The sequence below is a fragment of the Heptranchias perlo genome, unplaced genomic scaffold, assembly GCF_035084215.1.
Source record: "Heptranchias perlo isolate sHepPer1 unplaced genomic scaffold, sHepPer1.hap1 HAP1_SCAFFOLD_82, whole genome shotgun sequence".
NCBI lineage: Eukaryota > Metazoa > Chordata > Chondrichthyes > Hexanchiformes > Hexanchidae > Heptranchias > Heptranchias perlo.
The window spans coordinates 651,290-723,378 of NW_027139855.1; positions in this window are offsets into that span (position 1 = coordinate 651,290).

Consider the following 72,089-nt stretch of genomic DNA (forward strand, 5'->3'; position numbering starts at 1 on the left):
TTTTGTTGGTTATCAGCAAATGAACAGATTTCAGCGAGCTGGAAGTTTTTTCTTTAATAGCGTAAGATTTTATCTTAAAATACATGAACTTTTCGTGGTTCTTGTCAATTTTTGTTGGTTTTCATCTAATGAACTTATTTCAGTCAGCTAGATCTTTCTTCTTCAAAGCAAAAAGATTTTATCTTCAAATACAAGAACTTTTCGTGGTTTTGATGGTTTTCAGCAAATGAACATATTTCAGCGAGCTGGGAGTTTTTTCTTTAATAGTGTAAGATTTTATCTTAAAATACAAGAACTTTTCGTGGTTCTTGTCAATTTTTGTTGGTTTTCATCTAATGAACTTATTTCAGTCAGCTGGATCTTTCTTCTTCAAAGCAAAAAGATTTTATCTTCAAATACAAGAACTTTTCGTGGTTTTGTTGGTTTTCAGCAAATTAACATATTTCAGCGAGCCAGAAGTTTTTTCTTTGATAGCGTAAGATTTTATCTTAAAATACAAAAAGTTTTCGTGGTTCTTGTCAATTTTTGTTGGTTTTAATCTAATCAACTTATTTCAGTCAGCTGGATCTTTCTTCTTCAAAGCAAAAAGATTTTATCTTCAAATACAAGAACTTTTCGTGGTTTTGATGGTTTTCAGCAAATGAACATATTTCAGCGAGCTGGGAGTTTTTTCTTTAATAGTGTAAGATTTTATCTTAAAATACAAGAACTTTTCGTGGTTCTTGTCAATTTTTGTTGGTTTTCATCTAATGAACTTATTTCAGTCAGCTGGATCTTTCTTCTTCAAAGCAAAAAGATTTTATCTTCAAATACAAGAACTTTTCGTGGTTTTGTTGGTTTTCAGCAAATGAACATATTTCAGCGAGCCAGAAGTTTTTTCTTTAATAGCGTAAGATATTATCTTTAAATACAAGAAGTTTTCGTGGTTCTTGTCAATTTTTGTTGGTTTTCATCCAATGAACTTATTTCAGTCAGCCAGATCTTTCTTCTTCAAAGCAAAAAGATTCTATCTTCAAATACAAGAACTTTTCGTGGTTTTGTTGGTTTTCAGCAAATGAACATATTTCAGTGAGCTGGGAGTTTATTCTTTAATAGCGTAAGATTTTATCTTAAAATACAAGAAGTTTTCGTGGTTCTTGTCAATTTTTGTTGGTTTTCATCTAATGAACTTATTTCAGTCAGCAAGATCTTTCTTCTTCAAAGCAAAAAGATTTTATCTTCAAATACAAGAACTTTTCGTGCTTTTGTTGGTTTTCAGCAAATGAACATATTTCAGCGAGCTGTGAGTTTTTTCTTTAATAGTGCAAGATTTTATCTTAAAATACAAGAACTTTTCGTGGTTCTTGTCAATTTTTGTTGGTTTTCATCTAATGAACTTATTTCAGTCAGCGAGATCTTTCTTCTTCAAAGCAAAAAGATTTTATCTTCAAATACAAGAACTTTTCGTGGTTTTGATGGTTTTCAGCAAATGAACATATTTCAGCGAGCTGGAAATTTTTTCTTAATAGCGTAAGATTTTATCTAAAAATACAAGAACTTTTCGTGGTTCTTGTCAATTTTTGTTGGTTTTCATCGAAAGAACTTATTTCAGTCAGCTAGATCTTTCTTCTTCAAAGCAAAAAGATTTTATCTTCAAATACAAGAACTTTTCGTGGTTTTGTTGGTTATCAGCAAATGAACAGATTTCAGCGAGCTGGAAGTTTTTTCTTTAATAGCGTAAGATTTTATCTTAAAATACATGAACTTTTCGTGGTTCTTGTCAATTTTTGTTGGTTTTCATCTAATGAACTTATTTCAGTCAGCTAGATCTTTCTTCTTCAAAGCAAAAAGATTTTATCTTCAAATACAAGAACTTTTCGTGGTTTTGATGGTTTTCAGCAAATGAACATATTTCAGCGAGCTGGGAGTTTTTTCTTTAATAGTGTAAGATTTTATCTTAAAATACAAGAACTTTTCGTGGTTCTTGTCAATTTTTGTTGGTTTTCATCTAATGAACTTATTTCAGTCAGCTGGATCTTTCTTCTTCAAAGCAAAAAGATTTTATCTTCAAATACAAGAACTTTTCGTGGTTTTGTTGGTTTTCAGCAAATTAACATATTTCAGCGAGCCAGAAGTTTTTTCTTTGATAGCGTAAGATTTTATCTTAAAATACAAAAAGTTTTCGTGGTTCTTGTCAATTTTTGTTGGTTTTAATCTAATCAACTTATTTCAGTCAGCTGGATCTTTCTTCTTCAAAGCAAAAAGATTTTATCTTCAAATACAAGAACTTTTCGTGGTTTTGATGGTTTTCAGCAAATGAACATATTTCAGCGAGCTGGGAGTTTTTTCTTTAATAGTGTAAGATTTTATCTTAAAATACAAGAACTTTTCGTGGTTCTTGTCAATTTTTGTTGGTTTTCATCTAATGAACTTATTTCAGTCAGCTGGATCTTTCTTCTTCAAAGCAAAAAGATTTTATCTTCAAATACAAGAACTTTTCGTGGTTTTGTTGGTTTTCAGCAAATGAACATATTTCAGCGAGCCAGAAGTTTTTTCTTTAATAGCGTAAGATATTATCTTTAAATACAAGAAGTTTTCGTGGTTCTTGTCAATTTTTGTTGGTTTTCATCCAATGAACTTATTTCAGTCAGCCAGATCTTTCTTCTTCAAAGCAAAAAGATTCTATCTTCAAATACAAGAACTTTTCGTGGTTTTGTTGGTTTTCAGCAAATGAACATATTTCAGTGAGCTGGGAGTTTATTCTTTAATAGCGTAAGATTTTATCTTAAAATACAAGAAGTTTTCGTGGTTCTTGTCAATTTTTGTTGGTTTTCATCTAATGAACTTATTTCAGTCAGCAAGATCTTTCTTCTTCAAAGCAAAAAGATTTTATCTTCAAATACAAGAACTTTTCGTGCTTTTGTTGGTTTTCAGCAAATGAACATATTTCAGCGAGCTGTGAGTTTTTTCTTTAATAGTGCAAGATTTTATCTTAAAATACAAGAACTTTTCGTGGTTCTTGTCAATTTTTGTTGGTTTTCATCTAATGAACTTATTTCAGTCAGCGAGATCTTTCTTCTTCAAAGCAAAAAGATTTTATCTTCAAATACAAGAACTTTTCGTGGTTTTGATGGTTTTCAGCAAATGAACATATTTCAGCGAGCTGGAAATTTTTTCTTAATAGCGTAAGATTTTATCTAAAAATACAAGAACTTTTCGTGGTTCTTGTCAATTTTTGTTGGTTTTCATCGAAAGAACTTATTTCAGTCAGCTAGATCTTTCTTCTTCAAAGCAAAAAGATTTTATCTTCAAATACAAGAACTTTTCGTGGTTTTGATGGTTTTCAGCAAGTGAACATATTTCAGCGAGCTGGAAGTTTTTTTCCTTCATAGAGTAAGATTTTATCTTAAAATACCAGAACTTTTCGTGGTTCTTGTCAATTTTTGCTGGTTTTCATCTAATGAACTTATTTCAGTCAGCTAGATCTTTCTTCTTCAAAGCAAAAAGATTTTATCTTCAAATACAAGAACTTTTCGTGGTTTTGATGGTTTTCAGCAAATGAACATATTTCAGCGAGCTGGAAGTTTTTTCCTTAATAGTGTAAGATTTTATCTTAAAATACAAGAACTTTTCGTGGTTCTTGTCAATTTTTGTTCGTTTTCATCTCATGAACTTATTTCAGTCAGCAAGATCTTTCTTCTTCAAAGCAAAAAGATTTTATCTTCAAATACAAGAACTTTTCGTGGTTTTGATGGTTTTCAGCAAATGAACATATTTCAGCGAGCTGGAAGTTTTTTCCTTAATAGAGTAAGATTTTATCTTAAAATACAAGAACTTTTCGTGGTTCTTGTCAATTTTTGTTGGTTTTCATCTGATAAACTTATTTCAGTCAGCGAGATCTTTCTTCTTCAAAGCAAAAAGATTTTATCTTCAAATACAAGAACTTTTCGTGGTTTTGTTGGTTTTCAGCAAATGAACATATTACAGCGATCCAGAAGTTTTTTCTTTAATAGCGTAAGATATTATCTTAAAATACAAGAAGTTTTCGTGGTTCTTGTCAATTTTTGTTGGTTTTCATCCAATGAACTTATTTCAGTCAGCCAGATCTTTCTTCTTCAAAGCAAAAAGATTCTATCTTCAAATACTAGAACTTTTCGTGGTTTTGTTGGTTTTCAGCAAATGAACATATTTCAGTGAGCTGGGAGTTTATTCTTCAATAGCGTAAGATTTTATCTTAAAATACAAGAAGTTTTCGTGGTTCTTGTCAATTTTTGTTGGTTTTCATCTAATGAACTTATTTCAGTCAGCAAGATCTTTCTTCTTCAAAGCAAAAAGATTTTATCTTCAAATACAAGAACTTTTCGTGCTTTTGTTGGTTTTCAGCAAATGAACAGATTTCAGCGAGCCAGAAGTTTTTTCTTTAATAGCGTAAGATTTTAACTTAAAATACAAGAAGTTTTCGTGGTTCTTGTCAATTTTTGTTGGTTTTCATCTAATGAACTTATTTCAGTCAGCGAGATCTTTCTTCTTCAAAGCAAAAAGATTTTATCTTCAAATACAAGAACTTTTCGTGGTTTTGATGGTTTTCAGCAAATGAACATATTTCAGCGAGCTGGAAGTTTTTTTCCTTAATAGTGTAAGATTTTATCTTAAAATACAAGAACTTTTCGTGGTTCTTGTCAATTTTTGTTCGTTTTCGTCTAATGAACTTATTTCAGTCAGCGAGATCTTTCTTCTTCAAAGCAAAAAGATTTTATCTTCAAATACAAGAACTTTTCGTGGTTTTGATGGTTTTCAGCAAAGGAACATATTTCAGCGAGCTGGAAGTTTTTTCTTTAATAGCGTAAGATTTTATCTTAAAATACAAGAACTTTTCGTGGTTTTTGTCAATTTTTGTTGGTTTTCATCTAATGAACTTATTTCAGTCAGCTAGATCTTTCTTCGTCAAAGCAAAAAGATTTTATCTTCAAATACAAGAACTTTTCGTGGTTTTGATGGTTTTCAGCAAATGAACATATTTCAGCGAGCTGGAAGTTTTTTCCTTCATAGCGTAAGATTTTATCTTAAAATACAAGAACTTTTCGTGGTTCTTGTCAATTTTTGTTGGTTTTCATCGAATGAACTTATTTCAGTCAGCCAGATCTTTCTTCTTCAAAGCAAAAAGATTCTATCTTCAAATACAAGAACTTTTCGTGGTTTTGTTGGTTTTCAGCAAATAAACATATTTCAGTGAGCTGGGAGTTTATTCTTTAATAGCGTAAGATTTTATCTTAAAATACAAGAAGTTTCGTGGTTCTTGTCAATTTTTGTTGGTTTTCATCTAATGAACTTATTTCAGTCAGCGAGATCTTTCTTCTTCAAAGCAAAAAGATTTTATCTTCAAATACAAGAACTTTTCGTGGTTTTGTTGGTTTTCAGCAAATGAACAGATTTCAGCGAGCCAGAAGTTTTTTCTTTAATAGCGTAAGATTTTAACTTAAAATACAAGAAGTTTTCGTGGTTCTTGTCAATTTTTGTTGGTTTTTATCTCATGAACTTATTTCAGTCAGCTGGATCTTTCTTCTTCAAAGCAAAAAGATTTTATCTTCAAATACGAGAACTTTTCGTGGTTTTGATGGTTTTCAGCAAATGAACATATTTCAGCGAGCTGGGAGTTTTTTCTTTAATAGTGTAAGATTTTATCTTAAAATACAAGAACTTTTCGTGGTTCTTGTCAATTTTTGTTGTTTTTCATCTAATGAACTTATTTCAGTCAGCCAGATGTTTCTTCTTCAAAGGAAAAAAATGTTATCTTCAAATACAAGAACTTTTCGTGGTTTTGATGGTTTTCAGCAAATGAACATATTTCAGCGAGCTGGAAGTTTCTTCTTAATAGCGTAAGATTTTATCTTAAAATACAAGAACTTTTCGTGGTTCTTGTCAATTTTTGTTGGTTTTCATCGAAAGAACTTATTTCAGTCAGCTAGATCTTTCTTCTTCAAAGCAAAAAGATTTTATCTTCAAATACAAGAACTTTTCGTGGTTTTGATGGTTTTCAGCAAATGAACATATTTCAGCGAGCTGGAAGTTTTTTCCTTCATAGAGTAAGATTTTATCTTAAAATACCAGAACTTTTCGTGGTTCTTGTCAATTTTTGTTGGTTTTCATCTAATGAACTTATTTCAGTCAGCTGGATCTTTCTTCTTCAAAGCAAAAAGATTTTATCTTCAAATACAAGAACTTTTCGTGGTTTTGTTGGTTTTCAGCAAATGAACATATTTCAGCGAGCCAGAAGTTTTTTCCTTAATAGCGTAAGATTTTATCTTAAAATACAAGAACTTTTCGTGGTTCTTGTCAATTTTTGTTGGTTTTCATCAAATGAACTTATTTCAGTCAGCTGGATCTTTCTTCTTCAAAGCAAAAAGATTTTATCTTCAAATACAAGAACTTTTCGTGGTTTTGATGGTTTTCAGCAAATGAACATATTTCAGCGATCTGGAAGTTTTTTCCTTAATAGAGTAAGATTTTATCTTCAAATACAAGAACTTTTCGTGGTTCTTGTCAATTTTTGTTGGATTTCATCTAATGAACTTATTTCAGTCAGCGAGATCTTTCTTCTTATAAGCTAAAAGATTTTATCTTCAAATACAAGAACTTTTCGAGGTTTTGTTGGTTTTCAGCAAATGAACATATTTCAGTGAGCTGGGAGTTTATTCTTTAATAGCGCAAGATTTTATCTTAAAATACAAGAAGTTTTCGTGGTTCTTGTCAATTTTTGTTGGTTTTCATCTAATGAACTTATTTCAGTCAGCAAGATCTTTCTTCTTCAAAGCAAAAAGATTTTATCTTCAAATACAAGACCTTTTCATGCTTTTGTTGGTTTTCAGCAAATGAACATATTTCAGCGAGCTGTGAGTTTTTTCTTTAATAGTGTAAGATTTTATCTTAAAATACAAGAACTTTTCGTGGTTTTTGTCAATTTTTGTTGGTTTTCATCTAATGAACTTATTTCAGTCAGCGAGATCTTTCTTCTTCAAAGCAAAAAGATTTTATCTTCAAATACAAGAACTTTTCGTGGTTTTGTTGGTTTTCAGCAAATGAACAGATTTCAGCGAGCTGGAAGTTTTTTCTTTAATAGCGTAAGATTTTATCTTAAAATACATGAACTTTTCGTGGTTCTTGTCAATTTTTGTTGGTTTTCATCTAATGAACTTATTTCAGTCAGCTCGATCTTTCTTCTTCAAAGCAAAAAGATTTTATCTTCAAATACAAGAACTTTTCGTGGTTTTGATGGTTTTCAGCAAATGAACATATTTCAGCGAGCCAGAAGTTTTTTCTTTAATAGCGTAAGATTTTATCTTAAAATACAAGAAGTTTTCGTGGTTCTTGTCAATTTTTGTTGGTTTTAATCTAATGAACTTATTTCAGTGAGCTGGATCTTTCTTCTTCAAAGCAAAAAGATTTTATCTTCAAATACAAGAACTTTTCGTGCTTTTGTTGGTTTTCAGCAAATGAACAGATTTCAGCGAGCCAGAAGTTTTTTCTTTAATAGCGTAAGATTTTAACTTAAAATACAAGAAGTTTTCGTGGTTCTTGTCAATTTTTGTTGGTTTTCATCTAATGAACTTATTTCAGTCAGCGAGATCTTTCTTCTTCAAAGCAAAAAGATTTTATCTTCAAATACAAGAACTTTTCGTGGTTTTGATGGTTTTCAGCAAATGAACATATTTCAGCGAGCTGGAAGTTTTTTTCCTTAATAGTGTAAGATTTTATCTTAAAATACAAGAACTTTTCGTGGTTCTTGTCAATTTTTGTTCGTTTTCGTCTAATGAACTTATTTCAGTCAGCGAGATCTTTCTTCTTCAAAGCAAAAAGATTTTATCTTCAAATACAAGAACTTTTCGTGGTTTTGATGGTTTTCAGCAAAGGAACATATTTCAGCGAGCTGGAAGTTTTTTCTTTAATAGCGTAAGATTTTATCTTAAAATACAAGAACTTTTCGTGGTTTTTGTCAATTTTTGTTGGTTTTCATCTAATGAACTTATTTCAGTCAGCTAGATCTTTCTTCGTCAAAGCAAAAAGATTTTATCTTCAAATACAAGAACTTTTCGTGGTTTTGATGGTTTTCAGCAAATGAACATATTTCAGCGAGCTGGAAGTTTTTTCCTTCATAGCGTAAGATTTTATCTTAAAAAGAAGAACTTTTCGTGGTTCTTGTCAATTTTTGTTGGTTTTCATCGAATGAACTTATTTCAGTCAGCCAGATCTTTCTTCTTCAAAGCAAAAAGATTCTATCTTCAAATACAAGAACTTTTCGTGGTTTTGTTGGTTTTCAGCAAATAAACATATTTCAGTGAGCTGGGAGTTTATTCTTTAATAGCGTAAGATTTTATCTTAAAATACAAGAAGTTTCGTGGTTCTTGTCAATTTTTGTTGGTTTTCATCTAATGAACTTATTTCAGTCAGCGAGATCTTTCTTCTTCAAAGCAAAAAGATTTTATCTTCAAATACAAGAACTTTTCGTGGTTTTGTTGGTTTTCAGCAAATGAACAGATTTCAGCGAGCCAGAAGTTTTTTCTTTAATAGCGTAAGATTTTAACTTAAAATACAAGAAGTTTTCGTGGTTCTTGTCAATTTTTGTTGGTTTTTATCTCATGAACTTATTTCAGTCAGCTGGATCTTTCTTCTTCAAGGCAAAAAGATTTTATCTTCAAATACGAGAACTTTTCGTGGTTTTGATGGTTTTCAGCAAATGAACATATTTCAGCGAGCTGGGAGTTTTTTCTTTAATAGTGTAAGATTTTATCTTAAAATACAAGAACTTTTCGTGGTTCTTGTCAATTTTTGTTGTTTTTCATCTAATGAACTTATTTCAGTCAGCCAGATGTTTCTTCTTCAAAGGAAAAAAATGTTATCTTCAAATACAAGAACTTTTCGTGGTTTTGATGGTTTTCAGCAAATGAACATATTTCAGCGAGCTGGAAGTTTCTTCTTAATAGCGTAAGATTTTATCTTAAAATACAAGAACTTTTCGTGGTTCTTGTCAATTTTTGTTGGTTTTCATCGAAAGAACTTATTTCAGTCAGCTAGATCTTTCTTCTTCAAAGCAAAAAGATTTTATCTTCAAATACAAGAACTTTTCGTGGTTTTGATGGTTTTCAGCAAATGAACATATTTCAGCGAGCTGGAAGTTTTTTCCTTCATAGAGTAAGATTTTATCTTAAAATACCAGAACTTTTCGTGGTTCTTGTCAATTTTTGTTGGTTTTCATCTAATGAACTTATTTCAGTCAGCTGGATCTTTCTTCTTCAAAGCAAAAAGATTTTATCTTCAAATACAAGAACTTTTCGTGGTTTTGTTGGTTTTCAGCAAATGAACATATTTCAGCGAGCCAGAAGTTTTTTCCTTAATAGCGTAAGATTTTATCTTAAAATACAAGAACTTTTCGTGGTTCTTGTCAATTTTTGTTGGTTTTCATCAAATGAACTTATTTCAGTCAGCTGGATCTTTCTTCTTCAAAGCAAAAAGATTTTATCTTCAAATACAAGAACTTTTCGTGGTTTTGATGGTTTTCAGCAAATGAACATATTTCAGCGATCTGGAAGTTTTTTCCTTAATAGAGTAAGATTTTATCTTCAAATACAAGAACTTTTCGTGGTTCTTGTCAATTTTTGTTGGATTTCATCTAATGAACTTATTTCAGTCAGCAAGATCTTTCTTCTTCAAAGCAAAAAGATTTTATCTTCAAATACAAGAACTTTTCGTGGTTTTGTTGGTTTTCAGCAAATGAACATATTACAGCGATCCAGAAGTTTTTTCTTTAATAGCGTAAGATATTATCTTAAAATACAAGAACTTTTCGTGGTTCTTGTCAATTTTTGTTGGTTTTCATCTAATGAACTTATTTCAGTCAGCGAGATCTTTCTTCTTCAAAGCAAAAAGATTTTATCTTCAAATACAAGAACTTTTCGTGGTTTTGTTGGTTTTCAGCAAATGAACAGATTTCAGCGAGCTGGAAGTTTTTTCTTTAATAGCGTAAGATTTTTTCTTAAAATACAAGAACTTTTCGTGGTTCTTGTCAATTTTTGTTGGTTTTCATCTAATGAACTTATTTCAGTCAGCCAGATCTTTCTTCTTCAAAGCAAAAAGATTTTATCTTCAAATACAACAACTTTTCGTGGTTTTGATGGTTTTCAGCAAAGGAACATATTTCAGCGAGCTGGAAGTTTTTTCCTTAATAGAGTAAGATTTTATCTTAAAATACAAGAACTTTTCGTGGTTTTTGTCAATTTTTGTTGGTTTTCATCTAATGAACTTATTTCAGTCAGCCAGATCTTTCTTCTTCAAAGCAAAAAGATTTTATCTTCAAATACAAGAACTTTTCGTGGTTTTGTTGGTTTTCAGCAAATGAACAGATTTCAGCGAGCTGGAAGTTTTTTCTTTAATAGCGTAAGATTTTTCCTTAAAATACAAGAACTTTTCGTGGTTCTTGTCAATTTTTGTTGGTTTTCATCTAATGAACTTATTTCAGTCAGCTAGATCTTTCTTCTTCAAAGCAAAAAGATTTTATCTTCAAATACAACAACTTTTCGTGGTTTTGATGGTTTTCAGCAAAGGAACATATTTCAGCGAGCTGGAAGTTTTTTCCTTAATAGCGTAAGATTTTATCTTAAAATACAAGAACTTTTCGTGGTTCTTGTCAATTTTTGTTGGTTTTCATCTAATGAACTTATTTCAGTCAGCCAGATCTTTCTTCTTCAAAGCAAAAAGATTCTATCTTCAAATACAAGAACTTTTCGTGGTTTTGTTGGTTTTCAGCAAATGAACATATTTCAGTGAGCTGGGAGTTTATTCTTTAATAGCGTAAGATTTTATCTTAAAATACAAGAAGTTTTCGTGGTTCTTGTCAATTTTTGTTGGTTTTCATCTAATGAACTTATTTCAGTCAGCAAGATCTTTCTTCTTCAAAGCAAAAAGATTTTATCTTCAAATACAAGAACTTTTCGTGCTTTTGTTGGTTTTCAGCAAATGAACATATTTCAGCGAGCTGTGAGTTTTTTCTTTAATAGTGCAAGATTTTATCTTAAAATACAAGAACTTTTCGTGGTTCTTGTCAATTTTTGTTGGTTTTCATCTAATGAACTTATTTCAGTCAGCGAGATCTTTCTTCTTCAAAGCAAAAAGATTTTATCTTCAAATACAAGAACTTTTCGTGGTTTTGATGGTTTTCAGCAAATGAACATATTTCAGCGAGCTGGAAGTTTTTTCTTAATAGCGTAAGATTTTATCTAAAAATACAAGAACTTTTCGTGGTTCTTGTCAATTTTTGTTGGTTTTCATCGAAAGAACTTATTTCAGTCAGCTAGATCTTTCTTCTTCAAAGCAAAAAGATTTTATCTTCAAATACAAGAACTTTTCGTGGTTTTGATGGTTTTCAGCAAGTGAACATATTTCAGCGAGCTGGAAGTTTTTTCCTTCATAGAGTAAGATTTTATCTTAAAATACCAGAACTTTTCGTGGTTCTTGTCAATTTTTGCTGGTTTTCATCTCATGAACTTATTTCAGTCAGCTGGATCTTTCTTCTTCAAAGCAAAAAGATTTTATCTTCAAATACAAGAACTTTTCGTGGTTTTGATGGTTTTCAGCAAATGAACATATTTCAGCGAGCTGGAAGTTTTTTCCTTAACAGTGTAAGATTTCATCTTAAAATACAAGAACTTTTCGTGGTTCTTGTCAATTTTTGTTCGTTTTCATCTCATGAACTTATTTCAGTCAGCAAGATCTTTCTTCTTCAAACCAAAAAGATTTTATCTTCAAATAGAAGAACTTTTCGTGGTTTTGATGGTTTTCACCAAATGAACATATTTCAGCGAGCTGGAAGTTTTTTCCTTAATAGAGTAAGATTTTATCTTAAAATACAAGAACTTTTCGTGGTTCTTGTCAATTTTTGTTGGTTTTCATCTGATAAACTTATTTCAGTCAGCGAGATCTTTCTTCTTCAAAGCAAAAAGATTTTATCTTCAAATACAAGAACTTTTCGTGGTTTTGTTGGTTTTCAGCAAATGAACATATTACAGCGATCCAGAAGTTTTTTCTTTAATAGCGTAAGATATTATCTTAAAATACAAGAAGTTTTCGTGGTTCTTGTCAATTTTTGTTGGTTTTCATCCAATGAACTTATTTCAGTCAGCCAGATCTTTCTTCTTCAAAGCAAAAAGATTCTATCTTCAAATACAAGAACTTTTCGTGCTTTTGTTGGTTTTCAGCAAATGAACATATTTCAGCGAGCTGTGAGTTTTTTCTTTAATAGTGCAAGATTTTATCTTAAAATACAAGAACTTTTCGTGGTTCTTGTCAATTTTTGTTGGTTTTCATCTAATGAACTTATTTCAGTCAGCGAGATCTTTCTTCTTCAAAGCAAAAAGATTTTATCTTCAAATACAAGAACTTTTCGTGGTTTTGATGGTTTTCAGCAAATGAACATATTTCAGCGAGCTGGAAGTTTTTTCTTAATAGCGTAAGATTTTATCTAAAAATACAAGAACTTTTCGTGGTTCTTGTCAATTTTTGTTGGTTTTCATCGAAAGAACTTATTTCAGTCAGCTAGATCTTTCTTCTTCAAAGCAAAAAGATTTTATCTTCAAATACAAGAACTTTTCGTGGTTTTGATGGTTTTCAGCGAGTGAACATATTTCAGCGAGCTGGAAGTTTTTTCCTTCATAGAGTAAGATTTTATCTTAAAATACTAGAACTTTTCGTGGTTCTTGTCAATTTTTGCTGGTTTTCATCTAATGAACTTATTTCAGTCAGCTAGATCTTTCTTCTTCAAAGCAAAAAGATTTTATCTTCAAATACAAGAACTTTTCGTGGTTTTGATGGTTTTCAGCAAATGAACATATTTCAGCGAGCTGGAAGTTTTTTCCTTAATAGTGTAAGATTTTATCTTAAAATACAAGAACTTTTCGTGGTTCTTGTCAATTTTTGTTCGTTTTCATCTCATGAATTTATTTCAGTCAGCAAGATCTTTCTTCTTCAAACCAAAAAGATTTTATCTTCAAATACAAGAACTTTTCGTGGTTTTGATGGTTTTCACCAAATGAACATATTTCAGCGAGCTGGAAGTTTTTTCCTTAATAGAGTAAGATTTTATCTTAAAATACAAGAACTTTTCGTGGTTCTTGTCAATTTTTGTTGGTTTTCATCTGATAAACTTATTTCAGTCAGCGAGATCTTTCTTCTTCAAAGCAAAAAGATTTTATCTTCAAATACAAGAACTTTTCGTGGTTTTGTTGGTTTTCAGCAAATGAACATATTACAGCGATCCAGAAGTTTTTTCTTTAATAGCGTAAGATATTATCTTAAAATACAAGAAGTTTTCGTGGTTCTTGTCAATTTTTGTTGGTTTTCATCTAATGAACTTATTTCAGTCAGCCAGATCTTTCTTCTTCAAAGCAAAAAGATTTTATCTTCAAATACAACAACTTTTCGTGGTTTTGATGGTTTTCAGCAAAGGAACATATTTCAGCGAGCTGGAAGTTTTTTCCTTAATAGAGTAAGATTTTATCTTAAAATACAAGAACTTTTCGTGGTTCTTGTCAATTTTTGTTGGTTTTCATCTAATGAACTTATTTCAGTCAGCCAGATCTTTCTTCTTCAAAGCAAAAAGATTTTATCTTCAAATACAAGAACTTTTCGTGGTTTTGTTGGTTTTCAGCAAATGAACAGATTTCAGCGAGCTGGAAGTTTTTTCTTTAATAGCGTAAGATTTTTCCTTAAAATACAAGAACTTTTCGTGGTTCTTGTCAATTTTTGTTGGTTTTCATCTAATGAACTTATTTCAGTCAGCTAGATCTTTCTTCTTCAAAGCAAAAAGATTTTATCTTCAAATACAACAACTTTTCGTGGTTTTGATGGTTTTCAGCAAAGGAACATATTTCAGCGAGCTGGAAGTTTTTTCCTTAATAGCGTAAGATTTTATCTTAAAATACAAGAACTTTTCGTGGTTCTTGTCAATTTTTGTTGGTTTTCAGCTAATGAACTTATTTCAGTCAGCCAGATCTTTCTTCTTCAAAGCAAAAAGATTCTATCTTCAAATACAAGAACTTTTCGTGGTTTTGTTGGTTTTCAGCAAATGAACATATTTCAGTGAGCTGGGAGTTTATTCTTTAATAGCGTAAGATTTTATCTTAAAATACAAGAAGTTTTCGTGGTTCTTGTCAATTTTTGTTGGTTTTCATCTAATGAACTTATTTCAGTCAGCGAGATCTTTCTTCTTCAAAGCAAAAAGATTTTATCTTCAAATACAAGAACTTTTCGTGGTTTTGTTGGTTTTCAGCAAATGAACAGATTTCAGCGAGCCAGAAATTCTTTCTTTAATAGCGTAAGATTTCAACTTAAAATACAAGAAGTTTTCGTGGTTCTTGTCAATTTTTGTTGGTTTTAATCTCATGAACTTATTTCAGTCAGCTGGATCTTTCTTCTTCAAAGCAAAAAGATTTTATCTTCAAATACAAGAACTTTTCGTGGTTTTGATGGTTTTCAGCAAATGAACATATTTCAGCGAGCTGGGAGTTTTTTCTTTAATAGTGTAAGATTTTATCTTAAAATACAAGAACTTTTCGTGGTTCTTGTGAATTTTTGTTGTTTTTCATCGAATGAACTTATTTCAGTCAGCTAGATCTTTCTTCTTCAAAGGAAAAAGATGTTATCTTCAAATACAAGAACTTTTCGTGGTTTTGATGGTTTTCAGCAAATGAACATATTTCAGCGAGCTGGAAGTTTTTTCTTAATAGCTTAAGATTTTATCTTAAAATACAAGAACTTTTCGTGGTTCTTGTCAATTTTTGTTGGTTTTCATCGAAAGAACTTATTTCAGTCAGCTAGATCTTTCTTCTTCAAAGCAAAAAGATTTTATCTTCAAATACAAGAACTTTTCGCGGTTTTGATGGTTTTCAGCAAATGAACATATTTCAGCGAGCTGGAAGTTTTTTCCTTCATAGAGTAAGATTTTATCTTAAAATACCAGAACTTTTCGTGGTTCTTGTCAATTTTTGCTGGTTTTCATCTAATGAACTTATTTCAGTCAGCGAGATCTTTCTTCTTCAAAGCAAAAAGATTTTATCTTCAAATACAAGAACTTTTCGTGGTTTTGATGGTTTTCAGCAAATGAACATATTTCAGCGAGCTGGAAGTTTTTTCCTTAATAGTGTAAGATTTTATCTTAAAATACAAGAACTTTTCGTGGTTCTTGTCAATTTTTGTTGGTTTTCATCTCATGAACTTATTTCAGTCAGCTAGATCTTTCTTCTTCAAAGCAAAAAGATTTTATCTTCAAATACAAGAACTTTTCGTGGTTTTGATGGTTATCACCAAATGAACATATTTCAGCGAGCTGGAAGTTTTTTCCTTAATAGAGTAAGATTTTATCTTAAAATACAAGAACTTTTCGTGGTTCTTGTCAATTTTTGTTGGTTTTCATCTAATGAACTTATTTCAGTCAGCTAGATCTTTCTTCTTCAAAGCAAAAAGATTTTATCTTCAAATACAACAACTTTTCGTGGTTTTGATGGTTTTCAGCAAAGGAACATATTTCAGCGAGCTGGAAGTTTTTTCCTTAATAGCGTAAGATTTTATCTTAAAATACAAGAACTTTTCGTGGTTCTTGTCAATTTTTGTTGGTTTTCATCTAATGAACTTATTTCAGTCAGCCAGATCTTTCTTCTTCAAAGCAAAAAGATTCTATCTTCAAATACAAGAACTTTTCGTGGTTTTGTTGGTTTTCAGCAAATGAACATATTTCAGTGAGCTGGGAGTTTATTCTTTAATAGCGTAAGATTTTATCTTAAAATACAAGAACTTTTCGTGGTTCTTGTCAATTTTTGTTGGTTTTCATCTAATGAACTTATTTCAGTCAGCCAGATCTTTCTTCTTCAAAGCAAAAAGATTTTATCTTCAAGTACAAGAACTTTTCGTGGTTTTGTTGGTTTTCAGCAAATGAACAGATTTCAGCGAGCCAGAAGTTTTTTCTTTAATAGCGTAAGATTTTAACTTAAAATACAAGAAGTTTTCGTGGTTCTTGTCAATTTTTGTTGGTTTTAATCTCATGAACTTATTTCAGTCAGCTGGATCTTTCTTCTTCAAAGCAAAAAGATTTTATCTTCAAATACAAGAACTTTTCGTGGTTTTGATGGTTTTCAGCAAATGAACATATTTCAGCGAGCTGGGAGTTTTTTCTTTAATAGTGTAAGATTTTGTCTTAAAATACAAGAACTTTTCGTGGTTCTTGTCAATTTTTGTTGTTTTTCATCTAATGAACTTATTTCAGTCAGCTAGATCTTTCTTCTTCAAAGGAAAAAGATGTTATCTTCAAATACAAGAACTTTTCGTGGTTTTGATGGTTTTCAGCAAATGAACATATTTCAGCGAGCTGGAAGTTTTTTCTTAATAGCGTAAGATTTTATCTTAAAATACAAGAACTTTTCGTGGTTCTTGTCAATTTTTGTTGGTTTTCATCGAAAGAACTTATTTCAGTCAGCTAGATCTTTCTTCTTCAAAGCAAAAAGATTTTATCTTCAAATGCAAGAACTTTTCGTGGTTTTGATGGTTTTCAGCAAATGAACATATTTCAGCGAGCTGGAAGTTTTTTCCTTAATAGTGTAAGATTTTATCTTAAAATACAAGAACTTTTCGTGGTTCTTGTCAATTTTTGTTCGTTTTCATCTCATGAACTTATTTCAGTCAGCAAGATCTTTCTTCTTCAAAGCAAAAAGATTTTATCTTCAAATACAAGAACTTTTCGTGGTTTTGATGGTTTTCACCAAATGAACATATTTCAGCGAGCTGGAAGATTTTTCCTAAATAGAGTAAGATTTTATCTTAAAATACAAGAACTTTTCGTGGTTCTTGTCAATTTTTGTTGGTTTTCATCTGATGAACTTATTTCAGTCAGCTAGATCTTTCTTCTTCAAAGCAAAAAGATTTTATCTTCAAATACAAGAACTTTTCGTGGTTTTGATGGTTATCACCAAATGAACATATTTCAGCGAGCTGGAAGTTTTTTCCTTAATAGAGTAAGATTTTATCTTAAAATACAAGAACTTTTCGTGGTTCTTGTCAATTTTTGTTGGTTTTCATCTAATGAACTTATTTCAGTCAGCCAGATCTTTCTTCTTCAAAGCGAAAGGATTTTATCTTCAAATACAAGAACGTTTCGTGGTTTTGATGGTTTTCAGCAAATGAACATATTTCAGCGAGCTGGAAGTTTTTTCCTTAATAGAGTCAGATTTTATCTTAAAATACCAGAACTTTTCGTGGTTCTTGTCAATTTTTGTTGGTTTTCATCTGATGAACTTATTTCAGTCAGCTAGATCTTTCTTCTTCAAAGCAAAAAGATTTTATCTTCAAATACAAGAACTTTTCGTGGTTTTGATGGTTATCACCAAATGAACATATTTCAGCGAGCTGGAAGTTTTTTCTTAATAGCGTAAGATTTTATCTAAAAATACAAGAACTTTTCGTGGTTCTTGTCAATTTTTGTTGGTTTTCATCTGATGAACTTATTTCAGTCAGCTAGATCTTTCTTCTTCAAAGCAAAAAGATTTTATCTTCAAATACAAGAACTTTTCGTGGTTTTGATGGTTTTCAGCAAGTGAACATATTTCAGCGAGCTGGAAGTTTTTTCCTTCATAGAGTAAGATTTTATCTTAAAATACCAGAACTTTTCGTGGTTCTTGTCAATTTTTGCTGGTTTTCATCTAATGAACTTATTTCAGTCAGCTAGATCTTTCTTCTTCAAAGCAAAAAGATTTTATCTTCAAATACAAGAACTTTTCGTGGTTTTGATGGTTTTCAGCAAATGAACATATTTCAGCGAGCTGGAAGTTTTTTCCTTAATAGTGTAAGATTTTATCTTAAAATACAAGAAGTTTTCGTGGTTCTTGTCAATTTTTGTTGGTTTTCATCCAATGAACTTATTTCAGTCAGCCAGATCTTTCTTCTTCAAAGCAAAAAGATTCTATCTTCAAATACAAGAACTTTTCGTGGTTTTGTTGGTTTTCAGCAAATGAACATATTTCAGTGAGCTGGGAGTTTATTCTTTAATAGCGTAAGATTTTATCTTAAAATACAAGAAGTTTTCGTGGTTCTTGTCAATTTTTGTTGGTTTTCATCGAATGAACTTATTTCAGTCAGCAAGATCTTTCTTCTTCAAAGCAAAAAGATTTTATCTTCAAATACAAGAACTTTTCGTGCTTTTGTTGGTTTTCAGCAAATGAACATATTTCAGCGAGCTGTGAGTTTTTTCTTTAATAGTGCAAGATTTTATCTTAAAATACAAGAACTTTTCGTGGTTCTTGTCAATTTTTGTTGGTTTTCATCTAATGAACTTATTTCAGTCAGCGAGATCTTTCTTCTTCAAAGCAAAAAGATTTTATCTTCAAATACAAGAACTTTTCGTGGTTTTGATGGTTTTCAGCAAATGAACATATTTCAGCGAGCTGGAAGTTTTTTCTTAATAGCGTAAGATTTTATCTAAAAATACAAGAACTTTTCGTGGTTCTTGTCAATTTTTGTTGGTTTTCATCGAAAGAACTTATTTCAGTCAGCTAGATCTTTCTTCTTCAAAGCAAAAAGATTTTATCTTCAAATGCAAGAACTTTTCGTGGTTTTGATGGTTTTCAGCAAGTGAACATATTTCAGCGAGCTGGAAGTTTTTTCCTTCATAGAGTAAGATTTTATCTTAAAATACCAGAACTTTTCGTGGTTCTTGTCAATTTTTGCTGGTTTTCATCGAATGAACTTATTTCAGTCAGCTGGATCTTTCTTCTTCAAAGCAAAAAGATTTTATCTTCAAATACAAGAACTTTTCGTGGTTTTGATGGTTTTCAGCAAATGAACATATTTCAGCGAGCTGGAAGTTTTTTCCTTAATAGTGTAAGATTTCATCTTAAAATACAAGAACTTTTCGTGGTTCTTGTCAATTTTTGTTCGTTTTCATCTCATGAACTTATTTCAGTCAGCAAGATCTTTCTTCTTCAAACCAAAAAGATTTTATCTTCAAATACAAGAACTTTTCGTGGTTTTGATGGTTTTCACCAAATGAACATATTTCAGCGAGCTGGAAGTTTTTTCCTTAATAGAGTAAGATTTTATCTTAAAATACAAGAACTTTTCGTGGTTCTTGTCAATTTTTGTTGGTTTTCATCTGATAAACTTATTTCAGTCAGCGAGATCTTTCTTCTTCAAAGCAAAAAGATTTTATCTTCAAATACAAGAACTTTTCGTGGTTTTGTTGGTTTTCAGCAAATGAACATATTACAGCGATCCAGAAGTTTTTTCTTTAATAGCGTAAGATATTATCTTAAAATACAAGAAGTTTTCGTGGTTCTTGTCAATTTTTGTTGGTTTTCATCCAATGAACTTATTTCAGTCAGCCAGATCTTTCTTCTTCAAAGCAAAAAGATTTTATCTTCAAATACAAGAACTTTTCGTGGTTTTGATGGTTTTCAGCAAATGAACATATTTCAGCGAGCTGGAAGTTTTTTCCTTAATAGTGTAAGATTTTATCTTAAAATACAAGAACTTTTCGTGGTTCTTGTCAATTTTTGTTCGTTTTCATCTCATGAATTTATTTCAGTCAGCAAGATCTTTCTTCTTCAAAGCAAAAAGATTTTATCTTCAAATACAAGAACTTTTCGTGGTTTTGATGGTTTTCACCAAATGAACATATTTCAGCGAGCTGGAAGTTTTTTCCTTAATAGAGTAAGATTTTATCTTAAAATACAAGAACTTTTCGTGGTTCTTGTCAATTTTTGTTGGTTTTCATCTGATAAACTTATTTCAGTCAGCGAGATCTTTCTTCTTCAAAGCAAAAAGATTTTATCTTCAAATACAAGAACTTTTCGTGGTTTTGTTGGTTTTCAGCAAATGAACATATTACAGCGATCCAGAAGTTTTTTCTTTAATAGCGTAAGATATTATCTTAAAATACAAGAACTTTTCGTGGTTCTTGTCAATTTTTGTTGGTTTTCATCAAATGAACTTATTTCAGTCAGCTGGATCTTTCTTCTTCAAAGCAAAAAGATTTTATCTTCAAATACAAGAACTTTTCGTGGTTTTGTTGGTTTTCAGCAAATGAACATATTTCAGCGAGCTGGGAGTTTTTTCTTCAATAGCGTAAGATTTTATCTTAAAATACAAGAACTTTTCGTGGTTCTTGTCAATTTTTGTTGGTTTTCATCTCATGAACTTATTTCAGTCAGCAAGATCTTTCTTCTTCAAAGCAAAAAGATTTTATCTTCAAATACAAGAACTTTTCTTGGTTTTGTTGGTTTTCAGCAAATGAACATATTTCAGCGAGCCAGAAGTTTTTTCTTTAATAGCGGAAGATTTTATCTTAAAATACAAGAACTTTTCGTGGTTCTTGTCAATTTTCGTGGTTTTGATGGTTTTCACCAAATGAACATATTTCAGCGAGCTGGAAGATTTTTCCAAACTGGAGTAAGATTTTCTCTTAAAAAATAAGAACTTTTCGTGGTTCTTGTCAATTTTTGTTGGTTTTCATCTGATGAACTTATTTCAGTCAGCTAGATCTTTCTTCTTCAAAGCAAAAAGATTTTATCTTCCAATACAAGAACTTTTCGTGGTTTTGATGGTTTTCAGCAAATGAACATATTTCAGCGAGCTGGAAGTTTTTTCCTTAATAGAGTAAGATTTTATCTTAAAATACAAGAACTTTTCGTGGTTCTTGTCAATTTTTGTTGGTTTTCATCTAATGAACTTATTTCAGTCAGCGACATCTTTCTTCTTCAAAGCAAAAAGATTTTATCTTCAAATACAAGAACTTTTCGTGGTTTTGTTGGTTTTCAGCAAATTAACATATTTCAGCGAGCCAGAAGTTTTTTCTTTAATAGCGTAAGATTTTATCTTAAAATACAAGAACTTTTCGTGGTTCTTGTCAATTTTTGTTGGTTTTCATCAAATGAACTTATTTCAGTCAGCTGGATCTTTCTTCTTCAAAGCAAAAAGATTTTATCTTCAAATACAAGAACTTTTCGTGGTTTTGATGGTTTTCAGCAAATGAACATATTTCAGCGATCTGCAAGTTTTTTCCTTAATAGAGTAAGATTTTATCTTAAAATACAAGAACTTTTCGTGGTTCTTGTCAATTTTTGTTGGATTTCACCTAATGAACTTATTTCAGTCAGCTAGATCTTTCTTCTTCAAAGCAAAAAGATTTTATCTTCAAATACAAGAACTTTTCGTGGTTTTGTTGGTTTTCAGCAAATGAACATATTTCAGCGAGCCAGAAGTTTTTTCTTTAATAGCGTAACATATTCTCTTAAAATACAAGAAGTTTTCGTGGTTCTTGTCAATTTTTGTTGGTTTTCATCTAATGAACTTATTTCAGTCAGCCTGATCTTTCTTCTTCAAAGCAAAAAGATTCTATCTTCAAATACAAGAACTTTTCGTGGTTTTGTTGGTTTTCAGCAAATGAACATATTTCAGTGAGCTGGGAGTTTTTTCTTTAATAGCGTAAGATTTTATCTTAAAATACAACAAGTTTTCGTGGTTCTTGTCAATTTTTGTTGGTTTTCATCTAATGAACTTATTTCAGTCAGTAAGATCTTTCTTCTTCAAAGCAAAAAGATTTTATCTTAAAATACAAGAATTTTTCGTGGTTTTGATGGTTTTCAGCAAATGAACAAATTTCAGCGAGCTGGAAGTTTTTTCCTTAATAGCGTAAGATTTTATCTTAAAATACAAGAACCTTTCGTGGTTCTTGTCAATTTTTTTGGTTTTCATCTAATGAACTTATTTCAGTCAGCTCGATCTTTCTTCTTCAAAGCAAAAAGATTTTATCTTCAAATACAACAACTTTTCGTGGTTTTGATGGTTTTCAGCAAATGAACATATTTCAGCGAACTGGAAGTTTTTTCCTTAATAGCGTAAGATTTTATCTTAAAATACAAGAACTTTTCGTGGTTCTTGTCAATTTTTGTTGGTTTTCTTCTAATGAACTTATTTCTGTCAGCGAGATCTTTCTTCTTCAAAGCAAAATGATTTTATCTTCAAATACAAGAACTTTTCGTGGTTTTGATGGTTTTCAGCAAATGAACATATTTCAGCGAGCTGGAAGTTTTTTCCTTAATAGAGTAAGATTTTATCTGAAAATACAAGAACTTTTCGTGGTTCTTGTCAATTTTTGTTGGTTTTCATCTCATGAACTTATTTCAGTCAGCGAGATCTTTCTTCTTCAAAGCAAAAAGATTTTATCTTCAAATACAAGAACTTTTCGTGGTTTTGTTGGTTTTCAGCAAATGAACATATTTCAGCAAGCCAGAAGTTTTTTCTTTAATAGCGTAAGATTTTATCTTAAAATACAAGAACTTTTCGTGGTTCTTGTCAATTTTTGTTGGTTTTCATCTGATGAACTTATTTCAGTCAGCTGGATCTTTCTTCTTCAAAGCAAAAAGATTTTATCTTCAAATACAAGAACTTTTCGTGGTTTTGATGGTTTTCAGCAAATGTACATATTTCAGCGATCTGGAAGTTTTTTCCTTAATAGAGTAAGATTTTATCTTCAAATACAAGAACTTTACGTGGTTCTTGTCAATTTTTGTTGGATTTCATCTAATGAACTTATTTCAGTCAGCTTGATCTTTCTTCTTCAAAGCAAAAAGATTTTATCTTCAAATACAAGAACTTTTCGTGGTTTTGTTGGTTTTCAGCAAATGAACATATTTCAGCGAGCTGGGAGTTTTTTCTTTAATAGTGTAAGATTTTATCTTAAAATACAAGAACTTTTCGTGGTTCTTGTCAATTTTTGTTGGTTTTCATCTAATGAACTTATTTCAGTCAGCGAGATCTTTCTTCTTCAAAGAAAAAGGATTTTATCTTCAAATACAAGAACTTTTCGTGGTTTTGATGGTTTTCAGCAAATCAACATATTTCAGCGCGCTGGAAGTTTTTTCCTTAATAGCGTCAGATTTTATCTTAAAATACAAGAACTTTTCGTGGTTCTTGTCAATTTTTGTTGGTTTTCATCTAATGAACTTATTTCAGTCAGCAAGATCTTTCTTCTTCAAAGCAAAAAGATTTTATCTTCAAATACAAGAACTTTTCGTGGTTTTGATTGTTTTCAGCAAATGAACATATTTCAGCGAGCTGGAAGTTTTTTCCTTAATAGAGTAAGATTTTATCTTAAAATACAAGAACTTTTCGTGGTTCTTGTCAATTTTTGTTGGTTTTCATCTCATGAACTTATTTCAGTCAGCCAGATCTTTCTTCTTCAAAGCAAAAAGATTCGATCTTCAAATACAAGAACTTTTCGTGGTTTTGTTGGTTTTCAGCAAATGAACATATTTCAGTGAGCTGGGAGTTTATTCTTTAATAGCGTAAGATTTTATCTTAAAATACAAGAAGTTTTCGTGGTTCTTGTCAATTTTTGTTGGTTTTCATCTAATGAACTTATTTCAGTCAGTAAGATCTTTCTTCTTCAAAGCAAAAAGATTTTATCTTCAAATACAAGAACGTTTCGTGGTTTTGTTGGTTTTCAGCAAATGAACATATTTCAGCGAGCTGTGAGTTTTTTCTTTAATAATGTAAGATTTTATCTTAAAATACAAGAACTTTTCGTGGTTCTTGTCAATTTTTGTTGGTTTTCATCTCATGAACTTATTTCAGTCAGCTAGATCTTTCTTCTTCAAAGCAAAAAGATTTTATCTTCAAATACAAGAACTTTTCGTGGTTTTGATGGTTTTCAGCAAATGAACATATTTCAGCGAGCCAGAAGTTTTTTCTTTAATAGCGTAAGATTTTATCTTAAAATACAAGAAGTTTTCGTGGTTCTTGTCAATTTTTGTTGGTTTTAATCTAATGAACTTATTTCAGTCAGCTGGATCTTTCTTCTTCAAAGCAAAAAGATTTTATCTTCAAATACAAGAACTTTTCGTGGTTTTGATGGTTTTCAGCAAATGAACATATTTCAGCGAGCTGGGAGTTTTTTCTTTAATAGCGTAAGATTTTATCTTAAAATACAAGAACTTTTCGTGGTTCTTGTCAATTTTTGTTGGTTTTCATCTAATCAACTTATTTCAGTTAAATAGATCTTTCTTCTTCAAAGCAAAAAGATTTTATCTTCAAATAGAAGAACTTTTCGTGGTTTTGTTGGTTTTCAGCAAATGAACATATTTCAGTGAGCCAGAAGTTTTTTCCTTAATAGCGTAAGATTTTATCTTAAAATACAAGAACTTTTCGTGGTTCTTGTCAATTTTTGTTGGTTTTCATCAAATGAACTTATTTCAGTCAGCTGGATCTTTCTTCTTCAAAGCAAAAAGATTTTATCTTCAAATACAAGAACTTTTCGTGGTTTTGATGGTTTTCAGCAAATGAACATATTTCAGCGATCTGGAAGTTTTTTCCTTAATAGAGTAAGATTTTATCTTCAAATACAAGAACTTTTCGTGGTTTTGTTGGTTTTCAGCAAATGAACATATTTCAGTGAGCTGGGTGTTTATTCTTTAATAGCGTAAGATTTTATCTTAAAATAAAAGAACTTTTCGTGGTTCTTGTCAATTTTTGTTGGTTTTCATCTAATGAACTTATTTCAGTCAGCTAGATCTTTCTTCTTCAAAGCAAAAAGATTTTATCTTCAAATACAACAACTTTTCGTGGTTTTGATGGTTTTCAGCAAATGAACATATTTCAGCGAGCCAGAAGTTTTTTCTTTAATAGCGTAAGATTTTATCTTAAAATACAAGAAGTTTTCGTGGTTCTTGTCAATTTTTGTTGGTTTTAATCTAATGAACTTATTTCAGTCAGCTGGATCTTTCTTCTTCAAAGCAAAAAGATTTTATCTTCAAATACAAGAACTTTTCGTGGTTTTGATTGTTTTCAGCAAATGAACATATTTCAGCGAGCTGGGAGTTTTTTCTTTAATAGTGTAAGATTTTATCTTAAAATACAAGAACTTTTCGTGGTTCTTGTCAATTTTTGTTGGTTTTCATCTAATGAACTTATTTCAGTCAGCTAGATCTTTCTTCTTCAAAGCAAAAAGATTTTATCTTCAAATACAAGAACTTTTCGTGGTTTTGTTGGTTTTCAGCAAATGAACATATTTCAGCGAGCCAGAAGTTTTTTCTTTAATAGCGTAAGATATTATCTGAAAATAAAAGAAGTTTTCGTGGTTCTTGTCAATTTTTGTTGGTTTTCATCTGATGAACTTATTTCAGTCAGCCAGATCTTTCTTCTTCAAAGCAAAAAGATTCTATCTTCAAATACAAGAACTTTTCGTGGTTTTGTTGGTTTTCAGCAAATGAACATATTTCAGTGAGCTGGGAGTTTATTCTTTAATAGCGTAAGATTTTATCTTAAAATACAAGAAGTTTTCGTGGTTCTTGTCAATTTTTGTTGGTTTTCATCTAATGAACTTATTTCAGTCAGCAAGATCTTTCTTCTTCAAAGCAAAAAGATTTTATCTTCAAATAGAAGAACTTTTCGTGCTTTTGTTGGTTTTCAGCAAATGAACATATTTCAGCGAGCTGTGAGTTTTTTCTTTAATAGTGTAAGATTTTATCTTAAAATACAAGAACTTTTCGTGGTTCTTGTCAATTGTTGTTGGTTTTCATCTGATGAACTTATTTCAGTCAGCGAGATCTTTCTTCTTCAAAGCAAAAAGATTTTATCTTCAAATACAAGAACTTTTCGTGGTTTTGATGGTTTTCAGCAAATGAACATATTTCAACGAGCTGGAAGTTTTTTCTTAATAGCGTAAGATTTTATCTTAAAATACAAGAACTTTTCGTGGTTCTTGTCAATTTTTGTTGGTTTTCATCGAAAGAACTTATTTCAGTCAGCTAGATCTTTCTTCTTCAAAGCAAAAAGATTTTATCTTCAAATACAAGAACTTTTCGTGGTTTTGATGGTTTTCAGCAAATGAACATATTTCAACGAGCTGGAAGTTTTTTCTTAATAGCGTAAGATTTTATCTTAAAATACAAGAACTTTTCGTGGTTCTTGTCAATTTTTGTTGGTTTTCATCGAAAGAACTTATTTCAGTCAGCTAGATCTTTCTTCTTCAAAGCAAAAAGATTTTATCTTCAAATACAAGAACTTTTCGTGGTTTTGATGGTTTTCAGCAAATGAACATATTTCAGCGAGCTGGAAGTTTTTTCCTTCATAGAGTAAGATTTTATCTTAAAATACCAGAACTTTTCGTGGTTCTTGTCAATTTTTGTTGGTTTTCATCAAATGAACTTTTTTCAGTCAGCTAGACCTTTCTTCTTCAAAGCAAAAAGATTTTATCTTCAAATACAAGAACTTTTCGTGGTTTTGTTGGTTTTCAGCAAATGAACATATTTCAGCGAGCTGGGAGTTTTTTCTTTAATAGTGTAAGATTTTATCTTAAAATACAAGAACTTTTCGTGGTTCTTGTCAATTTTTGTTGGTTTTCATCTAATGAACTTATTTCAGTCAGCGAGATCTTTCTTCTTCAAAGAAAAAGGATTTTATCTTCAAATACAAGAACTTTTCGTGGTTTTGATGGTTTTCAGCAAATCAACATATTTCAGCGCGCTGGAAGTTTTTTCCTTAATAGCGTCAGATTTTATCTTAAAATACAAGAACTTTTCGTGGTTCTTGTCAATTTTTGTTGGTTTTCATCTAATAAATTATTTCAGTCAGCAAGATCTTTCTTCTTCAAAGCAAAAAGATTTTATCTTCAAATACAAGAACTTTTCGTGGTTTTGATTGTTTTCAGCAAATGAACATATTTCAGCGAGCTGGAAGTTTTTTCCTTGATAGAGTAAGATTTTATCTTAAAATACAAGAACTTTTCGTGGTTCTTGTCAATTTTTGTTGGTTTTCATCTCATGAAATTATTTCAGTCAGCCAGATCTTTCTTCTTCAAAGCAAAAAGATTCGATCTTCAAATACAAGAACTTTTCGTGGTTTTGTTGGTTTTCAGCAAATGAACATATTTCAGTGAGCTGGGAGTTTATTCTTTAATAGCGTAAGATTTTATCTTAAAATACAAGAAGTTTTCGTGGTTCTTGTCAATTTTTGTTGGTTTTCATCTGATGAACTTATTTCAGTCAGTAAGATCTTTCTTCTTCAAAGCAAAAAGATTTTATCTTCAAATACAAGAACGTTTCGTGGTTTTGTTGGTTTTCAGCAAATGAACATATTTCAGCGAGCTGTGAGTTTTTTCTTTAATAATGTAAGATTTTATCTTAAAATACAAGAACTTTTCGTGGTTCTTGTCAATTTTTGTTGGTTTTCATCTAATGAACTTATTTCAGTCAGCTAGATCTTTCTTCTTCAAAGCAAAAAGATTTTATCTTCAAATACAAGAACTTTTCGTGGTTTTGATGGTTTTCAGCAAATGAACATATTTCAGCGAGCCAGAAGTTTTTTCTTTAATAGCGTAAGATTTTATCTTCAAATACAAGAAGTTTTCGTGGTTCTTGTCAATTTTTGTTGGTTTTAATCTAATGAACTTATTTCAGTCAGCTGGATCTTTCTTCTTCAAAGCAAAAAGATTTTATCTTCAAATACAAGAACTTTTCGTGGTTTTGATGGTTTTCAGCAAATGAACATATTTCAGCGAGCTGGGAGTTTTTTCTTTAATAGCGTAAGATTTTATCTTAAAATACAAGAACTTTTCGTAGTTCTTGTCAATTTTTGTTGGTTTTCATCTAATCAACTTATTTCAGTTAAATAGATCTTTCTTCTTCAAAGCAAAAAGATTTTATCTTAAAATACAAGAACTTTTCGTGGTTCTTGTCAATTTTTGTTGGTTTTCATCAAATGAACTTATTTCAGTCAGCTGGATCTTTCTTCTTCAAAGCAAAAAGATTTTATCTTCAAATACAAGAACTTTTCGTGGTTTTGATGGTTTTCAGCAAATGAACATATTTCAGCGATCTGGCAGTTTTTTCCTTAATAGAGTAAGATTTTATCTTCAAATACAAGAACTTTTCGTGGTTTTGTTGGTTTTCAGCAAATGAACATATTTCAGTGAGCTGGGTGTTTATTCTTTAATAGCGTAAGATTTTATCTTAAAATACAAGAAGTTTTCGTGGTTCTTGTCAATTTTTGTTGGTTTTCATCTAATGAACTTATTTCAGTCAGCAAGATCTTTCTTCTTCAAAGCAAAAAGATTTTATCTTCAAATACAAGAACTTTTCGTGCTTTTGTTGGTTTTCAGCAAATGAACATATTTCAGCGAGCTGTGAGTTTTTTCTTTAATAGTGTAAGATTTTATCTTCAAATACAAGAACTTTTCGTGGTTTTGTTGGTTTTCAGCAAATGAACAGATTTCAGCGAGCTGGAAGTTTATTCTTTAATAGCGTAAGATTTTATCTTAAAATACAAGAACTTTTCGTGGTTCTTGTCAATTTTTGTTGGTTTTCATCTAATGAACTTATTTCAGTCAGCTAGATCTTTCTTCTTCAAAGCAAAAAGATTTTATCTTCAAATACAACAACTTTTCGTGGTTTTGATGGTTTTCAGCAAATGAACATATTTCAGCGAGCCAGAAGTTTTTTCTTTAATAGCGTAAGATTTTATCTTAAAATACAAGAAGTTTTCGTGGTTCTTGTCAATTTTTGTTGGTTTTAATCTAATGAACTTATTTCAGTCAGCTGGATCTTTCTTCTTCAAAGCAAAAAGATTTTATCTTCAAATACAAGAACTTTTCGTGGTTTTGATTGTTTTCAGCAAATGAACATATTTCAGCGAGCTGGGAGTTTTTTCTTTAATAGTGTAAGATTTTATCTTAAAATACAAGAACTTTTCGTGGTTCTTGTCAATTTTTGTTGGTTTTCATCTAATGAACTTATTTCAGTCAGCTAGATCTTTCTTCTTCAAAGCAAAAAGATTTTATCTTCAAATACAAGAACTTTTCGTGGTTTTGTTGGTTTTCAGCAAATGAACATATTTCAGCGAGCCAGAAGTTTTTTCTTTAATAGCGTAAGATATTATCTGAAAATAAAAGAAGTTTTCGTGGTTCTTGTCAATTTTTGTTGGTTTTCATCTGATGAACTTATTTCAGTCAGCCAGATCTTTCTTCTTCAAAGCAAAAAGATTCTATCTTCAAATACAAGAACTTTTCGTGGTTTTGTTGGTTTTCAGCAAATGAACATATTTCAGTGAGCTGGGAGTTTATTCTTTAATAGCGTAAGATTTTATCTTAAAATACAAGAAGTTTTCGTGGTTCTTGTCAATTTTTGTTGGTTTTCATCTCATGAACTTATTTCAGTCAGCAAGATCTTTCTTCTTCAAAGCAAAAAGATTTTATCTTCAAATAGAAGAACTTTTCGTGCTTTTGTTGGTTTTCAGCAAATGAACATATTTCAGCGAGCTGTGAGTTTTTTCTTTAATAGTGTAAGATTTTATCTTAAAATACAAGAACTTTTCGTGGTTCTTGTCAATTGTTGTTGGTTTTCATCTAATGAACTTATTTCAGTCAGCGAGATCTTTCTTCTTCAAAGCAAAAAGATTTTATCTTCAAATACAAGAACTTTTCGTGGTTTTGATGGTTTTCAGCAAATGAACATATTTCAACGAGCTGGAAGTTTTTTCTTAATAGCGTAAGATTTTATCTTAAAATACAAGAACTTTTCGTGGTTCTTGTCAATTTTTGTTGGTTTTCATCGAAAGAACTTATTTCAGTCAGCTAGATCTTTCTTCTTCAAAGCAAAAAGATTTTATCTTCAAATACAAGAACTTTTCGTGGTTTTGATGGTTTTCAGCAAATGAACATATTTCAGCGAGCTGGAAGTTTTTTCCTTCATAGAGTAAGATTTTATCTTAAAATACCAGAACTTTTCGTGGTTCTTGTCAATTTTTGTTGGTTTTCATCAAATGAACTTATTTCAGTCAGCTAGATCTTTCTTCTTCAAAGCAAAAAGATTTTATCTTCAAATACAAGAACTTTTCGTGGTTTTGATGGTTTTCAGCAAATGAACATATTTCAGCGAGCTGGAAGTTTTTTCCTTAATAGTGTAAGATTTTATCTTAAAATAGAAGAACTTTTCGTGGTTCTTGTCAATTTTTGTTCGTTTTCATCTCATGAACTTATTTCAGTCAGCAAGATCTTTCTTCTTCAAAGCAAAAAGATTTTATCTTCAAATACAAGAACTTTTCGTGGTTTTGATGGTTTTCACCAAATGAACATATTTCAGCGAGCTGGAAGATTTTTCTTTAATAGCGTAAGATATTATCTTAAAATACAAGAAGTTTTCGTGGTTCTTGTCAATTTTTGTTGGTTTTCATCTAATGAACTTATTTCAGTCAGCCAGATCTTTCTTCTTCAAAGCAAAAGGATCTTATCTTCAAATACAAGAACTTTTCGTGGTTTTGATGGTTTTCAGCAAATGAACATATTTCAGCTAGCTGGAAGTTTTTTCCTTCATAGAGTAAGATTTTATCTTAAAATACCAGAACTTTTCGTGGTTCTTGTCAATTTTTGCTGGTTTTCATCGAATGAACTTATTTCAGTCAGCGAGATCTTTCTTCTTCAAAGCAAAAAGATTTTATCTTCAAATACAAGAACTTTTCGTGGTTTTGATGGTTTTCAGCAAATGAACATATTTCAGCGAGCTGGAAGTTTTTTCCTTAATAGTGTAAGATTTTATCTTAAAATACAAGAACTTTTCGTGGTTCTTGTCAATTTTTGTTCGTTTTCATCTCATGAACTTATTTCAGTCAGCAAGATCTTTCTTCTTCAAAGCAAAAAGATTTTATCTTCAAATACAAGAACTTTTCGTGGTTTTGATGGTTTTCACCAAATGAACATATTTCAGCGAGCTGGAAGTTTTTTCCTTAATAGAGTAAGATTTTATCTTAAAATACAAGAACTTTTCGTGGTTCTTGTCAATTTTTGTTGGTTTTCATCTAATAAACTTATTTCAGTCAGCGAGATCTTTCTTATTCAAAGCAAAAAGATTTTATCTTCAAATACAAGATCTTTTCGTGGTTTTGTTGGTTTTCAGCAAATGAACATATTACAGCGATCCAGAAGTTTTTTCTTTAATAGCGTAAGATATTATCTTAAAATACAAGAAGTTTTCGTGGTTCTTGTCAATTTTTGTTGGTTTTCATCGAATGAACTTATTTCAGTCAGCCAGATCTTTCTTCTTCAAAGCAAAAGGATTTTATCTTCAAATACAAGAACTTTTTGTGGTTTTGATGGTTTTCAGCAAATGAACATATTTCAGCGAGCTGGAAGTTTTTTCCTTAATAGAGTCAGATTTTATCTTAAAATACCAGAACTTTTCGTGGTTCTTGTCAATTTTTGTTGGTTTTCATCTAATGAACTTATTTCAGTCAGCGAGATCTTTCTTCTTCAAAGCAAAAAGATTTTATCTTCAAATACGAGAACTTTTCGTGGTTTTGATGGTTTTCAGCAAATGAACATATTTCAGCGAGCTGGAAGTTTTTTCTTAATAGCGTAAGATTTTATCTTAAAATACAAGAACTTTTCGTGGTTCTTGTCAATTTTTGTTGGTTTTCATCTAATGAACTTATTTCAGTCAGCTAGATCTTTCTTCGTCAAAGCAAAAAGATTTTATCTTCAAATACAACAACTTTTCGTGGTTTTGATGGTTTTCAGCAAATGAACATATTTCAGCGAGCTGGAAGTTTTTTCCTTAATAGCGTAAGATTTTATCTTAAAATACAAGAACTTTTCGTGGTTCTTGTCAATTTTTGTTGGTTTTCATCTAATGAACTTATTTCAGTCAGCGAGATCTTTCTTCTTCAAAGCAAAAAGATTCTATCTTCAAATACAAGAACTTTTCGTGGTTTTGTTGGTTTTCAGCAAATGAACATATTTCAGTGAGCTGGGAGTTTATTCTTTAATAGCGTAAGATTTTATCTTAAAATACAAGCAGTTTCATGGTTCTTGTCAATTTTTGTTGGTTTTCATCGAATGAACTTATTTCAGTCAGCTAGATCTTTCTTCTTCAAAGCAAAAAGATTTTATCTTCAAATACAAGAACTTTTCGTGGTTTTGATGGTTTTCAGCAAATGAACATATTTCAGCGAGCTGGAAGTTTTTTCCTTCATAGAGTAAGATTTTATCTTAAAATACAAGAACTTTTCGTGGTTCTTGTCAATTTTTGTTGGTTTTCATCTGATGAACTTATTTCAGTCAGCTAGATCTTTCTTCTTCAAAGCAAAAAGATTTTATCTTCAAATACAAGAACTTTTCGTGGTTTTGATGGTTATCACCAAATGAACATATTTCAGCGAGCTGGGAGTTTTTTCTTTAATAGTGTAAGATTTTATCTTAAAATACAAGAACTTTTCGTGGTTCTTGTCAATTTTTGTTGGTTTTCATCTAATGAACTTATTTCAGTCAGCTAGATCTTTCTTCTTCAAAGCAAAAAGATTTTATCTTCAAATACAAGAACTTTTCGTGGTTTTGTTGGTTTTCAGCAAATGAACATATTTCAGCGAGCCAGAAGTTTTTTCCTTAATAGCGTAAGATTTTATCTTAAAATACAAGAACTTTTCATGGTTCTTGTCAATTTTTGTTGGTTTTCATCAAATGAACTTATTTCAGTCAGCTGGATCTTTCTTCTTCAAAGCAAAAAGATTTTATCTTCAAATACAAGAACTTTTCGTGGTTTTGATGGTTTTCAGCAAATGAACATATTTCAGCGATCTGGAAGTTTTTTCCTTAATAGAGTAAGATTTTATCTTCAAATACAAGAACTTTTCGTGGTTCTTGTCAATTTTTGTTGGATTTCATCTAATGAACTTATTTCAGTCAGCGAGATCTTTCTTCTTATAAGCTAAAAGATTTTATCTTCAAATACAAGAACTTTTCGAGGTTTTGTTGGTTTTCAGCAAATGAACATATTTCAGTGAGCTGGGAGTTTATTCTTTAATAGCGCAAGATTTTATCTTAAAATACAAGAAGTTATCGTGGTTCTTGTCAATTTTTGTTGGTTTTCATCTAATGAACTTATTTCAGTCAGCAAGATCTTTCTTCTTCAAAGCAAAAAGATTTTATCTTCAAATACAAGAACTTTTCGTGGTTTTGTTGGTTTTCAGCAAATGAACATATTTCAGCGAGCTGGGAGTTTTTTCTTTAATCGTGTAAGATTTTATCTTAAAATACAAGAACTTTTCGTGGTTTTTGTCAATTTTTGTTGGTTTTCATCTAATGAACTTATTTCAGTCAGCTGGATCTTTCTTCTTCAAAGCAAAAAGATTTTATCTTCAAATACAACAACTTTTCGTGGTTTTGATGGTTTTCAGCAAATGAACATATTTCAGCGAGCTGGAAGTTTTTTCCTTAATAGCGTAAGATTTTATCTTAAAATACAAGAACTTTTCGTGGTTCTTGTCAATTTTTGTTGGTTTTCATCTAATGAACTTATTTCAGTCAGCCAGATCTTTCTTCTTCAAAGCAAAAAGATTTTATCTTCAAATACAAGAACTTTTCGTGGTTTTGATGGTTTTCAGCAAATGAACATATTTCAGCGAGCCAGAAGTTTTTTCTTTAATAGCGTAAGATTTTATCTTAAAATACAAGAAGTTTTCGTGGTTCTTGTCAATTTTTGTTGGTTTTAATCTAATGAACTTATTTCAGTGAGCTGGATCTTTCTTCTTCAAAGCAAAAAGATTTTATCTTCAAATACAAGAACTTTTCGTGGTTTTGATGGTTTTCAGCAAATGAACATATTTCAGCGAGCTGGGAGTTTTTTCTTTAATAGTGTAAGATTTTATCTTAAAATACAAGAACTTTTCGTGGTTCTTGTCAATTTTTGTTGGTTTTCATCTAATGAACTTATTTCAGTCAGCTAGATCTTTCTTCTTGAAAGCAAAAAGATTTTATCTTCAAATACAAGAACTTTTCGTGGTTTTGTTGGTTTTCAGCAAATGAACATATTTCAGCGAGCCAGAAGTTTTTTCCTTAATAGCGTAAGATTTTATCTTAAAATACAAGAACTTTTCATGGTTCTTGTCAATTTTTGTTGGTTTTCATCAAATGAACTTATTTCAGTCAGCTGGATCTTTCTTCTTCAAAGCAAAAAGATTTTATCTTCAAATACAAGAACTTTTCGTGGTTTTGATGGTTTTCAGCAAATGAACATATTTCAGCGATCTGGAAGTTTTTTCCTTAATAGAGTAAGATTTTATCTTCAAATACAAGAACTTTTCGTGGTTCTTGTCAATTTTTGTTGGATTTCATCTAATGAACTTATTTCAGTCAGCGAGATCTTTCTTCTTATAAGCTAAAAGATTTTATCTTCAAATACAAGAACTTTTCGAGGTTTTGTTGGTTTTCAGCAAATGAACATATTTCAGTGAGCTGGGAGTTTATTCTTTAATAGCGCAAGATTTTATCTTAAAATACAAGAAGTTATCGTGGTTCTTGTCAATTTTTGTTGGTTTTCATCTAATGAACTTATTTCAGTCAGCAAGATCTTTCTTCTTCAAAGCAAAAAGATTTTATCTTCAAATACAAGAACTTTTCGTGGTTTTGTTGGTTTTCAGCAAATGAACATATTTCAGCGAGCTGGGAGTTTTTTCTTTAATCGTGTAAGATTTTATCTTAAAATACAAGAACTTTTCGTGGTTTTTGTCAATTTTTGTTGGTTTTCATCTAATGAACTTATTTCAGTCAGCTGGATCTTTCTTCTTCAAAGCAAAAAGATTTTATCTTCAAATACAACAACTTTTCGTGGTTTTGATGGTTTTCAGCAAATGAACATATTTCAGCGAGCTGGAAGTTTTTTCCTTAATAGCGTAAGATTTTATCTTAAAATACAAGAACTTTTCGTGGTTCTTGTCAATTTTTGTTGGTTTTCATCTAATGAACTTATTTCAGTCAGCCAGATCTTTCTTCTTCAAAGCAAAAAGATTTTATCTTCAAATACAAGAACTTTTCGTGGTTTTGATGGTTTTCAGCAAATGAACATATTTCAGCGAGCCAGAAGTTTTTTCTTTAATAGCGTAAGATTTTATCTTAAAATACAAGAAGTTTTCGTGGTTCTTGTCAATTTTTGTTGGTTTTAATCTGATCAACTTATTTCAGTCAGCTGGATCTTTCTTCTTCAAAGCAAAAAGATTTTATCTTCAAATACAAGAACTTTTCGTGGTTTTGATGGTTTTCAGCAAATGAACATATTTCAGCGAGCTGGGAGTTTTTTCTTTAATAGTGTAAGATTTTATCTTAAAATACAAGAACTTTTCGTGGTTCTTGTCAATTTTTGTTGGTTTTCATCTAATGAACTTATTTCAGTCAGCTAGATCTTTCTTCTTCAAAGCAAAAAGATTTTATCTTCAAATACAAGAACTTTTCGTGGTTTTGTTGGTTTTCAGCAAATGAACATATTTCAGCGAGCCAGAAGTTTTTTCTTTAATAGCGTAAGATATTATCTTTAAATACAAGAAGTTTTCGTGGTTCTTGTCAATTTTTGTTGGTTTTCATCCAATGAACTTATTTCAGTCAGCCAGATCTTTCTTCTTCAAAGCAAAAAGATTCTATCTTCAAATACAAGAACTTTTCGTGGTTTTGTTGGTTTTCAGCAAATGAACATATTTCAGTGAGCTGGGAGTTTATTCTTTAATAGCGTAAGATTTTATCTTAAAATACAAGAAGTTTTCGTGGTTCTTGTCAATTTTTGTTGGTTTTAATCTAATGAACTTATTTCAGTGAGCTGGATCTTTCTTCTTCAAAGCAAAAAGATTTTATCTTCAAATACAAGAACTTTTCGTGGTTTTGATGGTTTTCAGCAAATGAACATATTTCAGCGAGCTGGGAGTTTTTTCTTTAATAGTGTAAGATTTTATCTTAAAATACAAGAACTTTTCGTGGTTCTTGTCAATTTTTGTTGGTTTTCATCTAATGAACTTATTTCAGTCAGCTAGATCTTTCTTCTTCAAAGCAAAAAGATTTTATCTTCAAATACAAGAACTTTTCGTGGTTTTGTTGGTTTTCAGCAAATTAACATATTTCAGCGAGCCAGAAGTTTTTTCTTTGATAGCGTAAGATTTTATCTTAAAATACAAGAAGTTTTCGTGGTTCTTGTCAATTTTTGTTGGTTTTCATCAAATGAACTTATTTCAGTCAGCTGGATCTTTCTTCTTCAAAGCAAAAAGATTTTATCTTCAAATACAAGAACTTTTCGTGGTTTTGATGGTTTTCAGCAAATGAACATATTTCAGCGAGCTGGGAGTTTTTTCTTTAATAGTGTAAGATTTTATCTTAAAATACAAGAACTTTTCGTGGTTCTTGTCAATTTTTGTTGGTTTTCATCTAATGAACTTATTTCAGTCAGCTAGATCTTTCTTCTTCAAAGCAAAAAGATTTTATCTTCAAATACAAGAACTTTTCGTGCTTTTGTTGGTTTTCAGCAAATGAACATATTTCAGCGAGCTGTGAGTTTTTTCTTTAATAGTGCAAGATTTTATCTTAAAATACAAGAACTTTTCGTGGTTCTTGTCAATTTTTGTTGGTTTTCATCAAATGAACTTATTTCAGTCAGCGAGATCTTTCTTCTTCAAAGCAAAAAGATTTTATCTTCAAATACAAGAACTTTTCGTGGTTTTGATGGTTTTCAGCAAATGAACATATTTCAGCGAGCTGGAAGTTTTTTCTTAATAGCGTAAGATTTTATCTAAAAATACAAGAACTTTTCGTGGTTCTTGTCAATTTTTGTTGGTTTTCATCGAAAGAACTTATTTCAGTCAGCTAGATCTTTCTTCTTCAAAGCAAAAAGATTTTATCTTCAAATACAAGAACTTTTCGTGGTTTTGATGGTTTTCAGCAAGTGAACATATTTCAGCGAGCTGGAAGTTTTTTCCTTCATAGAGTAAGATTTTATCTTAAAATACCAGATCTTTTCGTGGTTCTTGTCAATTTTTGCTGGTTTTCATCTAATGAACTTATTTCAGTCAGCTAGATCTTTCTTCTTCAAAGCAAAAAGATTTTATCTTCAAATACAAGAACTTTTCGTGGTTTTGATGGTTTTCAGCAAATGAACATATTTCAGCGAGCTGGAAGTTTTTTCCTTAATAGTGTAAGATTTTATCTTAAAATACAAGAACTTTTCGTGGTTCTTGTCAATTTTTGTTCGTTGTCATCTCATGAACTTATTTCAGTCAGCAAGATCTTTCTTCTTCAAAGCAAAAAGATTTTATCTTCAAATACAAGAACTTTTCGTGGTTTTGATGGTTTTCAGCAAATGAACATATTTCAGCGAGCCAGAAGTTTTTTCTTTAATAGCGTAAGATTTTATCTTAAAATACAAGAAGTTTTCGTGGTTCTTGTCAATTTTTGTTGGTTTTAATCTAATGAACTTATTTCAGTGAGCTGGATCTTTCTTCTTCAAAGCAAAAAGATTTTATCTTCAAATACAAGAACTTTTCGTGGTTTTGATGGTTTTCAGCAAATGAACATATTTCAGCGAGCTGGGAGTTTTTTCTTTAATAGTGTAAGATTTTATCTTAAAATACAAGAACTTTTCGTGGTTCTTGTCAATTTTTGTTGGTTTTCATCTAATGAACTTATTTCAGTCAGCTAGATCTTTCTTCTTCAAAGCAAAAAGATTTTATCTTCAAATACAAGAACTTTTCGTGGTTTTGTTGGTTTTCAGCAAATTAACATATTTCAGCGAGCCAGAAGTTTTTTCTTTGATAGCGTAAGATTTTATCTTAAAATACAAGAAGTTTTCGTGGTTCTTGTCAATTTTTGTTGGTTTTAATCTAATCAACTTATTTCAGTCAGCTGGATATTTCTTCTTCAAAGCAAAAAGATTTTATCTTCAAATACAAGAACTTTTCGTGGTTTTGATGGTTTTCAGCAAATGAACATATTTCAGCGAGCTGGGAGTTTTTTCTTTAATAGTGTAAGATTTTATCTTAAAATACAAGAACTTTTCGTGGTTCTTGTCAATTTTTGTTGGTTTTCATCTAATGAACTTATTTCAGTCAGCTAGATCTTTCTTCTTCAAAGCAAAAAGATTTTATCTTCAAATACAAGAACTTTTCGTGGTTTTGTTGGTTTTCAGCAAATGAACATATTTCAGCGAGCCAGAAGTTTTTTCCTTAATAGCGTAAGATTTTATCTTAAAATACAAGAACTTTTCATGGTTCTTGTCAATTTTTGTTGGTTTTCATCAAATGAACTTATTTCAGTCAGCTGGATCTTTCTTCTTCAAAGCAAAAAGATTTTATCTTCAAATACAAGAACTTTTCGTGGTTTTGATGGTTTTCAGCAAATGAACATATTTCAGCGATCTGGAAGTTTTTTCCTTAATAGAGTAAGATTTTATCTTCAAATACAAGAACTTTTCGTGGTTCTTGTCAATTTTTGTTGGATTTCATCTAATGAACTTATTTCAGTCAGCGAGATCTTTCTTCTTATAAGCTAAAAGATTTTATCTTCAAATACAAGAACTTTTCGAGGTTTTGTTGGTTTTCAGCAAATGAACATATTTCAGTGAGCTGGGAGTTTATTCTTTAATAGCGCAAGATTTTATCTTAAAATACAAGAAGTTATCGTGGTTCTTGTCAATTTTTGTTGGTTTTCATCTAATGAACTTATTTCAGTCAGCAAGATCTTTCTTCTTCAAAGCAAAAAGATTTTATCTTCAAATACAAGAACTTTTCGTGGTTTTGTTGGTTTTCAGCAAATGAACATATTTCAGCGAGCTGGGAGTTTTTTCTTTAATCGTGTAAGATTTTATCTTAAAATACAAGAACTTTTCGTGGTTTTTGTCAATTTTTGTTGGTTTTCATCTAATGAACTTATTTCAGTCAGCTGGATCTTTCTTCTTCAAAGCAAAAAGATTTTATCTTCAAATACAACAACTTTTCGTGGTTTTGATGGTTTTCAGCAAATGAACATATTTCAGCGAGCTGGAAGTTTTTTCCTTAATAGCGTAAGATTTTATCTTAAAATACAAGAACTTTTCGTGGTTCTTGTCAATTTTTGTTGGTTTTCATCGAATGAACTTATTTCAGTCAGCCAGATCTTTCTTCTTCAAAGCAAAAAGATTTTATCTTCAAATACAAGAACTTTTCGTGGTTTTGATGGTTTTCAGCAAATGAACATATTTCAGCGAGCCAGAAGTTTTTTCTTTAATAGCGTAAGATTTTATCTTAAAATACAAGAAGTTTTCGTGGTTCTTGTCATTTTTTGTTGTTTTTAATCTAATGAACTTATTTCAGTGAGCTGGATCTTTCTTCTTCAAAGCAAAAAGATTTTATCTTCAAATACAAGAACTTTTCGTGGTTTTGATGGTTTTCAGCAAATGAACATATTTCAGCGAGCTGGGAGTTTATTCTTTAATAGCGTAAGATTTTATCTTAAAATACAAGAAGTTTTCGTGGTTCTTGTCAATTTTTGTTGGTTTTAATCTAATGAACTTATTTCAGTGAGCTGGATCTTTCTTCTTCAAAGCAAAAAGATTTTATCTTCAAATACAAGAACTTTTCGTGGTTTTGATGGTTTTCAGCAAATGAACATATTTCAGCGAGCTGGGAGTTTTTTCTTTAATAGTGTAAGATTTTATCTTAAAATACAAGAACTTTTCGTGGTTCTTGTCAATTTTTGTTGGTTTTCATCTAATGAACTTATTTCAGTCAGCTAGATCTTTCTTCTTCAAAGCAAAAAGATTTTATCTTCAAATACAAGAACTTTTCGTGGTTTTGTTGGTTTTCAGCAAATTAACATATTTCAGCGAGCCAGAAGTTTTTTCTTTGATAGCGTAAGATTTTATCTTAAAATACAAGAAGTTTTCGTGGTTCTTGTCAATTTTTGTTGGTTTTCATCAAATGAACTTATTTCAGTCAGCTGGATCTTTCTTCTTCAAAGCAAAAAGATTTTATCTTCAAATACAAGAACTTTTCGTGGTTTTGATGGTTTTCAGCAAATGAACATATTTCAGCGAGCTGGGAGTTTTTTCTTTAATAGTGTAAGATTTTATCTTAAAATACAAGAACTTTTCGTGGTTCTTGTCAATTTTTGTTGGTTTTCATCTAATGAACTTATTTCAGTCAGCTAGATCTTTCTTCTTCAAAGCAAAAAGATTTTATCTTCAAATACAAGAACTTTTCGTGCTTTTGTTGGTTTTCAGCAAATGAACATATTTCAGCGAGCTGTGAGTTTTTTCTTTAATAGTGCAAGATTTTATCTTAAAATACAAGAACTTTTCGTGGTTCTTGTCAATTTTTGTTGGTTTTCATCAAATGAACTTATTTCAGTCAGCGAGATCTTTCTTCTTCAAAGCAAAAAGATTTTATCTTCAAATACAAGAACTTTTCGTGGTTTTGATGGTTTTCAGCAAATGAACATATTTCAGCGAGCTGGAAGTTTTTTCTTAATAGCGTAAGATTTTATCTAAAAATACAAGAACTTTTCGTGGTTCTTGTCAATTTTTGTTGGTTTTCATCGAAAGAACTTATTTCAGTCAGCTAGATCTTTCTTCTTCAAAGCAAAAAGATTTTATCTTCAAATACAAGAACTTTTCGTGGTTTTGATGGTTTTCAGCAAGTGAACATATTTCAGCGAGCTGGAAGTTTTTTCCTTCATAGAGTAAGATTTTATCTTAAAATACCAGATCTTTTCGTGGTTCTTGTCAATTTTTGCTGGTTTTCATCTAATGAACTTATTTCAGTCAGCTAGATCTTTCTTCTTCAAAGCAAAAAGATTTTATCTTCAAATACAAGAACTTTTCGTGGTTTTGATGGTTTTCAGCAAATGAACATATTTCAGCGAGCTGGAAGTTTTTTCCTTAATAGTGTAAGATTTTATCTTAAAATACAAGAACTTTTCGTGGTTCTTGTCAATTTTTGTTCGTTGTCATCTCATGAACTTATTTCAGTCAGCAAGATCTTTCTTCTTCAAAGCAAAAAGATTTTATCTTCAAATACAAGAACTTTTCGTGGTTTTGATGGTTTTCAGCAAATGAACATATTTCAGCGAGCCAGAAGTTTTTTCTTTAATAGCGTAAGATTTTATCTTAAAATACAAGAAGTTTTCGTGGTTCTTGTCAATTTTTGTTGGTTTTAATCTAATGAACTTATTTCAGTGAGCTGGATCTTTCTTCTTCAAAGCAAAAAGATTTTATCTTCAAATACAAGAACTTTTCGTGGTTTTGATGGTTTTCAGCAAATGAACATATTTCAGCGAGCTGGGAGTTTTTTCTTTAATAGTGTAAGATTTTATCTTAAAATACAAGAACTTTTCGTGGTTCTTGTCAATTTTTGTTGGTTTTCATCTAATGAACTTATTTCAGTCAGCTAGATCTTTCTTCTTCAAAGCAAAAAGATTTTATCTTCAAATACAAGAACTTTTCGTGGTTTTGTTGGTTTTCAGCAAATTAACATATTTCAGCGAGCCAGAAGTTTTTTCTTTGATAGCGTAAGATTTTATCTTAAAATACAAGAAGTTTTCGTGGTTCTTGTCAATTTTTGTTGGTTTTAATCTAATCAACTTATTTCAGTCAGCTGGATATTTCTTCTTCAAAGCAAAAAGATTTTATCTTCAAATACAAGAACTTTTCGTGGTTTTGATGGTTTTCAGCAAATGAACATATTTCAGCGAGCTGGGAGTTTTTTCTTTAATAGTGTAAGATTTTATCTTAAAATACAAGAACTTTTCGTGGTTCTTGTCAATTTTTGTTGGTTTTCATCTAATGAACTTATTTCAGTCAGCTAGATCTTTCTTCTTCAAAGCAAAAAGATTTTATCTTCAAATACAAGAACTTTTCGTGGTTTTGTTGGTTTTCAGCAAATGAACATATTTCAGCGAGCCAGAAGTTTTTTCCTTAATAGCGTAAGATTTTATCTTAAAATACAAGAACTTTTCATGGTTCTTGTCAATTTTTGTTGGTTTTCATCAAATGAACTTATTTCAGTCAGCTGGATCTTTCTTCTTCAAAGCAAAAAGATTTTATCTTCAAATACAAGAACTTTTCGTGGTTTTGATGGTTTTCAGCAAATGAACATATTTCAGCGATCTGGAAGTTTTTTCCTTAATAGAGTAAGATTTTATCTTCAAATACAAGAACTTTTCGTGGTTCTTGTCAATTTTTGTTGGATTTCATCTAATGAACTTATTTCAGTCAGCGAGATCTTTCTTCTTATAAGCTAAAAGATTTTATCTTCAAATACAAGAACTTTTCGAGGTTTTGTTGGTTTTCAGCAAATGAACATATTTCAGTGAGCTGGGAGTTTATTCTTTAATAGCGCAAGATTTTATCTTAAAATACAAGAAGTTATCGTGGTTCTTGTCAATTTTTGTTGGTTTTCATCTAATGAACTTATTTCAGTCAGCAAGATCTTTCTTCTTCAAAGCAAAAAGATTTTATCTTCAAATACAAGAACTTTTCGTGGTTTTGTTGGTTTTCAGCAAATGAACATATTTCAGCGAGCTGGGAGTTTTTTCTTTAATCGTGTAAGATTTTATCTTAAAATACAAGAACTTTTCGTGGTTTTTGTCAATTTTTGTTGGTTTTCATCTAATGAACTTATTTCAGTCAGCTGGATCTTTCTTCTTCAAAGCAAAAAGATTTTATCTTCAAATACAACAACTTTTCGTGGTTTTGATGGTTTTCAGCAAATGAACATATTTCAGCGAGCTGGAAGTTTTTTCCTTAATAGCGTAAGATTTTATCTTAAAATACAAGAACTTTTCGTGGTTCTTGTCAATTTTTGTTGGTTTTCATCGAATGAACTTATTTCAGTCAGCCAGATCTTTCTTCTTCAAAGCAAAAAGATTTTATCTTCAAATACAAGAACTTTTCGTGGTTTTGATGGTTTTCAGCAAATGAACATATTTCAGCGAGCCAGAAGTTTTTTCTTTAATAGCGTAAGATTTTATCTTAAAATACAAGAAGTTTTCGTGGTTCTTGTCATTTTTTGTTGTTTTTAATCTAATGAACTTATTTCAGTGAGCTGGATCTTTCTTCTTCAAAGCAAAAAGATTTTATCTTCAAATACAAGAACTTTTCGTGGTTTTGATGGTTTTCATCAAATGAACATATTTCAGCGAGCTGGGATTTTTTTCTTTAATAGTGTAAGATTTTATCTTAAAATACAAGAACTTTTCGTGGTTCTTGTCAATTTTTGTTGGTTTTCATCTAATGAACTTATTTCAGTCAGCTAGATCTTTCTTCTTGAAAGCAAAAAGATTTTATCTTCAAATACAAGAACTTTTCGTGGTTTTGTTGGTTTTCAGCAAATGAACATATTTCAGCGAGCCAGAAGTTTTTTCCTTAATAGCGTAAGATTTTATCTTAAAATACAAGAACTTTTCATGGTTCTTGTCAATTTTTGTTGGTTTTCATCAAATGAACTTATTTCAGTCAGCTGGATCTTTCTTCTTCAAAGCAAAAAGATTTTATCTTCAAATACAAGAACTTTTCGTGGTTTTGATGGTTTTCAGCAAATGAACATATTTCAGCGATCTGGAAGTTTTTTCCTTAATAGAGTAAGTTTTTATCTTCAAATACAAGAACTTTTCGTGGTTCTTGTCAATTTTTGTTGGATTTCATCTAATGAACTTATTTCAGTCAGCGAGATCTTTCTTCTTATAAGCTAAAAGATTTTATCTTCAAATACAAGAACTTTTCGAGGTTTTGTTGGTTTTCAGCAAATGAACATATTTCAGTGAGCTGGGAGTTTATTCTTTAATAGCGCAAGATTTTATCTTTAAATACAAGAAGTTTTCGTGGTTCTTGTCAATTTTTGTTGGTTTTCATCCAATGAACTTATTTCAGTCAGCCAGATCTTTCTTCTTCAAAGCAAAAAGATTCTATCTTCAAATACAAGAACTTTTCGTGGTTTTGTTGGTTTTCAGCAAATGAACATATTTCAGTGAGCTGGGAGTTTATTCTTTAATAGCGTAAGATTTTATCTTAAAATACAAGAAGTTTTCGTGGTTCTTGTCAATTTTTGTTGGTTTTAATCTAATGAACTTATTTCAGTGAGCTGGATCTTTCTTCTTCAAAGCAAAAAGATTTTATCTTCAAATACAAGAACTTTTCGTGGTTTTGATGGTTTTCAGCAAATGAACATATTTCAGCGAGCTGGGAGTTTTTTCTTTAATAGTGTAAGATTTTATCTTAAAATACAAGAACTTTTCGTGGTTCTTGTCAATTTTTGTTGGTTTTCATCTAATGAACTTATTTCAGTCAGCTAGATCTTTCTTCTTCAAAGCAAAAAGATTTTATCTTCAAATACAAGAACTTTTCGTGGTTTTGTTGGTTTTCAGCAAATTAACATATTTCAGCGAGCCAGAAGTTTTTTCTTTGATAGCGTAAGATTTTATCTTAAAATACAAGAAGTTTTCGTGGTTCTTGTCAATTTTTGTTGGTTTTCATCAAATGAACTTATTTCAGTCAGCTGGATCTTTCTTCTTCAAAGCAAAAAGATTTTATCTTCAAATACAAGAACTTTTCGTGGTTTTGATGGTTTTCAGCAAATGAACATATTTCAGCGAGCTGGGAGTTTTTTCTTTAATAGTGTAAGATTTTATCTTAAAATACAAGAACTTTTCGTGGTTCTTGTCAATTTTTGTTGGTTTTCATCTAATGAACTTATTTCAGTCAGCTAGATCTTTCTTCTTCAAAGCAAAAAGATTTTATCTTCAAATACAAGAACTTTTCGTGCTTTTGTTGGTTTTCAGCAAATGAACATATTTCAGCGAGCTGTGAGTTTTTTCTTTAATAGTGCAAGATTTTATCTTAAAATACAAGAACTTTTCGTGGTTCTTGTCAATTTTTGTTGGTTTTCATCAAATGAACTTATTTCAGTCAGCGAGATCTTTCTTCTTCAAAGCAAAAAGATTTTATCTTCAAATACAAGAACTTTTCGTGGTTTTGATGGTTTTCAGCAAATGAACATATTTCAGCGAGCTGGAAGTTTTTTCTTAATAGCGTAAGATTTTATCTAAAAATACAAGAACTTTTCGTGGTTCTTGTCAATTTTTGTTGGTTTTCATCGAAAGAACTTATTTCAGTCAGCTAGATCTTTCTTCTTCAAAGCAAAAAGATTTTATCTTCAAATACAAGAACTTTTCGTGGTTTTGATGGTTTTCAGCAAATGAACATATTTCAGCGAGCTGGAAGTTTTTTCCTTAATAGTGTAAGATTTTATCTTAAAATACAAGAACTTTTCGTGGTTCTTGTCAATTTTTGTTCGTTGTCATCTCATGAACTTATTTCAGTCAGCAAGATCTTTCTTCTTCAAAGCAAAAAGATTTTATCTTCAAATACAAGAACTTTTCGTGGTTTTGATGGTTTTCACCAAATGAACATATTTCAGCGAGCTGGAAGTTTTTTCCTTAATAGAGTAAGATTTTATCTTAAAATACAAGAACTTTTCGTGGTTCTTGTCAATTTTTGTTGGTTTTCATCTGATAAACTTATTTCAGTCAGCGAGATCTTTCTTCTTCAAAGCAAAAAGATTTTATCTTCAAATACAAGAACTTTTCGTGGTTTTGTTGGTTTTCAGCAAATGAACATATTACAGCGATCCAGAAGTTTTTTCTTTAATAGCGTAAGATATTATCTTAAAATACAAGAAGTTTTCGTGGTTCTTGTCAATTTTTGTTGGTTTTCATCGAATGAACTTATTTCAGTCAGCCAGATCTTTCTTCTTCAAAGCAAAAGGATTTTATCTTCAAATACAAGAACTTTTCGTGGTTTTGATGGTTTTCAGCAAATGAACAGATTTCAGCGAGCTGGAAGTGTTTTCCTTAATAGAGTCAGATTTTATCTTAAAATACCAGAACTTTTCGTGGTTCTTGTCAATTTTTGTTGGTTTTCATCTAATGAACTTATTTCAGTCAGCGAGATCTTTCTTCTTCAAAGCAAAAAGATTTTATCTTCAAATACAAGAACTTTTCGTGGTTTTGTTGGTTTTCAGCAAATGAACAGATTTCAGCGAGCTGGAAGTTTTTTCTTTAATAGCGTAAGATTTTATCTTAAAACACAAGAACTTTTCGTGGTTCTTGTCAATTTTTGTTGGTTTTCATCTAATGAACTTATTTCAGTCAGCCAGATCTTTCTTCTTCAAAGCAAAAAGATTCTATCTTCAAATACAAGAACTTTTCGTGGTTTTCTTGGTTTTCAGCAAATGAACATATTTCAGTGAGCTGGGAGTTTATTCTTTAATAGAGTAAGATTTTATCTTAAAATACAAGAAGTTTCATGGTTCTTGTCAATTTTTGTTGGTTTTCATCTAATGAACTTATTTCAGTCAGCGAGATCTTTCTTCTTCAAAGCAAAAAGATTTTATCTTCAAATACAAGAACTTTTCGTGGTTTTGTTGGTTTTCAGCAAATGAACAGATTTCAGCGAGCCAGAAGTTTTTTCTTTAATAGCGTAAGATTTTAACTTAAAATACAAGAAGTTTTCGTGGTTCTTGTCAATTTTTGTTGGTTTTAATCTCATGAACTTATTTCAGTCAGCTGGATCTTTCTTCTTCAAAGCAAAAAGATTTTATCTTCAAATACGAGAACTTTTCGTGGTTTTGATGGTTTTCAGCAAATGAACATATTTCAGCGAGCTGGGAGTTTTTTCTTTAATAGTGTAAGATTTTATCTTAAAATACAAGAACTTTTCGTGGTTCTTGTCAATTTTTGTTGTTTTTCATCTCATGAACTTATTTCAGTCAGCTGGATCTTTCTTCTTCAAAGGAAAAAAATGTTATCTTCAAATACAAGAACTTTTCGTGGTTTTGATGGTTTTCAGCAAATGAACATATTTCAGCGAGCTGGAAGTTTTTTCTTAATAGCGTAAGATTTTATCTTAAAATACAAGAACTTTTCGTGGTTCTTGTCAATTTTTGTTGGTTTTCATCGAAAGAACTTATTTCAGTCAGCTAGATCTTTCTTCTTCAAAGCAAAAAGATTTTATCTTCAAATACAAGAACTTTTCGTGGTTTTGATGGTTTTCAGCAAATGAACATATTTCAGCGAGCTGGAAGTTTTTTCCTTCATAGAGTAAGATTTTATCTTAAAATACCAGAACTTTTCGTGGTTCTTGTCAATTTTTGTTCGTTTTCATCTCATGAACTTATTTCAGTCAGCAAGATCTTTCTTCTTCAAAGCAAAAAGATTTTATCTTCAAATACAAGAACTTTTCGTGGTTTTGATGGTTTTCACCAAATGAACATATTTCAGCGAGCTGGAAGATTTTTCCTAAATAGAGTAAGATTTTATCTTAAAATACAAGAACTTTTCGTGGTTCTTGTCAATTTTTGTTGGTTTTCATCTGATGAACTTATTTCAGTCAGCTCGATCTTTCTTCTTCAAAGCAAAAAGATTTTATCTTCAAATACAAGAACTTTTCGTGGTTTTGATGGTTATCACCAAATGAACATATTTCAGCGAGCTGGGAGTTTTTTCTTTAATAGTGTAAGATTTTATCTTAAAATACAAGAACTTTTCGTGGTTCTTGTCAATTTTTGTTGGTTTTCATCTAATGAACTTATTTCAGTCAGCTAGATCTTTCTTCTTCAAAGCAAAAAGATTTTATCTTCAAATACAAGAACTTTTCGTGGTTTTGTTGGTTTTCAGCAAATGAACATATTTCAGCGAGCCAGAAGTTTTTTCCTTAATAGCGTAAGATTTTATCTTAAAATACAAGAACTTTTCGTGGTTCTTGTCAATTTTTGTTGGTTTTCATCAAATGAACTTATTTCAGTCAGCTGGATCTTTCTTCTTCAAAGCAAAAAGATTTTATCTTCAAATACAAGAACTTTTCGTGGTTTTGATGGTTTTCAGCAAATGAACATATTTCAGCGATCTGGAAGTTTTTTTCTTAATAGAGTAAGATTTTATCTTCAAATACAAGAACTTTTCGTGGTTCTTGTCAATTTTTGTTGGATTTCATCTAATGAACTTATTTCAGTCAGCGAGATCTTTCTTCTTATAAGCTAAAAGATTTTATCTTCAAATACAAGAACTTTTCGAGGTTTTGTTGGTTTTCAGCAAATGAACATATTTCAGTGAGCTGGGAGTTTATTCTTTAATAGCGCAAGATTTTATCTTAAAATACAAGAAGTTTTCGTGGTTCTTGTCAATTTTTGTTGGTTTTCATCTGATGAACTTATTTCAGTCAGCTAGATCTTTCTTCTTCAAAGCAAAAAGATTTTATCTTCAAATACAAGAACTTTTCGTAGTTTTGTTGGTTGTCAGCAAATGAACATATTTCAGCGAGCTGGGAGTTTTTTCTTTAATAGTGTAAGATTTTATCTTAAAATACAAGAACTTTTCGTGGTTTTTGTCAATTTTTGTTGGTTTTCATCTAATGAACTTATTTCAGTCAGCGAGATCTTTCTTCTTCAAAGCAAAAAGATTTTATCTTCAAATACAAGAACTTTTCGTGGTTTTGTTGGTTTTCAGCAAATGAACAGATTAAAGCGAGCTGGGAGTTTTTTCTTTAATAGCGTAAGATTTTATCTTAAAATACAAGAACTTTTCGTGGTTCTTGTCAATTTTTGTTGGTTTTCATCTAATGAACTTATTTCAGTCAGCTGGATCTTTCTTCTTCAAAGCAAAAAGATTTTATCTTCAAATACAACAACTTTTCGTGGTTTTGATGGTTTTCAGCAAATGAACATATTTCAGCGAGCTGGAAGTTTTTTCCTTAATAGCGTAAGATTTTATCTTAAAATACAAGAACTTTTCGTGGTTCTTGTCAATTTTTGTTGGTTTTCATCTAATGAACTTATTTCAGTCAGCCAGATCTTTCTTCTTCAAAGCAAAAAGATTTTATCTTCAAATACAAGAACTTTTCGTGGTTTTGATGGTTTTCAGCAAATGAACATATTTCAGCGAGCCAGAAGTTTTTTCTTTAATAGCGTAAGATTTTATCTTAAAATACAAGAAGTTTTCGTGGTTCTTGTCAATTTTTGTTGGTTTTAATCTCATGAACTTATTTCAGTGAGCTGGATCTTTCTTCTTCAAAGCAAAAAGATTTTATCTTCAAATACAAGAACTTTTCGTGGTTTTGATGGTTTTCAGCAAATGAACATATTTCAGCGAGCTGGGAGTTTTTTCTTTAATAGTGTAAGATTTTATCTTAAAATACAAGAACTTTTCGTGGTTCTTGTCAATTTTTGTTGGTTTTCATCTAATGAACTTATTTCAGTCAGCTAGATCTTTCTTCTTCAAAGCAAAAAGATTTTATCTTCAAATACAAGAACTTTTCGTGGTTTTGTTGGTTTTCAGCAAATTAACATATTTCAGCGAGCCAGAAGTTTTTTCTTTGATAGCGTAAGATTTTATCTTAAAATACAAGAAGTTTTCGTGGTTCTTGTCAATTTTTGTTGGTTTTAATCTAATCAACTTATTTCAGTCAGCTGGATCTTTCTTCTTCAAAGCAAAAAGATTTTATCTTCAAATACAACAACTTTTCGTGGTTTTGATGGTTTTCAGCAAATGAACATATTTCAGCGAGCTGGGAGTTTTTTCTTTAATAGTGTAAGATTTTATCTTAAAATACAAGAACTTTTCGAGGTTCTTGTCAATTTTTGTTGGTTTTCATCTAATGAACTTATTTCAGTCAGCTAGATCTTTCTTCTTCAAAGCAAAAAGATTTTATCTTCAAATACAAGAACTTTTCGTGGTTTTGTTGGTTTTCAGCAAATGAACATATTTCAGCGAGCCAGAAGTTTTTTCTTTAATAGCGTAAGATATTATCTTTAAATACAAGAAGTTTTCGTGGTTCTTGTCAATTATTGTTGGTTTTCATCCAATGAACTTATTTCAGTCAGCCAGATCTTTCTTCTTCAAAGCAAAAAGATTCTATCTTCAAATACAAGAACTTTTCGTGGTTTTGTTGGTTTTCAGCAAATGAACATATTTCAGTGAGCTGGGAGTTTATTCTTTAATAGCGTAAGATTTTATCTTAAAATACAAGAAGTTTTCGTGGTTCTTGTCAATTTTTGTTGGTTTTAATCTAATGAACTTATTTCAGTGAGCTGGATCTTTCTTCTTCAAAGCAAAAAGATTTTATCTTCAAATACAAGAACTTTTCGTGGTTTTGATGGTTTTCAGCAAATGAACATATTTCAGCGAGCTGGGAGTTTTTTCTTTAATAGTGTAAGATTTTATCTTAAAATACAAGAACTTTTCGTGGTTCTTGTCAATTTTTGTTGGTTTTCATCTAATGAACTTATTTCAGTCAGCTAGATCTTTCTTCTTCAAAGCAAAAAGATTTTATCTTCAAATACAAGAACTTTTCGTGGTTTTGTTGGTTTTCAGCAAATTAACATATTTCAGCGAGCCAGAAGTTTTTTCTTTGATAGTGTAAGATTTTATCTTAAAATACAAGAAGTTTTCGTGGTTCTTGTCAATTTTTGTTGGTTTTCATCAAATGAACTTATTTCAGTCAGCTGGATCTTTCTTCTTCAAAGCAAAAAGATTTTATCTTCAAATACAAGAACTTTTCGTGGTTTTGATGGTTTTCAGCAAATGAACATATTTCAGCGAGCTGGGAGTTTTTTCTTTAATAGTGTAAGATTTTATCTTAAAATACAAGAACTTTTCGTGGTTCTTGTCAATTTTTGTTGGTTTTCATCTAATGAACTTATTTCAGTCAGCTAGATCTTTCTTCTTCAAAGCAAAAAGATTTTATCTTCAAATACAAGAACTTTTCGTGCTTTTGTTGGTTTTCAGCAAATGAACATATTTCAGCGAGCTGTGAGTTTTTTCTTTAATAGTGCAAGATTTTATCTTAAAATACAAGAACTTTTCGTGGTTCTTGTCAATTTTTGTTGGTTTTCATCTGATGAACTTATTTCAGTCAGCTGGATCTTTCTTCTTCAAAGCAAAAAGATTTTATCTTCAAATACAAGAACTTTTCGTGGTTTTGATGGTTTTCAGCAAATGAACATATTTCAGCGAGCTGGGAGTTTTTTCTTTAATAGTGTAAGATTTTATCTTAAAATACAAGAACTTTTCGTGGTTCTTGTCAATTTTTGTTGGTTTTCATCGAAAGAACTTATTTCAGTCAGCTAGATCTTTCTTCTTCAAAGCAAAAAGATTTTATCTTCAAATACAAGAACTTTTCGTGGTTTTGATGGTTTTCAGCAAGTGAACATATTTCAGCGAGCTGGAAGTTCTTTCCTTCATAGAGTAAGATTTTATCTTAAAATACCAGATCTTTTCGTGGTTCTTGTCAATTTTTGCTGGTTTTCATCTAATGAACTTATTTCAGTCAGCCAGATCTTTCTTCTTCAAAGCAAAAAGATTTTATCTTCAAATACAAGAACTTTTCGTGGTTTTGATGGTTTTCAGCAAATGAACATATTTCAGCGAGCTGGAAGTTTTTTCCTTAATAGTGTAAGATTTTATCTTAAAATACAAGAACTTTTCGTGGTTCTTGTCAATTTTTGTTCGTTTTCATCTCATGAACTTATTTCAGTCAGCAAGATCTTTCTTCTTCAAAGCAAAAAGATTTTATCTTCAAATACAAGAACTTTTCGTGGTTTTGATGGTTTTCACCAAATGAACATATTTCAGCGAGCTGGAAGTTTTTTCCTTAATAGAGTAAGATTTTATCTTAAAATACAAGAACTTTTCGTGGTTCTTGTCAATTTTTGTTGGTTTTCATCTGATAAACTTATTTCAGTCAGCGAGATCTTTCTTCTTCAAAGCAAAAAGATTTTATCTTCAAATACAAGAACTTTTCGTGGTTTTGTTGGTTTTCAGCAAATGAACATATTACAGCGATCCAGAAGTTTTTTCTTTAATAGCGTAAGATATTATCTTAAAATACAAGAAGTTTTCGTGGTTCTTGTCAATTTTTGTTGGTTTTCATCTAATGAACTTATTTCAGTCAGCGAGATCTTTCTTCTTCAAAGCAAAAAGATTTTATCTTCAAATACAAGAACTTTTCGTGGTTTTGATGGTTTTCAGCAAGTGAACATATTTCAGCGAGCTGGAAGTTTTTTCCTTCATAGAGTAAGATTTTATCTTAAAATACCAGATCTTTTCGTGGTTCTTGTCAATTTTTGCTGGTTTTCATCTAATGAACTTATTTCAGTCAGCTAGATCTTTCTTCTTCAAAGCAAAAAGATTTTATCTTCAAATACAAGAACTTTTCGTGGTTTTGATGGTTTTCAGCAAATGAACATATTTCAGCGAGCTGGAAGTTTTTTCCTTAATAGTGTAAGATTTTATCTTAAAATACAAGAACTTTTCGTGGTTCTTGTCAATTTTTGTTCGTTTTCATCTCATGAACTTATTTCAGTCAGCAAGATCTTTCTTCTTCAAAGCAAAAAGATTTTATCTTCAAATACAAGAACTTTTCGTGGTTTTGATGGTTTTCACCAAATGAACATATTTCAGCGAGCTGGAAGTTTTTTCCTTAATAGAGTAAGATTTTATCTTAAAATACAAGAACTTTTCGTGGTTCTTGTCAATTTTTGTTGGTTTTCATCTGATAAACTTATTTCAGTCAGCGAGATCTTTCTTCTTCAAAGCAAAAAGATTTTATCTTCAAATACAAGAACTTTTCGTGGTTTTGTTGGTTTTCAGCAAATGAACATATTACAGCGATCCAGAAGTTTTTTCTTTAATAGCGTAAGATATTATCTTAAAATACAAGAAGTTTTCGTGGTTCTTGTCAATTTTTGTTGGTTTTCATCTAATGAACTTATTTCAGTCAGCGAGATCTTTCTTCTTCAAAGCAAAAAGATTTTATCTTCAAATGCAAGAACTTTTCGTGGTTTTGTTGTTTTTCAGCAAATGAACATATTTCAGCGAGCTGTGAGTTTTTTCTTTAATAGCGTAAGATTTTATCTTAAAATACAAGAACTTTTCGTGGTTCTTGTCAATTTTTGTTGGTTTTCATCTAATGAACTTATTTCAGTCAGCCAGATCTTTCTTCTTCAAAGCAAAAAGATTCTATCTTCAAATACAAGAACTTTTCGTGGTTTTGTTGGTTTTCAGCAAATGAACATATTTCAGTGAGCTGGGAGTTTATTCTTTAATAGCGTAAGATTTTATCTTAAAATACAAGAAGTTTTCGTGGTTCTTCTCAATTTTTGTTGGTTTTCATCTGATGAACTTATTTCAGTCAGCGAGATCTTTCTTCTTCAAAGCAAAAAGATTTTATCTTCAAATACAAGAACTTTTCGTGGTTTTGTTGGTTTTCAGCAAATGAACAGATTTCAGCGAGCCAGAAGTTTTTTCTTTAATAGCGTAAGATTTTAACTTAAAATACAAGAAGTTTTCGTGGTTCTTGTCAATTTTTGTTGGTTTTAATCTCATGAACTTATTTCAGTCAGCTGGATCTTTCTTCTTCAAAGCAAAAAGATTTTATCTTCAAATACAAGAACTTTTCGTGGTTTTGATGGTTTTCAGCAAATGAACATATTTCAGCGAGCTGGGAGTTTTTTCTTTAATAGTGTAAGATTTTATCTTAAAATACAAGAACTTTTCGTGGTTCTTGTCAATTTTTGTTGTTTTTCATCTAATGAACTTATTTCAGTCAGCTAGATCTTTCTTCTTCAAAGGAAAAAGATGTTATCTTCAAATACAAGAACTTTTCGTGGTTTTGATGGTTTTCAGCAAATGAACATATTTCAGCGAGCTGGAAGTTTTTTCTTAATAGCGTAAGATTTTATCTTAAAATACAAGAACTTTTCGTGGTTCTTGTCAATTTTTGTTGGTTTTCATCGAAAGAACTTATTTCAGTCAGCTAGATCTTTCTTCTTCAAAGCAAAAAGATTTTATCTTCAAATACAAGAACTTTTCGTGGTTTTGATGGTTTTCAGCAAATGAACATATTTCAGCGAGCTGGAAGTTTTTTCCTTCATAGAGTAAGATTTTATCTTAAAATACCAGAACTTTTCGTGGTTCTTGTCAATTTTTGCTGGTTTTCATCTAATGAACTTATTTCAGTCAGCGAGATCTTTCTTCTTCAAAGCAAAAAGATTTTATCTTCAAATACAAGAACTTTTCGTGGTTTTGCTGGTTTTCAGCAAATGAACATATTTCAGCGAGCTGGAAGTTTTTTCCTTAATAGTGTAAGATTTTATCTTAAAATACAAGAACTTTTCGTGGTTCTTGTCAATTTTTGTTCGTTTTCATCTCATGAACTTATTTCAGTCAACTAGATCTTACTTCTTCAAAGCAAAAAGATTTTATCTTCAAATACAAGCACTTTTCGAGGTTTTGATGGTTTTCACCAAATGAACATATTTCAGCGAGCTGGAAGATTTTTCCTAAATAGAATAAGATTTTATCTTAAAATACAAGAACTTTTCGAAGTTCTTGTCAATTTTTGTTGGTTTTCATCTGATGAACTTATTTCAGTCAGCGAGATCTTTCTTCTTCAAAGCAAAAAGATTTTATCTTCAAATACAAGAACTTTTCGTGGTTTTGATGGTTTTCAGCAAATGAACATATTTCAGCGATCTGGAAGTTTTTTCCTTAATAGAGTAAGATTTTATCTTAAAATACAAGAACTTTTCGTGGTTCTTGTCAATTTTTGTTGGTTTTCATCTAATGAACTTATTTCAGTCAGCGAGATCTTTCTTCTTCAAAGCAAAAAGATTTTATCTTGAAATACAAGGGTATTCTGAGGGACAGAATCTACAGGCATTTGGAGAGGCAGGGACTAATTAGGAACAGTCAGCATGGTTTTGTGAGAGGAAAATCATGTCTCACGAATTTGATTGAGTTTTTTGAAGGGGTAACCAAGAAGATAGATGAGGGCTGTGCAGTAGACGTGGTCTACATGGACTTCAGCAAAGCATTTGACAAGGTACCGCATGGTAGGTTGTTACATAAGGTTAAATCTCATGGGATCCAAGGTGAGGTAGCCAATTGGATACAAAATTGGCTTGACGACAGAAGACAGAGGGTGGTTGTCGAGGGTTGTTTTTCAAACTGGATGCCTGTGTCCAGCGGTGTGCCTCAGGGATCGGTGCTGGGTCCGCTGTTATTTGTTATTTATATTAATGATTTGGATGAGAATTTAGGAGGCATGGTTAGTAAGTTTGCAGATGACACCAAGATTGGTGGCATTGTGGACAGTGAAGAAGGTTATCTAGGATTGCAACGGGATCTTGATAAATTGGGCCAGTGGGCCGATGAATGGCAGATGGAGTTTAATTTAGATAAATGTGAGGTGATGCATTTTGGTAGATCGAATCGGGCCAGGACCTACTCCGTTAATGGTAGGGCGTTGGGGAGAGTTATAGAACAAAGAGATCTAGGAGTACAGATTCATAGCTCCTTGAAAGTGGAGTCACAGGTGGATAGGGTGGTGAAGAAGGCATTCAGCATGCTTGGTTTCATTGGTCAGAACATTGAATGCAGGAGTTGGGATGTCTTGTTGAAGTTGTACAGGGCATTGGTGAGGCCACACTTGGAGTACTGTGTACAGTTCTGGTCACCCTATTATAGAAAGGATATTATTAAACTAGAAAGAGTGCAGAAAAGATTTACTAGGATGCTACAGGGACTTGATGGTTTGACTTACAGGGAGAGGTTAGACAGACTGGGACTTTATTCCCTGGAGAGTAGGAGGTTAAGGGGTGATCTTATAGAAGTCTATAAAATAATGAGGGGCATAGATAAGGTCGATAGTCAAAATCTTTTCCCAAAGGTAGGGGAGTCTATAACGAGGGGGCACAGATTTAAGGTGAGAGGGGAGAGATACAAAAGGATCCAGAGGGGCAATTTTTTCACTCAAAGGGTGGTGAGTGTCTGGAACGAGCTGCCAGAGGCAGTAGTAGAGGCGGGTACAATTTTGTCTTGTAAAAAGCATTTGGACAGTTACATGGGGAAGATGGGTATCGAGGGATATGGGCCAAGTGCAGGCAATTGGGACTAGCTGAGTGGTATAAACTGGGCGACATGGACATGTTGGGCCGAAGGGCCTGTTTCCATGTTGTAACTTCTATGATTCTATGATTCTATGATACTTCTATGATTCTTTTCGTGGTTTTGATGGTTTTCAGCAAATGAACATATTTCAGCGAGCTGGGAGTTTTTTCTTTAATAGTGTAAGATTTTATCTTAAAATACAAGAACTTTTCGTGGTTCTTGTCAATTTTTGTTGGTTTTCATCTAATGAACTTATTTCAGTCAGCTGGATCTTTCTTCTTCAAAGCAAAAAGATGTTATCTTCAAATACAAGAACTTTTCGTGGTTTTGATGGTTTTCAGCAAATGAACATATCTCAGCGAGCTGGAAGTTTTTTCTTAATAGCGTAAGATTTTATCTTAAAATACAAGAACTTTTCGTGGTTCTTGTCAATTTTTGTTGGTTTTCATCTAATGAACATATTTCAGTCAGCAAGATCTTTCTTCAAAGCAAAAAGATTTTATCTTCAAATACAAGAACTTTTCGTGGTTTTGATGGTTTTCACCAAATGAACATATTTCAGCGAGCTGGAAGATTTTTCCTAAATAGAGTAAGATTTTATCTTAAAATACAAGAACTTTTCGTGGTTCTTGTCAATTTTTGTTGGTTTTCATCTAATGAACTTATTTCAGTCAGCAAGATCTTTCTTCAAAGCAAAAAGATTTTATCTTCAAATACAAGAAACTTTTCGTGGTTTTGATGGTTTTCACCAAATGAACATATTTCAGCGAGCTGGAAGATTTTTCCTCAATAGAGTAAGATTTTATCTTAAAATACAAGAACTTTTCGTGGTTCTTGTCAATTTTTGTTGGTTTTCATCTGATGAACTTATTTCAGTCAGCTGGATCTTTCTTCTTCAAAGCAAAAAGATTTTATCTTCAAATACAAGAACTTTTCGTGGTTTTGATGGTTTTCAGCAAATGAACATATTTCAGCGAGCTGGAAGTTTTTTCCTTAATAGAGTAAGATTTTATCTTAAAATACAAGAACTTTTCGTGGTTCTTGTCAATTTTTGTTGGTTTTCATCTAATGAACTTATTTCAGTCAGCGAGATCTTTCTTCTTCAAAGCAAAAAGATTTTATCTTCAAATACAAGAACTTTTCGTGATTTTGTTGGTTTTCAGCAAATGAACATATTTCAGCGAGCCAGAAGTTTTTTCTTTAATAGCGTAAGATTTTATCTTAAAATACAAGAACTTTTCGTGGTTCTTGTCAATTTTTGTTGGTTTTCATCAAATGAACTTATTTCAGTCAGCTGGATCTTTCTTCTTCAAAGCAAAAAGATTTTATCTTCAAATACAAGAACTTTTCGTGGTTTTGATGGTTTTCAGCAAATGAACATATTTCAGTGATCTGGAAGTTTTTTCCTTAATAGAGTAAGATTTTATCTTAAAATACAAGAACTTTTCGTGGTTCTTGTCAATTTTTGTTGGATTTCATCTAATGAACTTATTTCAGTCAGCTAGATCTTTCTTCTTATAAGCTAAAAGATTTTATCTTCAAACACAAGAACTTTTCGTGGTTTTGTTGGTTTTCAGCAAATGAACATATTTCAGCGAGCCAGAAGTTTTTTCTTTAATAGCGTAAGATATTATCTTAAAATACAAGAAGTTTTCGTGGTTCTTGTCAATTTTTGTTGGTTTTCATCTAATGAACTTATTTCAGTCAGCCAGATCTTTCTTCTTCAAAGAAAAAGGATTTTATCTTCAAATACAAGAACGTTTCGTGGTTTTGATGGTTTTCAGCAAATCAACATATTTCAGCGAGCTGGAAGTTTTTTCCTTCATAGAGTAAGATTTTATCTTAAAATACCAGAAATTTTCGTGGTTCTTGTCAATTTTTGTTGGTTTTCATCGAATGAACTTATTTCAGTCAGCTCGATCTTACTTCTTCAAAGCAAAAAGATTTTATCTTCAAATCCAAGAACTTTTCGTGGTTTTGATGGTTTTCAGCAAATGAACATATTTCAGCAAGCTGGGAGTTTTTTCTTTAATAGCGTAAGATTTTATCTTAAAATACAAGAACTTTTCGTGGTTCTTGTCAATTTTTGTTGGTTTTCATCTCATGAACTTATTTCAGTCAGCGAGATCTTTCTTCTTCAAAGCAAAAAGATTTTATCTTCAAATACAAGAACTTTTCGTGGTTTTGATGGTTTTCAGCAAATGAACATATTTCAGCGAGCTGGAAGTTTTTTCCTTAATAGAGTAAGATTTTATCTTAAAATACCAGAAATTTTCGTGGTTCTTGTCAATTTTTGTTGGTTTTCATCTAATGAACTTATTTCAGTCAGCTGGATCTTACTTCTTCAAAGCAAAAAGATTTTTTCTTCAAATACAAGAACTTTTCGAGGTTTTGATGGTTTTCAGCAAATGAACATATTTCAGCGAGCTGGAAGTTTTTTCCTTCATAGAGTAAGATTTTATCTTAAAATACCAGAACTTTTCGTGGTTCTTGTCAATTTTTGCTGGTTTTCATCTAATGAACTTATTTCAGTCAGCGAGATCTTTCTTCTTCAAAGCAAAAAGATTTTATCTTCAAATACAAGAACTTTTCGTGGTTTTGCTGGTTTTCAGCAAATGAACATATTTCAGCGAGCTGGAAGTTTTTTCCTTAATAGTGTAAGATTTTATCTTAAAATACAAGAACTTTTCGTGGTTCTTGTCAATTTTTGTTCGTTTTCATCTCATGAACTTATTTCAGTCAACTAGATCTTACTTCTTCAAAGCAAAAAGATTTTATCTTCAAATACAAGCACTTTTCGAGGTTTTGATGGTTTTCACCAAATGAACATATTTCAGCGAGCTGGAAGATTTTTCCTAAATAGAATAAGATTTTATCTTAAAATACAAGAACTTTTCGAAGTTCTTGTCAATTTTTGTTGGTTTTCATCTGATGAACTTATTTCAGTCAGCGAGATCTTTCTTCTTCAAAGCAAAAAGATTTTATCTTCAAATACAAGAACTTTTCGTGGTTTTGATGGTTTTCAGCAAATGAACATATTTCAGCGATCTGGAAGTTTTTTCCTTAATAGAGTAAGATTTTATCTTAAAATACAAGAACTTTTCGTGGTTCTTGTCAATTTTTGTTGGTTTTCATCTAATGAACTTATTTCAGTCAGCGAGATCTTTCTTCTTCAAAGCAAAAAGATTTTATCTTGAAATACAAGGGTATTCTGAGGGACAGAATCTACAGGCATTTGGAGAGGCAGGGACTAATTAGGAACAGTCAGCATGGTTTTGTGAGAGGAAAATCATGTCTCACGAATTTGATTGAGTTTTTTGAAGGGGTAACCAAGAAGATAGATGAGGGCTGTGCAGTAGACGTGGTCTACATGGACTTCAGCAAAGCATTTGACAAGGTACCGCATGGTAGGTTGTTACATAAGGTTAAATCTCATGGGATCCAAGGTGAGGTAGCCAATTGGATACAAAATTGGCTTGACGACAGAAGACAGAGGGTGGTTGTCGAGGGTTGTTTTTCAAACTGGATGCCTGTGTCCAGCGGTGTGCCTCAGGGATCGGTGCTGGGTCCGCTGTTATTTGTTATTTATATTAATGATTTGGATGAGAATTTAGGAGGCATGGTTAGTAAGTTTGCAGATGACACCAAGATTGGTGGCATTGTGGACAGTGAAGAAGGTTATCTAGGATTGCAACGGGATCTTGATAAATTGGGCCAGTGGGCCGATGAATGGCAGATGGAGTTTAATTTAGATAAATGTGAGGTGATGCATTTTGGTAGATCGAATCGGGCCAGGACCTACTCCGTTAATGGTAGGGCGTTGGGGAGAGTTATAGAACAAAGAGATCTAGGAGTACAGATTCATAGCTCCTTGAAAGTGGAGTCACAGGTGGATAGGGTGGTGAAGAAGGCATTCAGCATGCTTGGTTTCATTGGTCAGAACATTGAATGCAGGAGTTGGGATGTCTTGTTGAAGTTGTACAGGGCATTGGTGAGGCCACACTTGGAGTACTGTGTACAGTTCTGGTCACCCTATTATAGAAAGGATATTATTAAACTAGAAAGAGTGCAGAAAAGATTTACTAGGATGCTACAGGGACTTGATGGTTTGACTTACAGGGAGAGGTTAGACAGACTGGGACTTTATTCCCTGGAGAGTAGGAGGTTAAGGGGTGATCTTATAGAAGTCTATAAAATAATGAGGGGCATAGATAAGGTCGATAGTCAAAATCTTTTCCCAAAGGTAGGGGAGTCTATAACGAGGGGGCACAGATTTAAGGTGAGAGGGGAGAGATACAAAAGGATCCAGAGGGGCAATTTTTTCACTCAAAGGGTGGTGAGTGTCTGGAACGAGCTGCCAGAGGCAGTAGTAGAGGCGGGTACAATTTTGTCTTGTAAAAAGCATTTGGACAGTTACATGGGGAAGATGGGTATCGAGGGATATGGGCCAAGTGCAGGCAATTGGGACTAGCTGAGTGGTATAAACTGGGCGACATGGACATGTTGGGCCGAAGGGCCTGTTTCCATGTTGTAACTTCTATGATTCTATGATTCTATGATACTTCTATGATTCTTTTCGTGGTTTTGATGGTTTTCAGCAAATGAACATATTTCAGCGAGCTGGGAGTTTTTTCTTTAATAGTGTAAGATTTTATCTTAAAATACAAGAACTTTTCGTGGTTCTTGTCAATTTTTGTTGGTTTTCATCTAATGAACTTATTTCAGTCAGCTGGATCTTTCTTCTTCAAAGCAAAAAGATGTTATCTTCAAATACAAGAACTTTTCGTGGTTTTGATGGTTTTCAGCAAATGAACATATCTCAGCGAGCTGGAAGTTTTTTCTTAATAGCGTAAGATTTTATCTTAAAATACAAGAACTTTTCGTGGTTCTTGTCAATTTTTGTTGGTTTTCATCTAATGAACATATTTCAGTCAGCAAGATCTTTCTTCAAAGCAAAAAGATTTTATCTTCAAATACAAGAACTTTTCGTGGTTTTGATGGTTTTCACCAAATGAACATATTTCAGCGAGCTGGAAGATTTTTCCTAAATAGAGTAAGATTTTATCTTAAAATACAAGAACTTTTCGTGGTTCTTGTCAATTTTTGTTGGTTTTCATCTAATGAACTTATTTCAGTCAGCAAGATCTTTCTTCAAAGCAAAAAGATTTTATCTTCAAATACAAGAAACTTTTCGTGGTTTTGATGGTTTTCACCAAATGAACATATTTCAGCGAGCTGGAAGATTTTTCCTCAATAGAGTAAGATTTTATCTTAAAATACAAGAACTTTTCGTGGTTCTTGTCAATTTTTGTTGGTTTTCATCTGATGAACTTATTTCAGTCAGCTGGATCTTTCTTCTTCAAAGCAAAAAGATTTTATCTTCAAATACAAGAACTTTTCGTGGTTTTGATGGTTTTCAGCAAATGAACATATTTCAGCGAGCTGGAAGTTTTTTCCTTAATAGAGTAAGATTTTATCTTAAAATACAAGAACTTTTCGTGGTTCTTGTCAATTTTTGTTGGTTTTCATCTAATGAACTTATTTCAGTCAGCGAGATCTTTCTTCTTCAAAGCAAAAAGATTTTATCTTCAAATACAAGAACTTTTCGTGATTTTGTTGGTTTTCAGCAAATGAACATATTTCAGCGAGCCAGAAGTTTTTTCTTTAATAGCGTAAGATTTTATCTTAAAATACAAGAACTTTTCGTGGTTCTTGTCAATTTTTGTTGGTTTTCATCAAATGAACTTATTTCAGTCAGCTGGATCTTTCTTCTTCAAAGCAAAAAGATTTTATCTTCAAATACAAGAACTTTTCGTGGTTTTGATGGTTTTCAGCAAATGAACATATTTCAGTGATCTGGAAGTTTTTTCCTTAATAGAGTAAGATTTTATCTTAAAATACAAGAACTTTTCGTGGTTCTTGTCAATTTTTGTTGGATTTCATCTAATGAACTTATTTCAGTCAGCTAGATCTTTCTTCTTATAAGCTAAAAGATTTTATCTTCAAACACAAGAACTTTTCGTGGTTTTGTTGGTTTTCAGCAAATGAACATATTTCAGCGAGCCAGAAGTTTTTTCTTTAATAGCGTAAGATATTATCTTAAAATACAAGAAGTTTTCGTGGTTCTTGTCAATTTTTGTTGGTTTTCATCTAATGAACTTATTTCAGTCAGCCAGATCTTTCTTCTTCAAAGAAAAAGGATTTTATCTTCAAATACAAGAACGTTTCGTGGTTTTGATGGTTTTCAGCAAATCAACATATTTCAGCGAGCTGGAAGTTTTTTCCTTCATAGAGTAAGATTTTATCTTAAAATACCAGAAATTTTCGTGGTTCTTGTCAATTTTTGTTGGTTTTCATCGAATGAACTTATTTCAGTCAGCTCGATCTTACTTCTTCAAAGCAAAAAGATTTTATCTTCAAATCCAAGAACTTTTCGTGGTTTTGATGGTTTTCAGCAAATGAACATATTTCAGCAAGCTGGGAGTTTTTTCTTTAATAGCGTAAGATTTTATCTTAAAATACAAGAACTTTTCGTGGTTCTTGTCAATTTTTGTTGGTTTTCATCTCATGAACTTATTTCAGTCAGCGAGATCTTTCTTCTTCAAAGCAAAAAGATTTTATCTTCAAATACAAGAACTTTTCGTGGTTTTGATGGTTTTCAGCAAATGAACATATTTCAGCGAGCTGGAAGTTTTTTCCTTAATAGAGTAAGATTTTATCTTAAAATACCAGAAATTTTCGTGGTTCTTGTCAATTTTTGTTGGTTTTCATCCAATGAACTTATTTCAGTCAGCTGGATCTTACTTCTTCAAAGCAAAAAGATTTTTTCTTCAAATACAAGAACTTTTCGAGGTTTTGATGGTTTTCACCAAATGAACATATTTCAGCGAGCTGGAAGATTTTTCCTAAATAGAATAAGATTTTATCTTAAAATACAAGAACTTTTCGAAGTTCTTGTCAATTTTTGTTGGTTTTCATCTGATGAACTTAATTCAGTCAGCGAGATCTTTCTTCTTCAAAGCAAAAAGATTTTATCTTGAAATACAAGAACTTTTCGTGGTTTTGATGGTTTTCAGCAAATGAACATATTTCAGCGAGCTGGGAGTTTTTTCTTTAATAGTGTAAGATTTTATCTTAAAATACAAGAACTTTTCGTGGTTCTTGTCAATTTTTGTTGGTTTTCATCTAATGAACTTATTTCAGTCAGCGAGATCTTTCTTCTTCAAAGCAAAAAGATTTTATCTTCAAATACAAGAACTTTTCGTGATTTTGTTGGTTTTCAGCAAATGAACATATTTCAGCGAGCCAGAAGTTTTTTCTTTAATAGCGTAAGATTTTATCTTAAAATACAAGAACTTTTCGTGGTTCTTGTCAATTTTTGTTGGTTTTCATCAAATGAACTTATTTCAGTCAGCTGGATCTTTCTTCTTCAAAGCAAAAAGATTTTATCTTCAAATACAAGAACTTTTCGTGGTTTTGATGGTTTTCAGCAAATGAACATATTTCAGTGATCTGGAAGTTTTTTCCTTAATAGAGTAAGATTTTATCTTAAAATACAAGAACTTTTCGTGGTTCTTGTCAATTTTTGTTGGATTTCATCTAATGAACTTATTTCAGTCAGCTAGATCTTTCTTCTTATAAGCTAAAAGATTTTATCTTCAAACACAAGAACTTTTCGTGGTTTTGTTGGTTTTCAGCAAATGAACATATTTCAGCGAGCCAGAAGTTTTTTCTTTAATAGCGTAAGATATTATCTTAAAATACAAGAAGTTTTCGTGGTTCTTGTCAATTTTTGTTGGTTTTCATCTAATGAACTTATTTCAGTCAGCCAGATCTTTCTTCTTCAAAGAAAAAGGATTTTATCTTCAAATACAAGAACGTTTCGTGGTTTTGATGGTTTTCAGCAAATCAACATATTTCAGCGAGCTGGAAGTTTTTTCCTTCATAGAGTAAGATTTTATCTTAAAATACCAGAAATTTTCGTGGTTCTTGTCAATTTTTGTTGGTTTTCATCTAATGAACTTATTTCAGTCAGCTCGATCTTACTTCTTCAAAGCAAAAAGATTTTATCTTCAAATCCAAGAACTTTTCGTGGTTTTGATGGTTTTCAGCAAATGAACATATTTCAGCAAGCTGGGAGTTTTTTCTTTAATAGCGTAAGATTTTATCTTAAAATACCAGAAATTTTCGTGGTTCTTGTCAATTTTTGTTGGTTTTCATCTAATGAACTTATTTCAGTCAGCTGGATCTTACTTCTTCAAAGCAAAAAGATTTTGTCTTCAAATACAAGAACTTTTCGAGGTTTTGATGGTTTTCACCAAATGAACATATTTCAGCGAGCTGGAATATTTTTCCTAAATAGTATAAGATTTTATCTTAAAATACAAGAACTTTTCGAAGTTCTTGTCAATTTTTGTTGGTTTTCATCTGATGAACTTAATTCAGTCAGCGAGATCTTTCTTCTTCAAAGCAAAAAGATTTTATCTTCAAATACAAGAACTTTTTGTGGTTTTGATGGTTTTCAGCAAATGAACATATTTCAGCGAGCTGGAAGTTTTTTCCTTAATAGAGTAAGATTTTATCTTAAAATACAAGAACTTTTCGTGGTTCTTGTCAATTTTTGTTGGTTTTCATCTAATGAACTTATTTCAGTCAGCGAGATCTTTCTTCTTCAAAGCAAAAAGATTTTATCTTGAAATACAAGAACTTTTCGTGGTTTTGATGGTTTTCAGCAAATGAACATATTTCAGCGAGCTGGGATTTTTTTCTTCAATAGTGTAAGATTTTATCTTAAAATACAAGAACTTTTCGTGGTTCTTGTCAATTTTTGTTGGTTTTCATCTAATGAACTTATTTCAGTCAGCTAGATCTTTCTTCTTCAAAGCAAAAAGATGTTATCTTCAAATACAAGAACTTTTCGTGGTTTTGATGGTTTTCACCAAATGAACATATTTCAGCGAGCTGGAAATTTTTTCTTAATAGCGTAAGATTTTATCTTAAAATACAAGAAGTTTTCGTGGTTCTTGTCAATTTTTGTTGGTTTTCATCTAATGAACTTATTTCAGTCAGCAAGATCTTTCTTCAAAGCAAAAAGATTTTATCTTCAAATACAAGAACTTTTCGTGGTTTTGATGGTTTTCACCAAATGAACATATTTCAGCGAGCTGGAAGATTTTTCCTAAATAGAGGAAGATTTTATCTTAAAATACAAGAACTTTTCGTGGTTCTTGTCAATTTTTGTTGGTTTTCATCTGATGAACTTATTTCTGTCAGCTAGATCTTTCTTCTTCAAAGCAAAAAGATTTTATCTTCAAATACAAGAACTTTTCGTGGTTTTGATGGTTTTCAGCAAATGAACATATTTCAGCGAGCTGGAAGTTTTTTCCTTAATAGAGTAAGATTTTATCTTAAAATACAAGAACTTTTCGTGGTTCTTGTCAATTTTTGTTGGTTTTCATCAAATGAACTTATTTCAGTCAGCTGGATCTTTCTTCTTCAAAGCAAAAAGATTTTATCTTCAAATACGAGAACTTTTCGTGGTTTTGATGGTTTTCAGCAAATGAACATATTTCAGTGATCTGGAAGTTTTTTCCTTAATAGAGTAAGATTTTATCTTAAAATACAATAACTTTTCGTGGTTCTTGTCAATTTTTGTTGGATTTCATCGAATGAACTTATTTCAGTCAGCTAGATCTTTCTTCTTATAAGCTAAAAGATTTTATCTTCAAACACTAGAACTTTTCGTGGTTTTGTTGGTTTTCAGCAAATGAACATATTTCAGCGAGCCAGAAGTTTTTTCTTTAATAGCGTAAGATATTATCTTAAAATACAAGAAGTTTTCGTGGTTCTTGTCAATTTTTGTTGGTTTTCATCTCATGAACCTATTTCAGTCAGCCAGATCTTTCTTCTTCAAAGAAAAAGGATTTTATCTTCAAATACAAGAACGTTTCGTGGTTTTGATGGTTTTCAGCAAATCAACATATTTCAGCGAGCTGGAAGTTTTTTCCTTGATAGAGTAAGATTTTATCTTAAAATACCAGAAATTTTCGTGGTTCTTGTCAATTTTTGTTGGTTTTCATCTAATGAACTTATTTCAGTCAGCTAGATCTTACTTCTTCAAAGCAAAAAGATTTTATCTTCAAATACAACAACTTTTCGTGGTTTTGATGGTTTTCACCAAATGAACATATTTCAGCGAGCTGGGAGTTTTTTCTTTAATAGCGTAAGATTTTATCTTCAAATACAAGAACTTTTCGTGGTTCTTGTCAATTTTTGTTGGTTTTCATCTCATCAACTTATTTCAGTCAGCTAGATCTTTCTTCTTCAAAGCAAAAAGATTTTATCTTCAAATACAAGAACTTTTCGTGGTTTTGATCGTTTTCAGCAAATGAACATATTTCAGCGAGCTGGAAGTTTTTTCTTTAATAGCGTATGATATTATCTTAAAATACAAGAAGATTTCGTGGTTCTTGTCAATTTTTGTTGGTTTTCATGTAATGAACTTATTTCAGTCAGCCAGATCTTTCTTCTTCAAAGAAAAAGGATTTTATCTTCAAATACAAGAACGTTTCGTGGTTTTGATGGTTTTCAGCAAATCAACATATTTCAGCGAGCTGGAAGTTTTTTCCTTAATAGAGTAAGATTTTATCTTAAAATACCAGAAATTTTCGTGGTTCTTGTCAATTTTTGTTGGTTTTCATCTAATGAACTGACTTCAGTCAGCTAGATCTTACTTCTTCAAAGCAAAAAGATTTTATCTTCAAATACAAGAACTTTTCGTGGTTTTGATGGTTTTCAGCAAATGAACATATTTCAGCAAGCTGGGAGTTTTTTCTTTAATAGCGTAAGATTTTATCTTAAAATACAAGAACTTTTCGTGGTTCTTGTCAATTTTTGTTGGTTTTCATCTAATGAACTTATTTCAGTCAGCTAGATCTTTCTTCTTCAAAGCAAAAAGATTTTATCTTCAAATACAAGAACTTTTCGTGGTTTTGATGGTTTTCAGCAAATGAACAGATTTCAGCGAGCTGGAAGTTTTTTCCTTAATAGTGTAAGATTTTATCTTAAAATACAAGAACTTTTCGTGGTTCTTGTCAATTTTTGTTCGTTTTCATCTCATGAACTTATTTCAGTCAGCAAGATCTTTCTTCTTCAAAGCAAAAAGATTTTATCTTCAAATACAAGAACTTTTCGTGATTTTGATGGTTTTCAGCAAATGAACATATTTCAGCGAGCTGGAAGTTTTTTCCTGAATAGAGTAAGATTTTATCTTAAAATACCAGAAATTTTCGTGGTTCTTGTCAATTTTTGTTGGTTTTTATCTAATGAACTTATTTCAGTCAGCTACATCTTTCTTCTTCAAAGCAAAAAGATTTTATCTTGAAATACAAGAACTTTTCGTGGTTTTGTTGGTTTTCAGCAAATGAACATATTTCAGCGAGCTGGGAGTTTTTTCTTTAATAGCGTAAGATTTTGTCTTAAAATACAAGAACTTTTCGTGGTTCTTGTCAATTTTTGTTGGTTTTCATCTAATGAACTTATTTCAGTCAGCGAGATCTTTCTTCTTCAAAGCAAAAAGATTTTATCTTCAAATACAAGAACTTTTCGTGATTTTGTTGGTTTTCAGCAAATGAACATATTTCAGCGAGCCAGAAGTTTTTTCTTTAATAGCGTAAGATTTTATCTTAAAATACAAGAACTTTTCGTGGTTCTTGTCAATTTTTGTTGGATTTCATCGAATGAACTTATTTCAGTCAGCTAGATCTTTCTTCTTATAAGCTAAAAGATTTTATCTTCAAACACTAGAACTTTTCGTGGTTTTGTTGGTTTTCAGCAAATGAACATATTTCAGCGAGCCAGAAGTTTTTTCTTTAATAGCGTAAGATATTATCTTAAAATACAAGAAGTTTTCGTGGTTCTTGTCAATTTTTGTTGGTTTTCATCTCATGAACCTATTTCAGTCAGCCAGATCTTTCTTCTTCAAAGAAAAAGGATTTTATCTTCAAATACAAGAACGTTTCGTGGTTTTGATGGTTTTCAGCAAATCAACATATTTCAGCGAGCTGGAAGTTTTTTCCTTGATAGAGTAAGATTTTATCTTAAAATACCAGAAATTTTCGTGGTTCTTGTCAATTTTTGTTGGTTTTCATCTAATGAACTTATTTCAGTCAGCTAGATCTTACTTCTTCAAAGCAAAAAGATTTTATCTTCAAATACAACAACTTTTCGTGGTTTTGATGGTTTTCACCAAATGAACATATTTCAGCGAGCTGGGAGTTTTTTCTTTAATAGCGTAAGATTTTATCTTAAAATACAAGAACTTTTCGTGGTTCTTGTCAATTTTTGTTGGTTTTCATCTCATCAACTTATTTCAGTCAGCTAGATCTTTCTTCTTCAAAGCAAAAAGATTTTATCTTCAAATACAAGAACTTTTCGTGGTTTTGATGGTTTTCAGCAAATGAACATATTTCAGCGAGCTGGAAGTTTTTTCTTTAATAGCGTATGATATTATCTTAAAATACAAGAAGATTTCGTGGTTCTTGTCAATTTTTGTTGGTTTTCATGTAATGAACTTATTTCAGTCAGCCAGATCTTTCTTCTTCAAAGAAAAAGGATTTTATCTTCAAATACAAGAACGTTTCGTGGTTTTGATGGTTTTCAGCAAATCAACATATTTCAGCGAGCTGGAAGTTTTTTCCTTAATAGAGTAAGATTTTATCTTAAAATACCAGAAATTTTCGTGGTTCTTGTCAATTTTTGTTGGTTTTCATCTAATGAACTGACTTCAGTCAGCTAGATCTTACTTCTTCAAAGCAAAAAGATTTTATCTTCAAATACAAGAACTTTTCGTGGTTTTGATGGTTTTCAGCAAATGAACATATTTCAGCAAGCTGGGAGTTTTTTCTTTAATAGCGTAAGATTTTATCTTAAAATACAAGAACTTTTCGTGGTTCTTGTCAATTTTTGTTGGTTTTCATCTAATGAACTTATTTCAGTCAGCTAGATCTTTCTTCTTCAAAGCAAAAAGATTTTATCTTCAAATACAAGAACTTTTCGTGGTTTTGATGGTTTTCAGCAAATGAACAGATTTCAGCGAGCTGGAAGTTTTTTCCTTAATAGTGTAAGATTTTATCTTAAAATACAAGAACTTTTCGTGGTTCTTGTCAATTTTTGTTCGTTTTCATCTCATGAACTTATTTCAGTCAGCAAGATCTTTCTTCTTCAAAGCAAAAAGATTTTATCTTCAAATACAAGAACTTTTCGTGATTTTGATGGTTTTCAGCAAATGAACATATTTCAGCGAGCTGGAAGTTTTTTCCTGAATAGAGTAAGATTTTATCTTAAAATACCAGAAATTTTCGTGGTTCTTGTCAATTTTTGTTGGTTTTTATCTAATGAACTTATTTCAGTCAGCTACATCTTTCTTCTTCAAAGCAAAAAGATTTTATCTTGAAATACAAGAACTTTTCGTGGTTTTGTTGGTTTTCAGCAAATGAACATATTTCAGCGAGCTGGGAGTTTTTTCTTTAATAGCGTAAGATTTTGTCTTAAAATACAAGAACTTTTCGTGGTTCTTGTCAATTTTTGTTGGTTTTCATCTAATGAACTTATTTCAGTCAGCAAGATCTTTCTTCTTCAAAGCAAAAAGATTTTATCTTCAAATACAAGAACTTTTCGTGATTTTGATGGTTTTCAGCAAATGAACATATTTCAGCGAGCTGGAAGTTTTTTCCTGAATAGAGTAAGATTTTATCTTAAAATACCAGAAATTTTCGTGGTTCTTGTCAATTTTTGTTGGTTTTTATCTAATGAACTTATTTCAGTCAGCTACATCTTTCTTCTTCAAAGCAAAAAGATTTTATCTTGAAATACAAGAACTTTTCGTGGTTTTGTTGGTTTTCAGCAAATGAACATATTTCAGCGAGCTGGGAGTTTTTTCTTTAATAGCGTAAGATTTTGTCTTAAAATACAAGAACTTTTCGTGCTTCTTGTCAATTTTTGTTGGTTTTCATCTAATGAACTTATTTCAGTCAGCGAGATCTTTCTTCTTCAAAGCAAAAAGATTTTATCTTCAAATACAAGAACTTTTCGTGATTTTGTTGGTTTTCAGCAAATGAACATATTTCAGCGAGCCAGAAGTTTTTTCTTTAATAGCGTAAGATTTTATCTTAAAATACAAGAACTTTTCGTGGTTCTTGTCAATTTTTGTTGGATTTCATCGAATGAACTTATTTCAGTCAGCTAGATCTTTCTTCTTATAAGCTAAAAGATTTTATCTTCAAACACTAGAACTTTTCGTGGTTTTGTTGGTTTTCAGCAAATGAACATATTTCAGCGAGCCAGAAGTTTTTTCTTTAATAGCGTAAGATATTATCTTAAAATACAAGAAGTTTTCGTGGTTCTTGTCAATTTTTGTTGGTTTTCATCTCATGAACCTATTTCAGTCAGCCAGATCTTTCTTCTTCAAAGAAAAAGGATTTTATCTTCAAATACAAGAACGTTTCGTGGTTTTGATGGTTTTCAGCAAATCAACATATTTCAGCGAGCTGGAAGTTTTTTCCTTGATAGAGTAAGATTTTATCTTAAAATACCAGAAATTTTCGTGGTTCTTGTCAATTTTTGTTGGTTTTCATCTAATGAACTTATTTCAGTCAGCGAGATCTTACTTCTTCAAAGCAAAAAGATTTTATCTTCAAATACAACAACTTTTCGTGGTTTTGATGGTTTTCACCAAATGAACATATTTCAGCGAGCTGGGAGTTTTTTCTTTAATAGCGTAAGATTTTATCTTAAAATACAAGAACTTTTCGTGGTTCTTGTCAATTTTTGTTGGTTTTCATCTCATCAACTTATTTCAGTCAGCTAGATCTTTCTTCTTCAAAGCAAAAAGATTTTATCTTCAAATACAAGAACTTTTCGTGGTTTTGATGGTTTTCAGCAAATGAACATATTTCAGCGAGCTGGAAGTTTTTTCTTTAATAGCGTATGATATTATCTTAAAATACAAGAAGATTTCGTGGTTCTTGTCAATTTTTGTTGGTTTTCATGTAATGAACTTATTTCAGTCAGCCAGATCTTTCTTCTTCAAAGAAAAAGGATTTTATCTTCAAATACAAGAACGTTTCGTGGTTTTGATGGTTTTCAGCAAATCAACATATTTCAGCGAGCTGGATGTTTTTTCCTTAATAGAGTAAGATTTTATCTTAAAATACCAGAAATTTTCGTGGTTCTTGTCAATTTTTGTTGGTTTTCATCTAATGAACTGACTTCAGTCAGCTAGATCTTACTTCTTCAAAGCAAAAAGATTTTATCTTCAAATACAAGAACTTTTCGTGGTTTTGATGGTTTTCAGCAAATGAACATATTTCAGCAAGCTGGGAGTTTTTTCTTTAATAGCGTAAGATTTTATCTTAAAATACAAGAACTTTTCGTGGTTCTTGTCAATTTTTGTTGGTTTTCATCTAATGAACTTATTTCAGTCAGCTAGATCTTTCTTCTTCAAAGCAAAAAGATTTTATCTTCAAATACAAGAACTTTTCGTGGTTTTGATGGTTTTCAGCAAATGAACAGATTTCAGCGAGCTGGAAGTTTTTTCCTTAATAGTGTAAGATTTTATCTTAAAATACAAGAACTTTTCGTGGTTCTTGTCAATTTTTGTTCGTTTTCATCTCATGAACTTATTTCAGTCAGCAAGATCTTTCTTCTTCAAAGCAAAAAGATTTTATCTTCAAATACAAGAACTTTTCGTGATTTTGATGGTTTTCAGCAAATGAACATATTTCAGCGAGCTGGAAGTTTTTTCCTGAATAGAGTAAGATTTTATCTTAAAATACCAGAAATTTTCGTGGTTCTTGTCAATTTTTGTTGGTTTTTATCTAATGAACTTATTTCAGTCAGCTACATCTTTCTTCTTCAAAGCAAAAAGATTTTATCTTGAAATACAAGAACTTTTCGTGGTTTTGTTGGTTTTCAGCAAATGAACATATTTCAGCGAGCTGGGAGTTTTTTCTTTAATAGCGTAAGATTTTGTCTTAAAATACAAGAACTTTTCGTGGTTCTTGTCAATTTTTGTTGGTTTTCATCTAATGAACTTATTTCAGTCAGCGAGATCTTTCTTCTTCAAAGCAAAAAGATTTTATCTTCAAATACAAGAACTTTTCGTGATTTTGTTGGTTTTCAGCAAATGAACATATTTCAGCGAGCCAGAAGTTTTTTCTTTAATAGCGTAAGATTTTATCTTAAAATACAAGAACTTTTCGTGGTTCTTGTCAATTTTTGTTGGTTTTCATCAAATGAACTTATTTCAGTCAGCTGGATC